The sequence below is a fragment of the Urtica dioica genome, chromosome 12 (assembly GCF_054948205.1).
Source record: "Urtica dioica subsp. dioica isolate 48M chromosome 12, U.dioica_male_clone48M_v1_H2, whole genome shotgun sequence".
Classification (NCBI taxonomy): domain Eukaryota; kingdom Viridiplantae; phylum Streptophyta; class Magnoliopsida; order Rosales; family Urticaceae; genus Urtica; species Urtica dioica.
In genome coordinates, this window is record NC_142767.1 from 5,032,052 (window position 1) to 5,104,140 (window position 72,089).

Genomic DNA, 72,089 nt, shown 5'->3' on the forward strand with positions numbered 1-72,089 from the left:
TCTCTTTTATTTATTCTGATTAATTAATAATAGATCCCTTTAGACTCCAAGTTAGGTTATATATATTTATAACTAAGTAGTATAGTTAAAAAGTAGATATACTATATATATATATATATATGCATTCCCATAATATATATATATATATATTAACATTTAAATCAAAATATACTTATTGACATATTTAAGTTTTATTAAAAAATGAAACCTATTATTAATTTTATTTTTTCAGCTGAATATGAATTTATAATAACTTCTACAAAATTTATTGCATTTTAATATATATATATATATTTAAAAATTTATTTTTTGTTTAAATATCCTGCAGAATACTCTTTTTAATGCGGTATATCCCGCGAAAAGTGATTTACCAAGCGGTATGAAATACCCCAAACATTCATCAAATAACGCGGAATACCCTGGTACGGGACGAGATACCATCAAAATCAAATATGCGGTACGAGCGCGAGATGCAAGATTTTAATCCTTGGTTTGATTTTTGGGTTTGTAATATATATTAAAAATAAGATATAAAAAATTGATAGTAACTATAGACTTGTAAATACAAATATTGTTTTAAGCAATTTAGCGTAATATTAATTTTAATGACTCAAATTTCTGTTTTTTAAAAATGTTAGTCTTAGATAGATATTATTAGATATTTTATAAAAAAGATAGATATTAGTAGTAGTAGATCATCTGATGTACCTGCTCCCAAGCGTGCTCCACTAAAAAAAAAAAAAAATGAGAAAACTAGTGTCGTCAATAGAAACCCCGATGGTGCGCAACAATGTCCCGAGGACCCAAAAACCCTTTCCGCTTCCACGTTATATTTTTTTTAGGGTTTTAGGACAAAAAAAAAACATATATAAAAAGTAAAATAAAAAAGTAATCTTCATCAATAAAAAATAGGAATAAATAAAATCTTCATCACTCTCAGACACAAGACACTCAAACTCTTCTTCCTATGAGCCTTCTTCAGTCCGTAGCAAGAGCCCCGAAACCACCGCCGCGACTCCCAATGACGTTCCCCTCCGCCCTCCGATTCTCCTCCCTCCTCCGCTGCCGCCTCTCCTCCCCTTCCTTCGCTCTCCGCCGCGTCGGCGCTCTCCCGGACCGCCGATTCCTCTCCGCCGCCGCTCCGCCGTCCCGGAGGACCCTCCGTCCCTCCCGCCGCAAGCAGTCTCCGCCTCCAATCGCCGCGGCGGTGACCGACACCTCCGCCGGAGATGGAGATGGAAACGGCGGCGTTCTGGTGAAGGACGAGAGAATCGTTCCTACCGAGCTTCACAAAGAGGCTACAGAGGCTTATATGGCGTACGCTATGTCCGTACTTCTAGGTCGCGCTCTTCCTGACGTTCGCGACGGGTTGAAGCCTGTCCATCGCCGGATTCTGTGAGTCATTGAGGTTTTTCTTTTAGTGTGAAGTGTTCATTATTCCTTTGCTTTAGCTCTGTGGTGGTCTGGAATTCGGAGTTTCCTGTTTGGCTACGTCTGGAGGGTTATTGTGATGTTTTAGGATGCTGAAATGACAGTTTTGTTGTTGTGAAAATACAGGTTCGCAATGCATGAGCTAGGGCTTGCGTCGAAAAAACCGTTCAAGAAATGTGCCAGAGTTGTTGGAGAGGTTGATATGATGAATGGATGATTTCCGTTTCATTTGATTGAGTAGCTAAAACTTAAAAGAGCAAAGATCGTTCTTTTTCGTGTGCCATTCTATAACTGACATATGTGATTGTTTGTTGCAGGTTTTAGGAAAGTTTCATCCTCACGGAGACACTGCTGTGTATGATTCCTTGGTGCGAATGGCTCAGGTAACTCTTTCACATTTTTCTTCCTTGGTTTTCTTGAAGAATAGGCGACAAGAGATCGCTACATCATGAAAACAATAAATAGTACGAAAAGTGATTCTCATAAGAGGCAATTTAGGGTCGGCGGAGATCATTACCTTTAGTATGCTGCATTTGTATTTTTGACAAACTACAAAAGAAAAAAATGTGGGGTTATAAGCTCTGTTTCAATGCTCACGAGGGGTAGAAAGATCTGTATAAATGAAGTCCAAAGGTAACATCAAGGTGGGTACGCCAAACTTATCCACATGTGATGGTATTTAGTGATTAAAGTTTGAATCTTGCCATTGGTTGTGTTCTGAACTAAAGCCCACAAAGTAAATTTCGGTATTTATTGCCCTATAAGAAGTCGGGATTGTTTGTTTTAACTTAAAAAAATATTATGTGATGATGCTCATTAACTTCTGAGTATTTTTTAACTTGTAGCATTGTTTGTTCTAAAGAACAGATTGATTCACTTTTTATTTTTAAATGCTTAAATCTCGCTTTTGACAGGATTTCTCTTTACGGTGCCCACTTATCCAAGGGCATGGAAATTTTGGTTCAATTGATGCTGATCCGCCTGCTGCTATGCGTTACACCGAATGCCGATTAGATGTATGTTTGATGTTTCTGGATCATTTTAGATAGTGCCTGCAAAAAAAAAAAAGATTGTCCAGTTTATTTCTTTTATATACTATCATCTATATAAAAATCATTTCCATGCTCAAACATTGATAAATATTCTTCCGTCTGCAAACCATGCGTGAATCTGGGAAGGCTCAAGGATATGACTGTACATGGAAAATGTAAAATTTAGATAGTGATATTATTCTAGTTGTTGAAAACTTTAATTTTATTGTGAAATCTACCCGTAAATTTTGCAGGGACTCGCAGAAGCAATGCTACTGGCAGATTTGGAACTAAATACAGTTAGTCGTGTTACCACATACAGTCTGAAGTTACTATATTTAGAGAAGCTATTTCAATTGTGTCAACATTCTAATGTTTTTCCACAGGTTGATTTTGTTGCGAATTTTGACAATTCACAAAAAGAGCCAGCTCTTCTTCCTTCTCGGCTCCCAAATTTATTGTTGAATGGTTCTTCTGGAATTGCGGTAATTATGTTTTTGGACATTCAGAATCTCTGGTTCAAGGGTTGCATCCTATATCTTCTTCTTTTCACACGGGTAAAATTAACTCCAGGTTGGAATGGCTACCAATATCCCTCCTCACAATCTTGGGGAGTTGGTTGATGCTCTCTGTGTGCTAATCCATAACCCAGAAGCTACGGTAAGTGCCAAATGCGTTTGAAAATTTAACATGATGCTGATTGAATTGCAGTTACTCAAGTATTCATATTTTGGAGATAGTAGTTCCTCTGTTTTCTAGTTGTCGATCCGCAATATTACCAAGTTGTTGCTCTGTGAGTGAAGTAGTAAGGTCCTCATTCTTTTCATGCCCCTATACTCAAGGGGTCGTGAAAGATTGGATTTTAGGTGATTGTGGCATCTATTTTAATAATAAAGGACAACTCCCATGCATTTGAACAAACAAGCAGCTGTTTCTGGGATAGTTTTATTTCATTAGATGATAGGTAGTGGCGGAAGAAATACTATATTTGGCAGTATTTCATGGTTATCATTGCTATTTTGAAAAACAAAAAATACATGCAACAGTAAACTCACTTGCATCTTAAGGTCGAAAAGAGACCACTTTTATGTATGAATACACGTTTAACCATACAAAATACGTACGTTTGTGCACGAGCTTAAAATATTCAGACATTCAGACTTTTTCTCTGTGCCGATGATTGTTTTCTTTTATTTTTATACTCACATTTGCTCCCCTTTTTGGTAGCTGCAAGAACTGTTAGAATACATGCCCGGACCCGACTTTCCAACTGGAGGACTGATTATGGGGACTATGGGGTAAGTAAATGTTTGCTACTTCACAGAAACATATACAATCCAAAGTAGAAAGTGTCCTAAACTTGTCCGGGTTTCGTGCAGGTTTTTTAGAAATCATCTTAGTTGGGTACCGTTCTACTATGCATATTTTATGTCATCTCTTTTCAAATGTTTATTATTAGCATTGGGATCTGGGTATCCAAAAAGCTAGTTAGAGTGTGGAGCATCTTTAATGGTACATTAGCTTAATTTGTCAAATCAATTTTTTAAGGTATAATTTTTTTAAGCAACATTGCTCTTTAGTGGTAAGCCAATCTCCATCTTATTGCTTAAACATTAACCATATTTTTTTTTACATTTTATTGCATTCTCATTGGTTGAAAAATAAGTGGGACCCATTAGCTTAGTTTAGAGCCAATTTGCTTAATAGAGCTAATTTGCTCTACCAAGCAAATAGCTAAAATGTGCAACAATGGTTAAGCTAATAGCTTAAACTTTTCAAAATTGCTAGCAAGTCCCTCTTTTTGCACCATTAAAGATGCTTAGTGGGATGCAGTTATCTGATTCCTGTATTTTAGACATATATTCCAATTTTCACCACATTCACATGTAGCTGTAAATATTTTAGGCGCAAGTACGGAAACATCTGTCATTGGAGTTCATTCTTCTCTTGTACCCTGCTGATACATGCTTTGTAGTTGATTAACAACAGATTTATCGGTTCTCATAGATCTAGATTTGGTTTTTTGTGAGTATCAAATAAAAAGTTATACCTGTTTATTCTGTCTAGCATTTTAGATGCATATCGAACTGGACGAGGACGCATTGTTGTAAGAGGAAAGACTGATGTCGAGGTGGTTGATTCTAAGACAAAACGAAATGCTATTATCATAAATGAGGCAAGATTCTTGTTTTATTATTTTTATCGTTCCCACAATCTAGTTTTTGATTGAAGGCAAACACAAATTATTAATTTTGGTGAAATAACATTATGGCTAATATGTTTTTGTGAAATAGATTCCATACCAAACCAACAAAGCCTCTCTTGTGGCAAAGATAGCTGAACTTGTGGAAAGTAAGGTACGACTACAGTTACCCTTTTAGGTCAAGCTATACCAAAATGACTTCTACATCCAAGTTATGTTTTTTGTTTAATCATAATGTGATGTGTTTATTTAATGTACGTTTTATTATTTTATTATTTTTCTTTTTATGTGTCACACAGAGTATTGAGGGCATAAGCGATATCAGGGATGAGAGTGATCGTTCTGGAATGCGAGTTGTCATTGAGGTACAAGATTGGTGGTGTTGTTTTATGCATATAGACAACATAGAGATAATATGCAAGCACGCTGCTTGCTCTTCTGAATTGGCCTTTCTTATTCATTTCAGCTTAAGCGCGGGTCAGAGCCTGCAATTGTTATGAATAATCTTTTCCGGCTCACATCGCTTCAAACTAGTTTTAGCTGTAACATGGTGGGGTGAGTAAATTCTTCTTACCATTCTAAGCATGTCACATTATTTTCCATTTCTTTTCAGTACAACATGGCATTTTTTTTTGTTTTTGTTTTGTTTTGTTTTTTTTTCTTTATTCCTTTCTAGATAATTATTACAGACATGGTAAGCTGTTATAGCTTGAATGATTGATCAAGACATGAAATTCTCGTTTTAAGGGATTTTCGTGATATTACGTATATTATTCAACTTGATTAAAAGTGGACATAAGAGCCGATTGGGATTTTATCATTCTGATAGTATGGCCGATTGGGATTTATCATTCTGATAGTATGATTTTGCTGTTCTTGTTGGCAAAGACTCAGAGTACAAAAGATTTTCAAGAATAAGTCTAGTAACCGTTCAACCATTCTGTCTGTATAATTGATGTTTCTCAATCAGGCAACCTTTATAGCATATAGCTTCTTCATTTCCTTAAAAAAATTGAGATTCTATTGATACACAATCATCCAAAGTGATTTGAATCTTCTCTGCTCAGGCTTATTTAATCTTTTCTCTTTTTGAGATCTTGCTCTATTCTGATGGTTGATTTAATAGATTTTTATTTGTAGTGAACTTGTTGCTGAACCTCGTACTATCTTGAAAGTTTAAATATTTTTTTAATTTTTGACAGCATTCTTAATGGACGACCAAAACGTATGGGTCTGAAAGAAATTCTTCAGGTGACTACTGAACCATCAATTTATCCTCTCGTTACATGTATCTATGCACATGACACAGTCTCTCCTCTCCCACTACATGTCTATATATGTAGTCATTCGCATATGTACATGCATGTAAAAATCACATAATAACCTGGTAAAGAAGTCTTAATGCATATGTACCCTTTATTGATAAGATGCAAACCCTTTTCTATTGTACGTACTGCATTTTCCCATGTGTTGTAAATCTTGATAGATGTATATATTAACGTTTTAAGGGCATCTGCTATTCCTAATCTCCAGTCATTGGTTTTTTGGAAGAATGTGTGCCATTTGGTTGCTAGTTTTTCCTTTATGAATAATTTATTTTTAATAAAACTATTATCTGGTCTCTAAAAAAATGTTTGAGGTTCTGAGACTTGGCACACTACCTCGTCATATTAAAAATATATCATTTGGATCCCTTGCTATTATTGGAGTGCAATGGCTGAAAAGGGTTTTAAGGTGCTCCTCATTTGTAGTGAAAAGAAATAATCATAATCAGTTTCAAACAAAATCTGTGTACTGTTCAAAGTAGTTCTGATTTAGTATACTTGAATGTCTTAACTAATGAATTTTTTATGGGTCGTTTGGTGCTATATATGCAGTTTTTATACTATATTATATTCTAGTAAAAGATAAATATAAAGGAATGACAAAAGTTTAGCCTTGGCCGTACATCCATCTTGTAATTATGTTACTTTTCTGAATTCACTCCACAAGAGCATAAAATATCAATCTTGGGTTTGATTCCGAAGGTATTTTGAATTTTTTACAGGCCTTCTTAGAGTTTAGGTGCTCTGTTGTTGAGAGGCGTGCTAGGTACAAGCTTTCGCAAGCACGTGATAGAAGACACATCGTTGAGGTATGTATCAACTCTGTTTTTATTTTTAATTTCCAACTAAACTGTTCCACTGAAGGTATTTTGTTGAAATACAAAATTAAAATGCTGCAATTCAGTTGTATTTAATTTACTAGCATCCAGTGCCTTCCCAATATTTAGGAGCCTGCTGTTGACTTGGTTACTTGTAAAACATTTATGTTGCTATTGAAAAGAAATAGAGGGGAGTGAGAACGAGAGGCAAGGAGACAGTCTTTCAGCAAGATGGGAAAATGTTTAGGAAATTATTAAAAACTATATTATACGATGTCTATCGTGCAGTCTTTTACTTGCATCCCGGGGAATCAGTTGTATAAGTAGTAACTTTGTTCCCAGATGTTCGATTGTTTCCAGTGGTTTGATCAGAACAAAATACTTTGAATTACCAAAGTTAATATATAATGAGTTAGAAAATGTATCTTAGTTTGTGTTGGTGCCTCGTGGGTTGTCTAAGTATTTGCAAGAAATTTTCCTGATCTTTTGATTGCATTTTTATATGACAAGTGACGGGCAGCCTAGATGGTTGTAAAAACTTCCTACCAACTCGAGGTTGAGAGTTGTTTGAGTCACTTTAAGTGGATGGCAATATCGTATTATAAAGATTGCTATCAGGTAACTAATTCAAGCTGCGTGTATTTCATAGGGTATCGTTGTGGGGCTGGATAATTTGGATGGAGTAATTCGTGTGATAAGAGGATCATCGAGCAATGCAGTTGCATCAAGTAGTCTGAGAAGCGGTAGGTGAACCTTCCACTCGATTTTTGGATTATATCCACAAATTGGGCGAAATTGTTCTAAGAATTCAATCTCAATTTGTTGGCATATGCGTGCTGCTGCTTTAACAAAGCTTTACATGTTATTTATTTATTTAATTATTTTTTGGGTTATAAAATTACTCTTCTTGTTGTGTGCTGTCTAGAGGCTTTTTTTATTTTTTTATTTATTTATTTATTTTTAACAAAAAACAGGTTCGTAATTTAGTTTTACCAACTTTTGAATTAAGAAAACATTCTTAACTTTGAATAAGAACCTTTAGTAATCTTTGCTGTACGAATTACAATTTGAGCATGTGGTTCAAGTATAATTGAAATTTGGATGTTCCTCTTTTGAACAATGAGACAGCTATATGCTTTTAACCATCAGTTATCTTTCTGCAGAATATGTCACTTATTGTAGTTTGAGCCCCTAGTGAGTTTGTCTTTGACCTAGTATTTGTCTGTGGAACTTCATTTTCATTGCAGAATTTGATCTTTCTGAGAAACAGGCTGAAGCTATACTAGACATAAACCTAAGGAGGCTTACACTTCTAGAGGTACATTTTAATTCTCTGTTGTATTTCTCTTTTGTTTGCTTTCTTATGCCATTTGGCTCGAATCATTGATAGCTTACTAACAAATTGTCTTCTCTTTTTGCAGAGAAAGAAGTTTATAGATGAAAGTGAATCCTTAAGAGAACAAATTTTAAAACTAGAGGAACTCTTGTCGACTAAGAAACATGTATTAGAGGTAAATTTATTGGGAACACAGATATAGATGATTAAAATTTTTGCTCGACTTCAGGATTTTGTACCTCGAGAGTAATGTCAAACAACTTCATTTGCAAATCACTGTTTCCAAAAGTAAATTCAAACAGAACATCTGTAGTGTACCATATTCTTTCAACTAAGTATCATCTCACTGACCTGTCTGAGCAGCTCTAAATTTGCATTAACAATGCAAAAAGTAGTAATCAACGGTATAATACGTCATCTGAAGAACAAAATCATGACTTGTATTTTTTTGCTAATAATTTTTAGTTAATTGAAAAAGAAGCTGTTGAGTTAAAGAACAAGTTCTCCGGTCCAAGGCGATCAATGCTAGAAGACACAGATGAGGGTCAACTCGACGATCTAGATGTTATTCCTAATGAAGAAATGCTTCTGGTACGTGTGAATGAAGAGTTTAATTTGAAGATGTCATTTTTTTTTCGTAGTTTAAAAAAATATATTTATTTTCGATTTCATCATCTCAAGTACATCTTCTTTACTTTTTCCTGTTGGGTTTCAGGCATTTAGTGAAAAAGGTTATGTTAAGCGAATGAAGCCCAACACTTTCACTCTTCAACACCGTGGTACCATCGGTAAATCTGTTGGAAAATTAAGAGTAGATGATACCATGTCAGACTTTATTGCATGTCGTGCACATGACCATCTTCTCTACTTCAGGTACTTTGAGTTTATGTGACTTTACTAAGCTGATTTTCGTGCTATAGGGTGAATGACATTAGGTGCTACTTTTATAATCTCCATTAATGCGTATGTATAAAATGAGTGGTGGCCTTTAAAACCAAGTAACAATGGATCTATATAGAATAGTCAATACTTTGATCAAATGCACGTGTTCCTACTCTTTATAAGAAATGAACACTTAAAATGTCATGCCTTCTATAAAATGTCGAAACTAGCTTGACGTGTTTTGACTGCTGTAGTGACCTGTCCTGACTCCACTATTAAATCTGCTTAAAAAAAAGTCCAATCACTAACCTTTTCATTTTGTTTTATATAGTTTAAACTTTCTGATTCTTCTACTTTTAAATATGCAATGTTATGTTACAATTGTTTTAGATCTGAAATTGTCAATCTAGTTTATTTGTTTATGTATGCAGTGAATTTCTTTTAAAATAATCTTTAGCCCCACAGGTATTAACAGAATTCTATTTTTTTTAGTGACAAGGGAATAGTATACTCGGCCCGTGCATACAAAATTCCAGAATCCACAAGGACAGCTGCGGGTACACCACTGGTTCAGGTATCTCCTATTTACTTCTATTTAATCAGCGGTTCTTTATTGTAAAAATTATATGAAATGATAGTGATAGCTTTCAATGGAGCAGATCTTATCTTTGTCTGATGGAGAGAGAATTACATCGGTCATTCCTGTCAGTGAGTTTTTGGAAGATCAGTATCTCCTGATGCTTACAGCAAATGGATACATTAAGAAAGTATCTATGAGCTCTTTTTCATCTATCAGATCAACTGGAATCATAGCAATTCAATTGGTTTGTCATCTTTCTTCCATGATTGGCTGCTTTCTTATATGCACAACAATTTCTCTTAAGCTTTTCCATGAACTGGACAGGTTCCTGGTGACGAGTTAAAATGGGTTCGCTGTTGTTCAAACGACGATCTCGTTGCAGTCGCTTCACAAAATGGAATGGTCATTTTGAGTTCGTGTGACAATGTAAGGCTCTGTGACATTTTATGATGAATCTAAAAAGTTACTGTGCTCGGAGTTTTTCAAAGGAAGCTAGAATTTAGAATTACATCACGTGTTTTTGTTCCAACAGATTCGGACTATAGGCAGAAGTACAAGGGGTTCAGTGGCTATGAGACTTAGATTGGGTGATAAGATAGCAACTGTTGATATCATACCAGCATCGATGCGCAAAGACATAGAAAATACATCAAATACTTCCCCGCTCAAGTAAATTTTTTGAAGATACAGCTTTGTTTCAGTTACATTTCTGATATAATTAGTCATAGAAAGTGATTTTCTAATATCTTCTGGAAGCAAAAAGAAAAAAAAGAAGGTTTTATTCAAGGTAGCAATAAAAACGAAAAGGAAGATGAGACCTGTCTATTTATCTGCATGGAAATAGACTATTAAAATTGATGCTTGTTTCAGATGATGTAGATGGACTTTCTGGTTGCAAACACATTTTTTATTGCTTCTATTGTATAAATTACGAATAATTTACTTTAACTGTTGGATTTGTTTATAAAGGACCAATTTTGTAGCAATAGGAGTTGTCTAGCAAAACATAGCGGATTTTCCCATTGGTTCATCTTTTTTAATTTTTCCTCTAATGTATCGTCTGATCCTTCGCTTTCTAATTATGGTTACCACTACTAGAGGTGTAAGTGGCCCATGGTTGCTGTTCATATCTGAAAGTGGACACGGAAAGCGAGTTCCCTTGAGCAGCTTCCGGAAATTACCTTTGAACCGAGTAGGTCTGATTGGCTACAAGGTAATACTCTACACAAGGTTCGATATTTTCAGTCTCTAAGTGATATTCCTCGCCTTAAAAAATTTTTCCGCCTTGATTTTCAGTTTTCTGCTGAGGATCGCCTCGCAGCAGTTTTTGCAGTTGGGTTTTCTTTGGCAGGTAATATCAGTTCCTACACTTTGAATAGTTCGTTCATTCTCAATATAAGCACCACCCAATTTTTTGTATTCTTTGAAAATGAACAGAGGACGGAGAGAGCGATGAGCAAGTGGTCCTAGTGAGCCAAAGTGGTACAGTCAACAGAATCAAAGTCCGAGATGTCTCTATACAGTCTCGTTACGCGAGGCAAGTACCGATACGCTCCTAGTTATATTGTCATTTGTGCGCTAAATTTGGCTCGAATGTCCAAAAGTTGATTTCCAAAATGAAAAAAAACTATAATCTAGTAGTGGCGGCTTCGAGTATTATTATGTAATCATGAAGCACACTTATTTGTCCATTGTAGTGATACATTCGTATGCATGTTTCCATTTTCAGGGGTGTAATTTTGATGAGGCTTGACCACGCCGGGAAAATCCAATCGGCTTCATTGATCTCAGCATCGGAAGCTGATCCCGAGGAAGAAGTCAGCCCTGCAGTTTCTAGCTAGTTTGCTTCCTGATTAGCTTTCGATTTTGGTGTGGTGTAGAGATTCCTGACCGTCGATTTCCCTTTTGAAATTTGGCAAATGGTGGGTGGTATTTATTATGTAAATGGGCCATAAACTGATCAGGTGAATAGTGGAGTGGGTGTGTATGTATGTAAGCACAGGGATGGTAGTCCAGAGATGTAGAGTTGACCATGCCCTATTTTTGGAATCGATGTCTAGGGGCATTTAAGGGAATGTAAAAATGTTCATTGGTTTTCCTTTTGAGGAAATTGGGAGGAAAATTTTGCCGTCTTCACTAAGTTACTTAAAATTTTAGCACCCAGCACAGATTTTTCAATTAAACACACTGTAACGCACAATCAATTATCACTCCCAGTCTCTAAAAATCGACCACAACCTCACTCACCATGCTACGCCACCATTGCCACTGCACCACTAGTCTCTACTCACTGCACTTGATCGCAGTTGAATTGCAAATTGGTATTAGTGATTTAAAAAAAAAATCATGCGTTCGGCCTATTTGGTGGTAGCTTAGTAATATTGAGTATTTTGAAAAAAAAAACTGCTGTGAGCTTGGCGTATTTGACCGCAATCAATTGCAGTTGACTGGAAATTCTTGTTCTATAATCAAAGTTTCTATTGAACTCATTGGATCGCAGTTCACCGTACTTGACCGCTGTTAAGAATGCATTCCACCGCGAGAAAATGTGGTAAGCTACGGCTTATCTGCATTCAACAATGCCAATGTTTTCAAGTCGTGAATTGTTTTTGAATCTTTTTAAAACCAATGTTAAATCTAAGCTCTTTCAACATAAAACACTAATAAATGTAGAACAAAGATTATAAACTTATCCATTATGATACATTAGAACAATGATAAACAACATGACAGTGATGAACAACGCGATGTTGAATGTTGTAAATGGGGCGACTATAGATGGCTGAAATGGGGAGAAAAATTGAGTGAGAAGAGAAGGCGATTTTTGGGGGGAGAGAGAGAGAGAGAGAGAGAGAGAGAGAGAGAGAGAGAGAGAGAGAGCAATGGTTTACAAGGGGATGAAGAGCTTTTTGGTCAAAATTTGTCAAATTTAATGCAGAAATTGAATTGTCTAGTTTAATATCATATTTCCAATTGCAATCAGAGAACCGAGCACATTTGTTTTTATAATTTTTTAAACTCTTGATAATGGAGATCCATACCCTAGCAACTAACTAGAAAAATGATCATTAGCCATATGGCAGCAGATTTTTTTTTATTCTTTTTTTTTTTTTTTTTTTTTTTTTTTTTTTTTTTGCAATTGTGATTTCTTTTGTTTGTAACTTTTTTTTTTTTTTTCGCAACATAATTCTATTTTATAGATATCGAACTATAAGTTTTGTATACATTATTCGATCTCTATATGTTAAAAAAGATGAAGTCGTAAAACAGTTTTATGCAAATTCTCAATTTCAATAAGAGCCCCATCATCAATGTTTTTAAGTCGCATATAATTTGAAAAAAAAAAACTTGATTTCCGAACTCAAACTTGAATCCGTACATAACTTGATTTCTGATCTCAAACTTGAATCCATACAAGCGGAGCTGAGACCTGAAGGTAATTTAATTTCTTTCCCTGGGTTCTATCACATAATATAAAATTATATTTCATTCATCTCCTCATAAAAATAAAATAAAAAATAAACGGACATGATAATTTGCACCGAAACCTATCCTTTAATGAAGAATCATCAATCCGAGTGACTGTACTCAGTCCTCATCTTCAAGAGCAGCGATTTCATATCTGACCTCTTCCAAATGGTCGTTGATTGCGGTCACAGCATCCTGAACTCCCTGAATAGCCTCTTTGATGGCATTGTCATACTCAGCATCTGCTTCGGCCTCTTCAGTCCCAGAAGCTTCTGTTATCTCCTGGACATGAACACACTCGTGCTCCGTCATCGCTTTCTTGAATTTGCAATTCGCGTGGCTCACTAGACGCTCTGATGGCCGTCCCGCCTTTTTCAACACCTGTATCGTTGCTGTCTATGGAGCATTTGGACAAAGTCTAAGCTTCACAGAAAAAAAAACAAAATTTGGGATTCGGAAATCTACTGTTTCTCATGTCGTGTTGGATTGCAAAGTGTATTACAGATTAGCATCAGACAAAACCGGATATGAAATCTTATGTTGTAGAAATATAAAAAGAGAATGAGAAAAAAAAAATGGCTAGCAGATTTTTATGTAACTAGTAAGACTCTGACAATCCCAACTGGAGAGTGATATGAACTTAGTTAGAGCCACTGTGATGCCTAGGATTCAAATTAGAAGATGAGACTACTTGTTACTTTTCCAACATTGATCAAGATATCAAATTTGATCAACTATTTCACTACTCAAATGAAAACCAGACACAGTGAAATTTACTGAATACTGAACTCAACACCCCAAATCACGAGTAAAGCTGCATTAACACATAAACGATTACCGGAAAGAAAGTACTTATTTCACCTTCTTCATCAGTATCGTAATTTAGTTAGTTGTATTATTTTTAAATTATTTACCAACTTCAATGACTTTACTTGGTCATTAAATTACTTTTAAATAGACCACCCTTTTCCCAAACTAAACCTAAAAATGAAAACTCTTCTTCCTTGTGACTCCCAGTAAAATTCTCAATTTACTCCTCTTTCCAGCATAATCCAAAGGCATATCACTTCATCGGATAATTATCCTCTTAAGAAATTTTTTCTGATTTTGCTACCAATTTTATCGACTATGATAAAGCTAGTCCATGGCAGCTCAAAATTTTATTGATCGTCTCAAAATAAGACATATTGGAGACACGAGTGGTCCGAAACAAAATGTGCATAATAAGGCTTAATTCCAAAGCGTCTGTGAAAACAACCAAGTAAGATAAACATAAGGCTTAATTCCCGTATGGGCATTTCAAATTGGTCATCACGACAATACAACTTATTAAACCAACTACCATGAGCCTCAACTTGATTTTCCTACCATTCCTTAACCACAATTAAACCATCTATGAGTCTCATACAAAGTGTATGCCTGTTTGTTGTAACACAAATCCATAATTCAAGATGACTTATTCTTCTATCTTTTTCATTTCCTTACCATTTGTACAATATGAAAAAAAGGCACAGAGATGAAATATTCGTCATCAAGGGAAGCTTAATCACGCATGGGCAACAAAAGAGACTACATGTGATTTTGGATTATCACTTATGCCATTATTGTTGAACCAAATGGAAGAGAAAAACTACTGCATAAAAAATGACAAAATAAATAAATGAAAAAGAACAAAGTAAAGAGCTCTGTTACCAGATTTAATTTCTGTTTCTCCTGTGTTTGAACTGCTCTTAAAAGTTGAGCTAAATCACCTCGAGAGTACTCAGGACTAAGAAATGAAGATTCCATTTCGAGTACCTAATCACAAAAAAAAAAGTCCACATAAAATGAGGATTTCAAATAGAGAATTTTATTCAATTATTTATAAGGAATAAGAATAAGGCACAAACTTGTTTAGAGCAATCACTGAACTCCACAGTGATGACACCACAAAGCTGTTGGTAAGCCAATTCTACTCCCGAAACCACATACTCTTCAAATCCCCTGTTCAATTGATCCCCCCCCTTTTTTTTTATCTCATCGAAAAATTACCCGAAAATTATTAATTAAAAAAAAACCCCAGTTTAGGGTGAATTATATATTCGTTTCGTACCTTTTGAGGTTGGAATAAGCTTGAGCTCTACGCTGTTGGATTTCAAGGAACTTACGTAGCAAATGAACAACCCTTTTTGATGACTCAGACGCGTTGGTTTCCATTTCCGTGATCTTGGACGACTCTTTAATCGACAACTTCTTCTCGAAATCGTCCATATACATTGGCCATTCAGAGATAGGCGGAGGAAGGTTTTCTTAAAGTTGGAATTTGTCAGGAAAAATGGGAGTGTATATATATATAGCCAAAAGAAAACTTATTTTTTGCAATTTAACTAACATTTGGTTAATTTTGTAAGTTAGCCATAAATCAAAATAAACAGCTGCATAAAGCCCATTATACCTTAACCAATATGAGATTGTAACCCATTTTGTATTGTAATATGATTTAATTTTTTTAAAAAATAAATCCTACTGACTAGACCACTTGAAACGTATGTTTTATATATTTTCAAAATTGAGTCACATTTGATATCATGACCTCATTAATCAGATAGTATTTTATATAATTTTTCCTAGTATTTTCATACGTTAATTAAGTAAATTGTGATAAATGACTAATTTACGAAAATAAACGAAGCTTTGGTTAATTCTTTAAAATCATATTTAAAATTGACTAGATAACTATAATCTCTTCTAAAGAAAATAATAAATCAATTAATACATTGATTATAAATATCAGATTTAAAATGAGAGATTTTCGTATCACAAATAAAAAAAACTGTATCAAACCAGAATTCAACCCCAACAAATCTTCTCACATTTGAACACTGAAAAGTAACATAAACATCAAGCCCAAATATCTCACATAATCGAACCCTCGGTTCATATTCAAACCTTTCTTTCATTTTTCTATTTTCTTGCGTAAATAAAACGTTCTCGTTGATATTCTTTTTCAATCCAAAAGAGTCGAACTAACAAGTTACAACAAAAAAACGCTTAACAACTTCCAGCCAACAACCACAACCAAAAGTCACGGCCAAACCCAATTCAACGGGAGAAAATCTCAACTCAACCCAAATCCAATCAACGTCCATAACATCTTAATTTCACTAAACAAGCTCGGAATTTTAAGAAGCCCCAGTTCGAAACCCTAAAATCAAATACCAATTTGGGGAAAAATTATTTCTCACCTTGTTTGTGAAGTCTCTCCTCTCCGGTGCCTTTTTCCTCTGTTTTCGGCGTCCCACCTCGGCCTGGTGTCCTCGCGCTCGCGGCGGTCCTCTTCTTCTCGGCTGGAACGCGCAAGCGGTGCTCGGTCTCGGCTGTTGGTTAATTACGTTGCTTCAGTTAATGTTTCCCTTGTTGCTATTTTGTTTTCAGTTTGAATAATACACGAGGCCACGATCTGTGTGTGTTCCGGAATTTTAAGAAGCCCCAGATCGTGCACAAAGTTAGGAACGGTTATATTTTTTTTTCTTTATTTATTTCAGAAGATGAATAGAAAACGCTGCAACATTTTACACAGCAAATTTTCATTGTGCTCTTGTGTTGTCCTGTGAGTTCGTAGTCAGTGTGAACAAGTGGTATCAGAGCCCTGTTCTTTTCTTTGGTATTTCGCAATGTCAGAATCAGAGGTTAAGGACGGCGACGGCAACAAATCACCGCGCGTACGGGTCCGCACCGATCCAGCGGCAAGCGGCACAGGATGTGAGCTTGCGTTACCGCGGGTGATGAAGGAGCCGGTCGGGTTGACAACCTATCCCATCCTGACGCGGTCGAACTACGGCGATTGGGTCCTCCTGATGAGGGTCATACTACAGGCGAGAGGCATGTGGCGTGCAGTCGACGTCGGCGAGGACGTCGAAGACGAAGTTGGTTTCCGCAACGATCGCATGGCGCTGGAAGCCATCCTCTGCGCTGTGCCGCCGGAGATGTTGGCGACTCTGGCAGTGAAACCCACCGCGAAGGACGCATGGGAAACCATCAAGACGCTGCGCATGGGGTCGGAGCGCGTCCGCGACGCGAAGGCTCAAACACTCAGGTCCGAGTTCGATGAACTTAAGCACAAGTCTGGTGAGTCAATTGATGATTTGTCTTTGCGCTTGACCGGCATCGTGAGCAGGCTCTCCACACTCGGCGACGAGATCAAGGAGAAGCATGTCATGCAGAAGTTTCTCCGAGTCGTCCCCAAGCGTTTCTCGTAGATGGTCATGTCCGTCGACAGCCTGCTCGACTTGAACACGCTCACGATGGAGGACTTGACCGGTCGATTCAAGGCGGTCGAGGAGCGATTCGAGGCGGAGGCAGCGAACGAAGGCGGCAGCAAGCTCCTGTTCACGGAGGCGGAATGGCTCGCGCGTATGCGGCAGCGCGAGCAGGACGACTCCTCCAGCAGCAGCTTCACTAAACGCCGCAGCAAGTCTCAAGACGTGCGCAACAAGGACAATGCACGCGACGGGAGCGGCAAGACAGCGAGCACCGGCCGCGACATCAAGAAGGACAAGTGCCGTTATTGTGATAAACTGGGGCACTGGGCTCGGGATTGCAGGAAGAAGAAGAGGGACGAGGTGGCGAATCTCACCCAAGTTGAGGAAGATGAAGAGCCTGCTCTGCTCATGGCCACAGTGACATCTTTGTGTCTGGTCACCGAGAAGGAGCAGGACACGATGGTGCAGGCCAGCGAGCTCATCCATCTCAACGAGGAGCGCACCGAGGTCCACCTCGGAAACGAGGGAGACGTGAAGGACGACGTGTGGTACCTCGACACCGATGCTTCGAACCACATGACCGGGCACAGCAAATTGTTCTCCGAGCTCAACACCAGCATCCACGGCACAGTCAAATTCGGCGACGGCTCCGTCGTGGAGATTCACGGCCGTGGTACTGTCCTTTTTACCGCGCACGACGGGAGACACCAAATCCTCTCAAACGTCTACCACATCCCCAAGCTACACAGCAACATCATTTCGCTCGGGCAGCTAGACGAGTCGGGATGCGAGGTGCTGATCCGCGGCGGCGTCATGCATCTGCGTGACCGTCAACGACGTCTTCTCGCAAAGGTGGCGCGGACGCGGAATCGGCTGTACACGCTGTCACTGAACATCACGCAGCCTGTTTGCATGTCAGCAACACTCAGCCACGACGAAGCCTGGCGGTGGCACGCTCGTTTCGGCCACTTGAACTTTGACTCGCTGCACAGGATGGCGAGAATGGGCATCGTGCGCGGTCTTCCGCGCATCGAACACCTTGACCAAGTATGTGACGGCTGCCTCGTCGGGAAGCAGAGGCGCGCCCCGTTCCCGCAAACCGCTAAGTACCGCGCCGAGGATCGCCTCGACCTCGTGCACGGGGAATTGTGTGGACCCTGTTGTCAATGGTGCCCACAAGAAGAGTAGTAGTGTCTATTTATGTACATTTGATGTCATATAGTCTTACGAAGACTCTTGCTTGTAATTGCTTATTCATTAATAATAAAGTTGAAACGTTTATTCATTCTTTCTTTGTTTGAAGCTTTATGATAAAACCTTAGTCTTTTAGTCCATAAACAAACTTAACAACTTACGAAGAGACAAATGTAGATTTGCATGAACAAACTCTTCGTAGTTTGCTTAAAACGATATATTCGCAATCTTAGGGTCAAAGGACTATTGACCTCAGTATGATTGTTAGAAGAATCTATGATGTCTGGTTATGAGGCATTGAGAGTTGGGGACTCTATAGTTCTTCTAGGTATCTTCCGAAGGTACTGAATTGACCAGTGCACTTCTAGAGACAAGATAAGAACAAACCATTTAACCTCTTATGTCTCGAAGTCACTATGTATGAATTGCATCATGCTTACCTTAATCCTGAAATGAGACATGTCATTTCACACCTTAGTATTCTCATTTGAGAAAGTCAAAGTTCGGACTCACTATGTGATTCCGAACAAGGCCTATTGGTGAAGTACTAAGTTGTGAGTCTGTCATGAGTAACTTTGTGAAGTTCTCATAGATATGGAATTCATGTACAAGATTGCTGAAATGCAATGTATGTCACCTCATGCTTTGTTCCTTGGAGTGTGAATAAATGAACTGGCCAGTGTCCAAATTGAGTCCTGACTCTTTTGGATGAAACAATGTGACTTGTTAGCTCCTCGTCAATACATTGTTTCTAACTTATTCACAAGCGACAAAGGAGTTGAGGAAATAACAGCTAGAAGGGTAAAATGGTAATTTAGTAAATCCCGACTAGCTGATGACATTCATGAAGGGTAAACATAGATAATATTCAGTGGATCCGCTCATTATAATTAGGTCGAATTCTTGAGTAGAAAACAAATTCATTTGAACCGAGAGATTTTCAGTGTTTGCTCTTTAGTGGAGTCAGTTGGCATTAAGCTAAACTTGGAAAAGGTTTGTGAACTTTTGAGTCCAAGTGTTTAGCTCAAGCTTTGTTCATTTGGGTCCATGAGGTCACTGTCACGAATCACATCGATAGGAATAGTTAAACTGGAAGCTAAGTCAAAACAAGAACGAAAATAGTCAAAAGGGTATTTTTGTCTTTTGAGACATATGATGAAATGAATGTCAATAAATTTTTTGACAAGTTCATTTGATGACTTAATGTCACTCGGCTATAACTTGATTATTGGGCCTTGTGAATTAATTTCATTTCATAAGAATTTTATTGAAAATTCTTAATGGGCTTTTCTCATGTTGTCATGAACAAATGAAGAAGCTTCTAGAAGCTCCTTCTAGATGAGAATAGGCGCCCATAATACCCAAGGAAAGAGAGTTTATTTTGTGCATAAATGTATCAAGATACTTGCCAAAAGAAAAAGATGAAACAAATTTCCTCCAAGAGGGAAGTGGGAATCGGCCAAGTGAGAGACAAGGCAAGGCCTTGAACAAAATAGGAAACAAATCAAGGCTTTTAGAAGCCTTGTGTTGGCCGAGTGTCTCAAAGGGAAAAAGAGGAAATTGCTCATGAATATGTGATATTCTATAGAAGAGGAAACTACCTTATTGAAGGTGAGACCTCTCCTATAAATAGGAGCCTCATTTCCTCACTTTTCATTCATCCAAGTTTAAGAGATTTGAGAGGCTCTCTCTCTAGAACTTGTGGCCGAAAATCCTCTCTCTCTCTCTCTAGTTTATTTTCGATTTTTTCTTGTCTTGGCACCTAGGTCCTCACTCGACCTAGTGTTTAGCTCTGCGACTTCGAGACTCGTTCGTAAGTCGTAGCGTTTAAAAGTGCCCACTCACTGATTCCTTCTTTTCGAGTGATTTAGTGATAGAAACTTTCGTGGTTGCTCGAGGTGCCGAGGAAAGAAAGAGAGACGTGCTGCGAGGGGAGACGAGCGTTGCAAACTTTCCAAAAGCTTCTTCAAAGTTCAAGCTTCAAGAAAGGTTAGTAAACTCTTAGCTCATATTGATTTTTAATTACATGTACTTGCTTCTTTGTCTAGGTTAGTAAAAACTGTTTTTACTTGAAAAGAAATTTTTTAAAATTCCGCCGCTTCCCGAAGCGTTTAATCTTTTTCTTAAACCCTAGATCAATTCCAACAAATGGTATCAGAGCTATGGTCAAAGATTAGCATGTACATGTTTTTAAAATTATGAGCTTGAAAATCGTTTTCGAAAGTTTACTAATTTTGTGACAAGTTAGAATTGTTATCTTAGATTTTTTTTAATTTATTGCTCTTGTCTTTAAATTAAAAAGCATGTTGATTTTCTATGAGTTTGGGATGTTTTTAAAACACATTAGAATCAGTTCTAAAAGTTTTTAATTTTTTATATTGAAAAACGTGTTTTAAAGGTTTGAGAATTTTCGAGTAAAATTTTGTGACTAGTTTTGATATCTTGCTAGTTTCTTATTTTTACTTGAATCGTTTTATGCATGTTGTTATTTATTTTATTCTATGTTATTACCCTGCTAATAAAACACAAATAAAAGCTTTAAACAACATCTTAAAACGTTCCGTTACACTCGATTCTTTTTCGCACCTAAAAAAGACCAAGCTTTAATTTATTTCTTTTTCTTTGAGCTGGAGTAAACCCGCATTAAAAGTGGCATAACTCTCTGCTCAGAAATTTAAATTTAATGATTCTTGAATCAAATTAAAGATCTGTCTGTCCTCTGTCCAATGCCACCGGTTTCGACTCAAAAGAACATCAGAGCCGCCAGATATGGCGATTTTACTCCGAGGTGCGCGGCTGTCTGAAACTCCAGTTTTTTAGAAATCCGGATTTTCAAACCCCACTACCATGAGTTATAGAACTCTAATGAGAAATTTTCTTGAGCAAAAATGTTTTTCATATGATTATAAACATGACGTGTAAGATTAAAATGTTTTTATTTTTGAAAGTTTAATTGAAATTGAATTTTTACAAAACTAGTTTGAATTTTGAAAAACCGTTTTCACTTTCAAACTTGAAAATATTTTGTCATCCAAATCAAATAAATTTTCAAAATGTTTTCAAAACTATATCTATATCACATATGTTCAAAATCTATATGCTCTTGAAAATTTGAGTGGGAGGTCTCCTTGTAGACAAGCCGAAAAATAAAAAGATGTGTAATCTCAAACTTTCAAGTGTTCGAGTGAGTTGAAGTTCACACTTCCCTCACGCACTTTCCCGAAATAGAAAATAGGAAAAGATCGAGTATGTACCTTGTGCCTTTATGCACTAATACTACTCTGAACATGTCGATCTAGGATTCTCTTCTAGTTGTCCGCTCTGTCGCTCTCTAACTAGGAAATCTGTTTCCGAACTTATAAGAGTCGATGAACCAACTCCAAAAACTAAGTGGGAGGGTTATACTTGTTGTTTGTAACCCACGATCCCCAACACTAATGAAAAGTGCAAGTGTCGCCGGACTAAGAGTCACCCTCGTGGCCCTCTCTTAAATGAGAGTACTCAAGGGCGCTTTGCTCTGATCATTGCTCAATGAGCTACGTCCGAGAGTGAGACGATGATGGCAAGGCCTCCCCTTGGGGGATTGTTTTTCAAAGTTGATCTTTTGGACTAAGTGGTTGGTTGCACACTTAGGCTCAATCCCTAGTAATCCTCCCTCGAGGCCCTGCGAAAGGATGTGAGTGATCAAACCAATTTACAAGGTGGCTAGTAAAAAATGGTGTATTGACATCTTGGCTAAGCATTAATGATGTGTCATTTACTTATAAAAGGAGATTTTTTGCGGCCTTCCCTTGAAGGAGTAAATTATCGTTTGGTTTATAACACCTTTGGATTTTATAAAGTCTTAAACAAACTTAAATCCTAAACCAAAGACTAATCATAAACTTGTTTCAACTTATATAGGCAATATGTCTCTCAACCCTCTCTCAACCATCCTTTCCTCGAATAAACTCGAAGGCGACAATTACGTCGACTGGAAACGTAACCTCGACATAATCCTTACCAAGCACAAATGGGTACTCACCACCCCGTGTCCTCCTCTGACGAATGATGATTCAACTCAAGAGGACAATGACGCCTTAGCGGCCTGGCTTCGATCCGATGAGATTGTGAGGTGCTATATCTTAGCATCTATGAACAATATGCTGAAGAAGCAACATCGTGACATCGAGACTGCCGCCGACATGCTCTACAATCTCCTTGAGATGTTTGGAGGGCAAAGGCGTCAAACAAGGCTACAAGCAGTCCGACAGTTTATGAACTGTCATATGCAGGCTAGGACTCCTGTTGGAGACTTTATGATACTGATCATTAGTTTTCTGAATAAAATGGAAATCCTAGGATCTGAGATTGATGGGAAGAATATCATAGATATGATCTTAGAAACTCTCCCCGCATCTCTTGATACCTCCAAGATGAACTACTCCATAAACAAGCTAGAGTACACTGTTACCAAGCTTATAAAGGAACTTCATACTGCTGTAGGTCTCACTAAGAGAAAGAGGAATCAAGGAGAGGCACATGCTACTGAGCAAAAAGCCTCCGCCTCTGGAACTAACTAGAGACCTCACAAAGCCGATAAAAAGAACTGTCCTGCCTATCTCAAAGCAAAGGAACATAGTATTGTACTAGTTACCGAAGCATGCTTAGTAGCTGATAATGTATCAACGTGGATTCTTGACTCCGCTGCTACTAACCATATTTTTTGTTCCTTGAATGGTTTCAAGAAAACCAAAAGCTTAGAGGAAGGCGAGTTCTGTTTCAAATGGGGTGATGGGAGCCTGGTGTCTGCAAAGGCTGTGGGATCCGTGACGCTGTCTTTTGAAGACCGCACTTTAAACTTGAATAATGTTTATTTTGTTCCTACCTTTGGGAAGAACTTAATATCCGTTGCTCGTCTTCGTGAGCAAGATTATTGTTTAAAGTTCATTAAGAATGGAATTCGTATTTCTTTTTCTGATTCTTTCGTCACTGATGCATGTATGAAGAATGGTCTTTTTTACATCTATCCCACTCAACCTTCTCTTTTAGACACCGAAATAGATAACGATCTAATTAGGGAGCCAAAGAGGATCAAACTTTCTGAATCCTCCGATCTAACAAAATCAACATACCTCTGGCACTTAAGACTTGGTCATATCAGTCTAGATAGTATTAAGAGACTTGTGAGGGATGGTCCACTCCAAGCCTCTGCAATAGGTTCACTACCTACTTGTGAATCCTGCATAGAAGGAAAAATGACTAATAGACCTTTCTCTAATAAGGGTCGAAGAGCCACTGAGTTGCTAGAACTAATACATTCTGATGTATGTGGTCCGCTCAACCAACAGGCACGTAGGAGGATACGAATACTTCGTTACCTTCACTAATGATTACTCGCGATATGGGTTTGTCTATTTGCTTAAACACAAATCCGAGACCTTTAACGTATTTAAGGTCTTTAGGGCTTTAGTGGAAAAGCAAACTGGCAAAGTGATCAAAACCCTTCGATCTGATCGAGGTGGTGAGTATATGTCTGGAGAGTTCGATGACTTTCTTAAAGAAGAAGGTATTGCTTCTCAGCTTACCGCACCTGGCACACCTCAACAAAACGGAGTGTCAGAGAGAAGAAACCGAACTCTTATGGAGATGGTTAGATCAATGATGAGTTACTCATCACTCCCGCTTTCCTTTTGGGGATATGCCCTCGAAACGGCCGCTTACATTCTGAACCAAGTTCCGTCTAAAATGGTTCCTGGTACTCCTTATGAACGATGGACTGGCCGTAAAGTGAATCTTGGCCGCATCCGAATTTGGGGTTGCCCTGCACACGTGCTGAGGCAAAAGACTAGCAAGTTGGCTAGTAGGTCAGAATTGTGCCTGTTTGTGGGATATCCAAAGGAAACCAAAGGTTTTACTTTTTATAGTCCCGAGGACGATAAGACTTTCGTTAGCACGAATGCTCGTTTCCTCGAGGAGGACTTTATGAAAGATGCAAAACCTAGAAGCAAAATTGTGCTTGAAGAAAAGTTGGGTGAGGAAGCTTCTACCTCATCTGTAAGAACTGTTCTTACCCCAACTGAAACACAACCTAACTCATCAGAATCTCGTCAAGTAGTACTTAGACGTAGTGGGAGGGCTACTCAAAAGCCTGACAGGTACATGTCTTATGGAGACTCTCTTGTAGCCGTCTCCGACATGGATGACCCTGTTTCCTATAGCCAAGCGATGGCTTGTTCTGAATCAAACCTTTGGCTTGAGGCCATGAAAGTTGAAATGCACTCGATGTATGTCAACAATGTCTGGAAACTTGTAGACCTTCCTGAAGGGATTAAACCCGTAGGGTGTAAGTGGATATACAAGAAGAAAAGGGGTCCTGATGGGAACGTCGAGACGTTCAAAGCACGACTTGTGGCAAAGGGTTATACCCAACAAGAAGGGATTGACTATGAAGAAACCTTCTCGCCAGTCGCGATGCTTAAATCCATCCGCATACTCCTATCCATAGCTGCAGCTCTCGACTATGAGATCTGGCAAATGGATGTCAAGACAGCCTTTCTGAATGGCAATCTTGACGAGCGCATTTACATGGCTCAACCAGACGGTTTCGTGGATAAAGGTCAAGAGACCAAGGTTTGTGAGTTGCTCAAATCCATTTATGGACTAAAGCAAGCATCTAGGTCATGGAATATTAGATTCGATGAAACTGTAAAGAGCTTCGGCTTTGAACAGTTAATAGATGAGCCTTGTGTTTACAAGTTAATACACGAAGGTAAAGTTGTGTTTCTGGTACTATATGTCGATGATATACTACTCATTGGTAATGACGTGGGTAAGTTATCTGAGGTTAAGGTCTGGCTAGCAAAGCAATTCGATATGAAGGATCTAGGAGAAGCCGCGTACATTCTGGGGATCCAAATCTTTCGAGATAGGAAAAACCGGACCCTGTCGCTCTCTCAAGCATCTTATATTGATAAGGTGATGGATCGCTTCTCGATGCAAGACTGCAAGAGGGGTCAAACACCCTTTAGGCATGAAGTTTCACTCTCTAAGGACCAGTCTCCCAAGACTGCACAAGAGATTGAAGACATGAGGAAGATTCCTTACGCCTCTGCCGTAGGAAGCCTCATGTATGCTATGCTTTGCACTAGACCTGATATATGTTTCGCCGTTGGCGTAGTTAGCCGTTTCCAATCCAACCCTGGACCCGAGCACTGGATTGCTGTTAAGCATGTTCTTAAGTATCTTCGAAGAACTAGGAACTTGATGCTTACATACTCAGGTACTGACCTGACTATGACGGGATATACCGACTCCGATTTTCAAGCGGATAAGGATTCCAGGAAATCCACTTCGGGATCTGTGTTCATCCTTAATGGTGGAGCTGTTGTGTGGAGAAGTATTAAGCAATCTTGCATTGCTGACTCCACAATGGAAGCAGAATATGTGGCTGCTTGTGAAGCATCCAAAGAGGCTGTATGGCTTAGAAAATTCCTTAAGTATTTGGAAGTTGTTCCAAACGTCGACGAGCCCATGACCCTTTATTGTGATAATAGTGGGGCTGTCGCTAACTCAAAGGAACCTCGAAGCCATAAGCGCTCTACACATATTGAGAGGAAATACCATTTGATTCGAGAGATCGCGCAACGCGGAGACGTGGAGGTGAAGTAGATCTCTGGCAGATCCATTCACCAAGGCCCTAGCGAACATGGTCTTCGACCAACTTCGAGAGGGATTAGGCATGTAGGACTACTCACATCTTCTTTGAGTCAAGTGGGAGTTTGTTGTCAATGGTGCCCACAAGAAGAGTAGTAGTGTCTATTTATGTACATTTGATGTCATATAGTCTTACGAAGACTCTTGCTTGTAATTGCTTATTCATTAATAATAAAGTTGAAACGTTCATTCATTCTTTCTTTGTTTGAAGCTTTATGATAAAACCTTAGTCTTTTAGTCCATAAACAAACTTAACAACTTACGAAGAGACAAATGTAGATTTGCATGAACAAACTCTTCGTAGTTTGCTTAAAACGATATATTCGCAATCTTAGGGTCAAAGGACTATTGACCTCAGTATGATTGTTAGAAGAATCTATGATGTCTGGTTATGAGGCATTGAGAGTTGGGGACTCTATAGTTCTTCTAGGTATCTTCCGAAGGTACTGAATTGACCAGTGCACTTCTAGAGACAAGATAAGAACAAACCATTTAACCTCTTATGTCTCGAATGTTGGAATCGATCTAGGGTTTAAGAAAATAATTAACGCTTCGGTAAGCGGCGGAATTTTAAAAATTTTCTTTTACAAGTAAAACAGTTTTTACTAACCTAGACAAGTGCAAGTACATGTAATTAAAAACCAATATGAGCTAGAAGTTTACTAACCTTTCTTGAAGCTTGAACTTTGAAGAAGCTTGTGGAAAGTTTGCAACGCTCGTCTCCCTCGCAGCACGTCTCTCTTTCTTTCCTCGGCACCTCGAGCAACCACGAAAGTTTCTATCACTAAATCACTCGAAAAGAAGGAATTAGTGAGTGGGCACTTTTAAACGCTACGACTTAAGAACGAGTCTCGAAGTCGCAGAGCTAAACACTAGGTCGAGTGAGGACCTAGGTGCCAAGACAAGAAAAAAATCGAAAATAAACTAGAGAGAGAGAGAGAGGAGTTCGGCAACCACAAGTTCTAGAGAGAGAAGTTCTCAATCTCTAAAACTTTGGAATTAATCAATTGTGAGAAAAAAAGGGCTCCTATTTATAGGAGAGGTCTCACCTTCTATAAGGTAGTTTCCTCTTCTATAGAATATCACATATTCATGAGCCAATTACCTCTTTTCCCACTTGAGATGCTCGGCCAAGGATGCCTTCTAGAAGGCTTGGATTTGTTTCCATTTTTGTTCCTTGCCTTGCCTTGTTCTCTCTTGGCCGATTACCCTAAAGCATCCTCATGCAAATTTGTTTCCTCTTTTTCTTTTGGCAAGTATCTTGATACATTTATGTACAAAATATTCTCTCTTGGTTGGGTATGATGGGCGCCTATGTCCTTCTAGAAGCTTTTCCATTTGTTCATGACAACATGAAAAAGGCCCAATAAGAATTTTCAATAAAATTCTTATGAAATGAAATTAATTCACAAGGCCCAATGATCAAGTCATTGTCGAGTGAAACATGTCATAAAATGACCTTGTCAAAAATTTATTGACATTCATTTCATCCTTTGTCTCAAAAGACAAAAATACCCTTTTAACTATTTTCGTTCTTGTTTTGACTTAGCTTCCAGTTTAACTATTCCTATCGATGTGATTCGTGACAGTGACCTCATGGACCCAAATGAACAAAGCTTTAGCTAAACACTTGGACTCAAAAGTTCACAAACCTTTTCCAAGTTTAGCTTAATGCCAACTGACTCCACTAAAGAGCTGACACTGAAAATCTCTCGGTTCAAATGAATTTATTTTCTACTCAAAAATTCACCTAATTATAATGAGCGGATCCACTGAATATTATCTATGCTACCCTTCATGAATGTCATCAGCTAGTCGAGATTTACTAAATTACCATTTTACCCTTCTAGCTGTTATTTCCTCAACTCCTTTGTCGCTTGTGAATAAGTTAGAAACAATGTATTGACGAGGAGCTAACAAGTCACATTGTTTCATCCAAAAGAGTCAGGACTCAATTTGGACACTGGCCAGTTCATTTATTCACACTCTAAGGAACAAAGCATGAGGTGACATACATTGCATTTCAGCAATCTTGTACATGAATTCCATATCTATGAGAACTTCACGAAGTTACTAATGACATACTCACAACTTAGTACTTCACCAATAGGCCCTGTTCGGAATGACATAGTGAGTCCGAACTTTGACTTTCTCAAATGAGAATACTAAGGTGTGAAATGACATGTCTCATTTCAGGATTAAGGTAAGCATGATGCAATTCATACATAGTGACTTCGATGTTGTCAATGGTGCCCACAAGAAGAGTAGTAGTGTCTATCTATGTACATTTGATGTCATATAGTCTTACGAAGACTCTTGCTTGTAATTGCCTATCTATTCATTAATAAAGTTGAAACGTTCATTCATTCTTTCTTTGTTTGAAGCTTTATGATAAAACCTTAGTCTTTTAGTCCATAAACAAACTTAACAACTTACGAAGAGACAAATATAGATTTGCATGAACAAACTCTTCGTAGTTTGCTTAAAACGATATATTCGCAATCTTAGGGTCAAAGGACTATTGACCTCAGTATGATTGTTAGAAGAATCTATGATGTCTGGTTATGAGGCATTGAGAGTTGGAGACTCTATAGTTCTTCTAGGTATCTTCCGAAGGTACTGAATTGACCAGTGCACTTCTAGAGACAATATAAGAACAAACCATTTAACCTCTTATGTCTCGAAGTCACTATGTATGAATTGCATCATGCTTACCTTAATCCTGAAATAAGACATGCCATTTCACACCTTAGTATTCTCATTTGAGAAAGTCAGAGTTCGGACTCACTATGTCATTCCGAACAGGGCCTATTGGTGAAGTACTAAGTTGTGAGTATGTCATTAGTAACTTTGTGAAGTTCTCATAGATATGGAATTCATGTACAAGATTGCTGAAATGCAATGTATGTCACCTCATGCTTTGTTCCTTGGAGTGTGAATAAATGAACTGGCCAGTGTCCAAATTGAGTCCTGACTCTTTTGGATGAAACAATGTGACTTGTTAGCTCCTCGTCAATACATTGTTTCTAACTTATTCACAAGCGACAAAGGAGTTGAGGAAATAACAGCTAGAAGGGTAAAATGGTAATTTAGTAAATCCCGACTAGCTGATGACATTCATGAAGGGTAGCATAGATAATATTCAGTGGATCCGCTCATTATAATTAGGTGAATTCTTGAGTAGAAAATAAATTCATTTGAACCGAGAGATTTTCAGTGTCAGCTCTTTAGTGGAGTCAGTTGACATTAAGCTAAACTTGGAAAAGGTTTGTGAACTTTTGAGTCCAAGTGTTTAGCTAAAGCTTTGTTCATTTGGGTCCATGAGGTCACTGTCACGAATCACATCAATAGGAATAGTTAAACTGGAAGCTAAGTCAAAACAAGAACGAAAATAGTTAAAAGGGTATTTTTGTCTTTTGAGACAAAGGATGAAATGAATGTCAATAAATTTTTGACAAGGTCATTTTATGACATGTTTCACTCGGCCATGACTTGATCATTGGGCCTTGTGAATTAATTTCATTTCATAAGAATTTTATTGAAAATTCTTATTGGGCCTTTTTCATGTTGTCATGAACAAATGGAAAAGCTTCTAGAAGCCCATTCTAGAAGGACATAGGCGCCCAACATACCCAACCAAGAGAGAATATTTTGTGCATAAATGTATCAAGATACTTGCCAAAAGAAAGAATGAATGAACGTTTCAACTTTATTAATGAATAGATAGGCAATTACAAGCAAGAGTCTTCGTAAGACTATATGACATCAAATGTACATAGATAGACACTACTACTCTTCTTGTGGGCACCATTGACAACATCGAAGTCACTATGTATAAATTGCATCATGCTTACCTTAATCCTGAAATGAGACATGTCATTTCACACCTTAGTATTCTCATTTGAGAAAGTCAAAGTTCGGACTCACTATGTGATTCCGAACAAGGCCTATTGGTGAAGTACTAAGTTGTGAGTCTGTCATGAGTAACTTTGTGAAGTTCTCATAGATATGGAATTCATGTACAAGATTGCTGAAATGCAATGTATGTCACCTCATGCTTTGTTCCTTGGAGTGTGAATAAATGAACTGGCCAGTGTCCAAATTGAGTCCTGACTCTTTTGGATGAAACAATGTGACTTGTTAGCTCCTCGTCAATACATTGTTTCTAACTTATTCACAAGCGACAAAGGAGTTGAGGAAATAACAGCTAGAAGGGTAAAATGGTAATTTAGTAAATCTCGACTAGCTGATGACATTCATGAAGGGTAAACATAGATAATATTCAGTGGATCCGCTCATTATAATTAGGTCGAATTCTTGAGTAGAAAACAAATTCATTTGAACCGAGAGATTTTCAGTGTTTGCTCTTTAGTGGAGTCAGTTGGCATTAAGCTAAACTTGGAAAAGGTTTGTGAACTTTTGAGTCCAAGTGTTTAGCTCAAGCTTTGTTCATTTGGGTCCATGAGGTCACTGTCACGAATCACATCGATAGGAATAGTTAAACTGGAAGCTAAGTCAAAACAAGAACGAAAATAGTCAAAAGGGTATTTTTGTCTTTTGAGACATATGATGAAATGAATGTCAATAAATTTTTTGACAAGTTCATTTGATGACTTAATGTCACTCGGCCATAACTTGATTATTGGGCCTTGTGAATTAATTTCATTTCATAAGAATTTTATTGAAAATTCTTAATGGGCTTTTCTCATGTTGTCATGAACAAATGAAGAAGCTTCTAGAAGCTCCTTCTAGATGAGAATAGGCGCCCATAATACCCAAGGAAAGAGAGTTTATTTTGTGCATAAATGTATCAAGATACTTGCCAAAAGAAAAAGAGGAAACAAATTTCCTCCAAGAGGGAAGTGGGAATCGGCCAAGTGAGAGACAAGGCAAGGCCTTGAACAAAATAGGAAACAAATCAAGGCTTCTAGAAGCCTTGTGTTGGCCGAGTGTCTCAAAGGGAAAAAGAGGAAATTGCTCATGAATATGTGATATTCTATAGAAGAGGAAACTACCTTATTGAAGGTGAGACCTCTCCTATAAATAGGAGCCTCATTTCCTCACTTTTCATTCATCCAAGTTTAAGAGATTTGAGAGACTCTCTCTCTAGAACTTGTGGCCGAAAATCCTCTCTCTCTCTAGTTTATTTTCGATTTTTTCTTGTCTTGGCACCTAGGTCCTCACTCGACCTAGTGTTTAGCTCTGCGACTTCGAGACTCGTTCTTAAGTCGTAGCGTTTAAAAGTGCCCACTCACTGATTCCTTCTTTTCGAGTGATTTAGTGATAGAAACTTTCGTGGTTGCTCGAGGTGCCGAGGAAAGAAAGAGAGACGTGCTGCGAGGGGAGACGAGCGTTGCAAACTTTCCAAAAGCTTCTTCAAAGTTCAAGCTTCAAGAAAGGTTAGTAAACTCTTAGCTCATATTGATTTTTAATTACATGTAATTGCTTCTTTGTCTAGGTTAGTAAAAACTGTTTTTACTTGAAAAGAAATTTTTTAAAATTCCGCCGCTTCCCGAAGCGTTTAATCTTTTTCTTAAACCCTAGATCTATTCCAACAGACCCATCACACCGGCCACTCATGGCGGGAAGAAGTACTTCCTCTTGCTCGTCGACGACATGAGCCGTTATATGTGGGTGGTGCTGCTCTGTTCCAAAGATGAAGCGGCGGAGGCGATCAAGAAGTTTCAGGCCAGCGTGGAAGTGGAGACGGGTAGAAAGCTGCGCGCGCTCCGTACCGATCGAGGAGGCGAGTTCACCTCTGTGGAGTTTGGTGAGTACTGTGCTAACCGCGGCGTGCAGCGACAACTTACGGCACCCTATTCGCAGCAGCAGAACGGCGTCGTCGAGCGGCGTAATCAGACGATCGTGTCCATGGCACGGTGCCTGCTAAAGACGAAGAAGATGCCCGGTTCATTATGGGGGGAGGCAGTGAGCACCGCGGTGTTCATCTTGAACTGCTCCCTGACCCAGAGCTTGTCCAACATGACACCGTATGAGGCTTGGCACTGGAAGAAGCCGACAGTGCACTTCTTCAAAACTTTCGGCTGCGTCGCGCACGTTAAGGTAACTCGGCCTAACCTTAATAAATTGGATGATCGTAGTGTACCCATGGTGTTGATCGGCTACGATGTCGAGTCCAAGGCATATCGGGTGTATGACCCATCCAGCAAGCGCGTTTGCATAACGCGCGACGCTGTGTTTGATGAAGCAGCATGCTGGGACTGGTGCGACTTCGATGCAGATCCATCCTCGTTCACAGTGGAGTACCCACCGCCCATCGCAACGGTGTGCGGGGACAACACCATTCTGACACAAGGGGGAGCTACATCAACGCTCGAGTTCGAGCCGTCTACGCCACGTGCACGGACACCCGAGCCAACCACGCCCTTGCCGGTACGCGCTCCACCGACCCCTGAGCAAGACATCGTGGATTTTGTGTCACCACCGCTCGATGCAACACCTGCCTCCGTGATCGGCGACGATGAGGCACCACGACGCTACCGCACCATCAACAACGTGTACGCCACAACCGACGAGCACGTGCTGGACCAAGAGGAGCTCTTGCTTGTGACCGGGGATGAGCCAGTGACGTACCAAGAGGCTGAGCCCCATGCATGCTGGCGGAGGGCGATGCTAGACGAGCTGAGCTCGATCGTCGAGAATCGCACTTGGACACTAACCGAGTTGCCTGCAGGAAGGAAGCCAATTGGGCTGAAATGGGTTTTCAAATTAAAGAAAAGCAGTGCTGGCGAAGTGATCAAACACAAGGCCAGACTCGTGGCGAAGGGCTATGTCCAGCGCGTGGGGATCGATTTTGATGAAGTATTTGCGCCGGTGGCTCGCTTGGACTCCGTTAGAGTGCTGCTAGTAGTCGCGGCGCACGCTGGCTGGGAGGTGCACCACCTCGACGTCAAATTGGCATTTCTGAACGGTGACCTGGAAGAAGAAGTGTACGTGGTGCAGCCACCTGGTTTTGTGCGTTACGGGCACGAACACAAGGTGTTACGCCTACACAAGGCACTATACGGGCTTCGCCAAGCTCCTCGTGCGTGGAACGCCAAGCTCGATGACACTCTGTTATCGCTTGGGTTTTGCAAGAATGAGTCCGAACACGCGGTGTACACTCGGGGCACCGGCGACGAGCGACTGCTACTTGGCGTGTACGTGGACGATCTCATCGTTACGGGTGCACACACACAAGTTATTGATCGGTTCAAGGAGGAGATGAAGGCTCAGTTCCAGATGAGCGACCTCAGCAAGCTGAGCTATTATCTCGGTATAGAGGTTCAGCAGAACGCCGTCAAGATCACTTTGCAGCAGAGCGCGTACGCTGCCAAGTTGTTGGAAAAAGCCGGCATGATAGGTTGCAACCCAGTTCACGTACCGATGGAACCGCGGCTGAAACTGAGCAAGGAGAGCTCAAATCCACCGGTGGATACGACCCTATATCGCAGTATCGTCGGAAGTCTCCGCTACTTGGTGCACACGCGGCCGGACATCACGTTCGCTGTTGGTTATGTTAGCCGATTCATGGAGTCGCCCACCACCGAGCACTGGAGCGCCGTCAAACACATACTCAGGTATATTTATGGCACATTGCGCTATGGATGTTGCTATGTCAAGGATGATGTAGAGGCTAAGCTCGTCGGGTACAGTGACGCCGACATGGCCGGCGATATTGATGACAGGAAGAGCACCTTCGGCGTAGTGTTCCTTCTCGGTGGAAACAGAGTGAGCTGGCAATCATAGAATCAAAATGTGGTTGCTTTATCGTCCTGTGAGGCGGAGTACATCGCTGCGACCACAGCAGCGTGCCAAGGCGTTTGGCTCTCGCAGCTGCTCAGAGATTTGCTCGGTAAGGAAGTCGACAGTGCTACTCTTCTCGTGGACAACAAATCTGCTATACAGCTTTGCAAGAATCCGGTCTTCCACGATCGAAGTAAGCATATCGAGACTCGCTACCATTTCATCAGGCAGTGTGTCGATAGCGGCAAGATCGCCGTCGACTACATCAACACTGACGAGCAGCTAGCAGACATATTGACAAAGGCACTCGGACGGGTTAAGTTCCAGGGCTGCGCGCGAAGCTTGGTGTCGTCAACACCTGAAGCAACTAGATTAGGGGGAGTTTGTTGGTTAATTACGTTGCTTCAGTTAATGTTTCCCTTGTTGCTATTTTGTTTTCAGTTTGAATAATACATGAGGCCACGATCTGTGTGTGTTCCGTGGTTTTAGGTAGTTAAGACTTTGTCAAGCACATCACCAGATCGTGCACAAAGTTAGGAACAGTTATATTTTTTTTCTTTATTTATTTCAGAAGATGAATAGAAAACGCTGCAACATTTTACACAGCAAATTTTCATTGTGCTCTTGTGTTGTGTTTATCCTGTGAGTTCGTAGTCAGTGTGAACATCGGCGATGGATGGCGCGCGAGGAAGAAGATGATGATTGAAGAAGAAAATGAAGATGAAGATGAAGGAGGTGAGGATGGTGATGGCCGATGATCGTTGTACCTTGTTGTTTGTTATTTTTTTTCTTGTTTCTTGTAGGTGAGCGCGCGGTGAAGAAGAAGAAGAGAAGATGAAGACCGACGAAATGGAACGAGGAGAGAGAAAGGGTTTCGGTATTTATACCAAACTACAATCTCTTAATTACCCACTTAATCTTTCCACTTCTCACCTCTTGTATATTGACCCCGAGCTCAAATTTTATCTCAAATAGGTCCAGAAAAATCATTACAACTAAATTCTTTTCATATAATTATTTAATTAAATCCATAACCGAACGGATTATAATTATATGATTTGAACCGAGAATTTTCTCGTTCATTCTCGATTAATTCAAATATATTTAAGGTTTCTCAGAAATAATTCTCGTTCTAGAGAATTTATTTCTTAAATTAATTTCCGGAATATTTCATCGGAAATAATTTATTAATCGAGATAAACTCGATAATTCCTTTATTTATTCCGAGATTTCTCCTTACCATAATATATTTTAAATTATTACGATAAATCCATTGGACCATAATTCACTCGAAGGATTTAGTTATAACAACGGAAGCTCGTTTATTATTTCCAGATCTCCAAATACGAGTGACGCAAAAGATTGTCCTTACACAAGTTGAAATAGATTCACCTATATTTTTTCTTGAACATATTCAAGTTTAACATTATCTCGATTAGGTTTAGAAATAAACCCATCAATGAATCCCAGTTTATTCTTTACGCACAATGCAATCTTGAACGATCAGCTTCAAAACATGTAAATACACCGCTATGAAATTGAATGACCAAGATAGTATCGGGAGAGTCAGAATGATGCAAGAAGAATGGACTTAGTGGATCGTCAATGTTTGATGGCCAAAAAGTCACTTCTCCGATCGAATCTTCGATCGCATATCCTATCGCTCTACTACAAATATTTGAAGTGACATTAGAAGCGGATTGACATGAAGACAATTGGAAGCGGCATCAGAAGCAAATTGAAGCGGATTAGTGCACGAGGGAAGGCATTTACAGGCGACATTTGAAGGTGATTGTCGTTCTAAAATATTTTATGCTGCTTCATGGGAGTCTTTTCCTGCTACATTTACAAGGACATTGAAATGACAATAGAGGTGAGTTATCGCTTCTAAATATGTCGCTTCTAAATTTTATAAGTGAAGAAAGTTTATAAACAGGTCAAAGCGGCTTTGTCGCTTCTAATGTCACTTATAATTGACTTTTAGAAGTGACTTTTTTGGTCGTTAACATCGACTTTTATCGCTTCTAAAAACAATTTCTATTAGTGTCAGTGTAGCTCTTATTTCGCTATTGGAAGAAAACGCAGAAGCCCTCAGCCGAGATGCATAGAGAAGAATCAAAGCTTGAATAAAAACGTGATCACAGACTATACCTTGATACCATATTACGGCCAAGCATTTGATAAGAAGGAAATTTGAGAAATAAATAATTCTTTATCATAAATATAAAGCATATAACGGCCGCATGGTATGAAGAACGAGTACACATTGAAATTATGTTTAGTCAGAGACAAGATGTTGCACACAATGTAGAGTTAGTTTATGCGACAATCTGTTCTGATGCAATAGACGGATAAATAAAGGATAATGCGTAAAAGTATGTGACACAAAAAATGGTTACTCAGTTCGGTGCAACGTAACCTACTTTGGAGGGCAGTGTGCCCAGTTGAAAAGACATTCACTATATGAAAAGCAGTCAATAGTACAACAATGGACTTATATCAACTATCCATATTTGAAGGCCCTTTTCCTATTACTACCCGTGAATTCCAACTTAGGCTCTCCTTGAATTTGAGATCCCCTCACTTCCACTCTCAAACACTCTCCCAAGTGTTTGGTATATTTTTTATGTCAATGCTCGTGAACTCTCCAATCACTAAATCACAGAACCCACACAATCCTCTAACACTCAATAGATGTGGAATAATGTCTAGAAAAATACACCACACATATCACACAATTAATTTCTTAGTTCTCCGATCGTGCACTTCTAAGAACCCTGAACGTATGAATGAATGAGTCAAGACTACTAAGGGCATAACCTCTTTCTTTTATAGTAGTCAATGTTGTCAATGGTGCCCACAAGAAGAGTTGTAGTCTTTATTTTGAACATTTGATGTAATAAAGTCTCATGAAGACTCTTGCTTGTAATTGCCTATTCATTCATTAATAAAGTTGAAACGTTCATTCAATCTTCCTTGTCTGAAGCTTTATGATAAAACCATAGTCTTTTAGTCCATAAACAAACTTAACAACTTACGAAGAGACAAATGTAGATTTGCATGAACAAACTCTTCGTAGTTTGCTTAAAACGATATATTCGCAATCTTAGGGTCAAAGGACTATTGACCTCAGTATGATTGTTAGAAGAATCTATGATGTCTGGTTATGAGGCATTGAGAGTTAGGAACTCTATAGTTCTTCTAGGTATCTTCCGAAGGTACTGAATTGACCAGTGCACTTCTAGAGACAAGATAAGAACAAACCATTTAACCTCTTATGTCTCGAAGTCACTATGTATGAATTGCATCATGCTTACCTTAATCCTGAAATGAGACATGCCATTTCACACCTTAGTATTCTCATTTGAGAAAGTCAAAGTTCGGACTCACTATGTGATTCCGAACAAGGCCTATTGGTGAAGTACTAAGTTGTGAGTCTGTCATGAGTAACTTTGTGAAGTTCTCATAGATATGGAATTCATGTACAAGATTGCTGAAATGCAATGTATGTCACCTCATGCTTTGTTCCTTGGAGTGTGAATAAATGAACTGGCCAGTGTCCAAATTGAGTCCTGACTCTTTTGGATGAAACAATGTGACTTGTTAGCTCCTCGTCAATACATTGTTTCTAACTTATTCACAAGCGACAAAGGAGTTGAGGAAATAACAGCTAGAAGGGTAAAATGGTAATTTAGTAAATCCCGACTAGCTGATGACATTCATGAAGGGTAAACATAGATAATATTCAGTGGATCCGCTCATCATAATTAGGTCGAATTCTTGAGTAGAAAATAAATTCATTTGAACCGAGAGATTTTCAGTGTCAGCTCTTTAGTGGAGTCAGTTGGCATTAAGCTAAACTTGGAAAAGGTTTGTGAACTTTTGAGTCCAAGTGTTTAGCTAAAGCTTTGTTCATTTGGGTCCATGAGGTCACTGTCACGAATCACATCGATAGGAATAGTTAAACTGGAAGCTAAGCCAAAACAAGAACGAAAATAGTTAAAAGGGTATTTTTGTCTTTTGAGACAAAGGATGAAATGAATGTCAATAAATTTTTTGACAAGGTCATTTTGTGACATGTTTCACTCGGCCATGACTTGATCATTGGGCCTTGTGAATTAATTTCATTTCATAAGAATTTTATTGAAAATTCTTATTGGGCCTTTTTCATGTTGTCATGAACAAATGGAAAAGCTTCTAGAAGCCTTTTCTAGAAGGCTTTGGGCGCCCAACATACCCAACCAAGAGAGAATATTTTGTGCATAAATGTATCAAGATACTTGCCAAAAGAAAAAGAGGAAACAAATTTGCATGAGGATGCTATATGGAATTCGGCCAAGAGAGAGACAAGGCAAGCCTTGAACAAAATAGGAAACAAATCAAGGCTTCTAGAAGCCCTAGCTTGGCCGAGTATCTCAAAGGGAAAAAAGAGGAAATTGCTCATGAATATGTGATATTCTATAGAAGAGGAAACTACCTTATTGAAGGTGAGACCTCTCCTATAAATAGGAGCCTCATTTCCTCACAATTCATTCATCCAAGTTTAAGAGATTTGAGAGACTCTCTCTCTAGAACTTGGCCGAAGTCCTCTTCTCTCTCTCTCTAGTTTATTTTCGATTTTTTTTGTCTTGGCACCTAGGTCCTCACTCGACCTAGCGTTTAGCTCTGCGACTTCAAGACTTGTTCTTAAGTCGTAGTGTTTAAAAGTGCCCACTCACTAATTCCTTCTTTTCGAGTGATTTAGTGATAGAAACTATCGTGGTTGCTCGAGTTCCCGAGGAAAGAAAAGAGAGACGTGCTGCGAGGGGAGACGAACGTTGCCAACCTTCCAAAGGCTCATCAACGTTCAAGCATCAAAAAGGTTAGTAACTTTAATAGCTCATATTAGTTTTTATTTACATGCACATGCTCTTGTCTAGGTTAGTAAAAACTAGTTTTACTTAAAAAGAAAATTTTTAAATTTCCGCCGCTTAACGAAGCGTTAAACTTTTTCTCAAACCCTAGATCGATTCCAACAAATGGTATCAGAGCTATGGTCAAAGGAATGCATGTGCATGTTTTTAAATTATGAGCTTGAAAATCGTTTTCGAAAGTTTACTAATTTTGTGACAAGTTAGAATTGTAATCTTAGATTTTTTTTAATTTATTGCTCATGCCTTTAAATTAAAAACCATGTTGATTGTCTATGAGTTTGAGATGATGTTAAAACACATTAGAATCAGTTCTAAAAGTTTTTAATTTTTTATATTGAAAAACGTGTTTTAAAGGTTTGAGATTTTTCGAGTAAATTTTGTGACTAGTTTTATTTTCTTGCTAGTTTCGTTTATTTACTTGAATCGTTTTATGCATGTTGTTATTTCTTTTATTCTATGTTATTACCCTGCTAATAAAACACAAATAAAAGCTTTAAACAACATCTTAAAACGTTCCGTTACACTCGATTCTTTTTCGCACCTAAAAGGACGAAGCTTTAATTTATTTCTTTTTCTTCGAGCTGGAATGTAAACCCGCATTAAAAGCGGCATAACTCTCTGCTCAGAAATCTAAATTTAATGATTCTTGAATCAAATTAAAGCTCTGTCTGTCCTCTGTCCAATGCCACCGGTTTCGGCTGAAAAGGACATCGGAGTCGCCAGATATGGCGATTTTACTCCGAGGTGCGCGGCTGTCTGAAACTCCAGTTTTTTAGAAATCCGGATTTTCAAACCCCACTACCATGAGTTATAGAACTCTAATGAGAAAATTTTCTTGAGCAAAAATGTTTTTCATATGATTATAAACATGATGTGTAAAGATTAAAAGTTTTGATTTTTGAAAGATTAATTGAAATTGAATTTTTTTTCAAAACTAGTTTGAATTTTGAAAAACCGTTTTCACTTTCAAACTTGAAAATATTTTGTCATCCAAATCAAATAAGTTTTCAAAATGTTTTCAAAACTATATCTATATCACATATGTTCAAAATCTATATGCTCTTGAAAATTTGAGTGGGAGGTCTCCTTGTAGACAAGCCGAAAAATAAAAAGATGTGTAATCTCAAACTTTCAAGTGTTCGAGTGAGTTGAAGTTCACACTTCCCTCACGCACTTTCCCGAAATAGAAAATAGGAAAAGATCGAGTATGTACCTTGTGCCTTTATGCACTAATACTGCTCTGAACATGTCGATCTAGGATTCTCTTCTAGTTGTCCGCTCTGTCGCTCTCTAACTAGGAAATCTGTTTCCGAACTTAAAAGAGTCGATGAACCAACTCCAAAAACTAAGTGGGAGGGTTATACTCGTTGTTTGTAACCCGCGATCCCCAACACTATTGAAAGATGCAATAACGTGGGACTAAGAGCCGCTCTTGCGACCCTCACTTAAATGTGAGTACTCCAAGGCGTTATTGCTTCGATCATTGCTCAATGAGCTACGTCCGAGAGTGATGCAATGATGGCAAGGCCTCCCCTTGGGGGATTGTTTTTCAAAGCTGATCTTTTGGACTAAGTGGTTGGTTGCACACTTAGGCTCAATCCCTAGTATCCTTCCTTAAGGCTCTGCGAAAGGATATGAGTGATCAAACCAATTTACAAGGTGGCTAGTCAAAATAGATGTATTGACATCTTGGCTTAGCATTAATGATGTGTCATTTACTTATAAATGGAGATTTTTTGCGGCCTTCTCTTGAGGGAGTAAATTATCGTTTGGTTTATAACACCTTTGGGTTTTACAAAAGTCTTAATGAAACTTAAATCCTAAACCAAAGACTAATCATAAACTTGTTTCAACTGTTATAGGCAATATGTCTCTCAACCCTCTCTCAACAATTCTTTCCTCGAATAAACTCGAAGGCGACAATTACGTCGACTGGAAACGTAACCTCGACATAGTCCTTACTGTCGACAAGCACAAATGGGTTCTCACCACCCCCTGTCCTCAAACGAATGATGATTCGACGCAAGAGGAGAAAGATGTCCTGGCGGCCTGGCTTCGATCCGATGAGATTGCGAGATGCTATATTTTGGCATCGATGAACAATGTGTTGCAACAACAACATCGTGATTATGAAACTGCCACCGATATGCTCTACAATCTCCATGAGATGTTTGGAGGGCAAGGACGTCAAGCTAGGCAACAAGCGGTCCGACAATTCATGAACTGTCGTATGAAGGCTGGAACTCCCGTTAGAGATCATATGATGCTGATCATTAGCTATCTCAACGAGATGGAGATTCTTGGATCTGAGATTGATGGGGAGACCAAAATAGATATGATCTTGGAAACTCTCCCCGAAACCTTTGATACCTTCAAGTTGAACTATTCCATGAACAAGCTGGAGTACACTGTTACCGAGCTCATGAAGGAACTTCAAACCGCTGAGGCACTCACTAAGAAAAAGAGGGCTCAAGGAGAAGTACATGCTACTGCCTCCACCTCTGGATCTAAGAAGAGACCTCGCAACGCCGAGAAGAAGAACCAACCTAAGGTTCAAACGAAGAAGAAGGCGCCAAAGGCTCCGAAGGTGGACAAGTCTAAAGACAAGTGCCACCACTGCAACGAGCCTGGTCACTGGCGTAGGAACTGTCCCGCCTACCTCAAAACCAAAGCTAAAGGTATTGTACTTGTTACTGAAGCCTGTTTAGTAGCTGATAATGTATCATCGTGGATTATTGACTCCGCTGCTACTAACCACATTTGCTGCTCCTTGACTGGTTTTAGGAAAAGCAAAAGCTTAGAGGATGGCGACTTCTGCTTCAAGTGGGGTGATGAGAGCGTGGTGTCTGCGAAGGCTGTGGGATCCGTGACGCTATCTTTTGAAGATCGAACTTTAAATTTGAATAATGTTTATTATGTTCCTTCCTTTGGGAAAAACCTAGTATCTGTTGCTCAACTTTTCGAGCAAGATTATTATTTAAAGTTTATAAAGAATGGAATTCGTATTTCTTTTTCTAATTCTTTCGTCACTGATGCATGTATGAAGAATGGTCTTTTTTACATCTATCCCACTCAACCTTCTCTCTTAGACACCGAAATAGATAACGATCTAATTAGGGAGCCAAAGAGGATCAAACTTTCTGAATCCTCCGATCTAACAAAATCAACATACCTCTGGCACTTAAGACTTGGTCATATCAGTCTAGATAGGATTAAGAGACTTGTGAGGGATGGTCCACTCCAAGCCTCTGCAATAGGTTCACTACCTACTTGTGAATCCTGCATAGAAGGAAAAATGACTAAGCGACCTTTCTCCGATAAGGGTCGAAGAGCCACTGAGTTGCTGGAACTAATACATTCTGATGTATGTGGTCCGCTCAACCAACAGGCACGTGGAGGATACGAATACTTCGTTACCTTCACTGATGACTACTCAAGATATGGGTTTGTCTATTTGCTTAAACACAAATCCGAGACCTTTAACGTATTTAAGGTCTTTAGGGCTTTAGTGGAAAAGCAAACTGGCAAAGTGATCAAAACCCTTCGATCTGATCGAGGTGGTGAGTATATGTCTGGAGAGTTCGATGACTTTCTTAAAGAAGAAGGTATCGCTTCTCAGCTTACCGCGCCTGGCACACCTCAACAAAACGGAGTGTCAGAGAGAAGAAACCGAACTCTTATGGAGATGGTTAGATCAATGATGAGTTACTCATCACTCCCGCTTTCCTTTTGGGGATATGCCCTCGAAACAGCCGCCTACATTCTGAACCAAGTTCCGTCCAAAACGGTTCCTGGTACTCCTTATGAACGATGGACTGGCCGTAAAGTGAATCTTGGCCGCATCCGAATTTGGGGTTGCCCTGCACACGTGCTGAGGCAAAAGACTAGCAAGTTGGCTAGTAGGTCAGAATTGTGCCTGTTTGTAGGATATCCGAAGGAAACCAAAGGTTTTACTTTCTATAGTCCCGAGGACGATAAGACTTTCGTTAGCACGAATGCTCGTTTCCTTGAGGAGGACTTTATGAAGGATGCGAAACCTAGAAGCAAAATTGTGCTTGAAGAAAAGTTGGGTGAGGAAGCTTCTACCTCATCTGTAAGAACTGTTCTTACCCCAACTGAAACACAACCTAACTCATCAGAATCTCGTCAAGTAGTACTTCGACGTAGTGGGAGGGCTACTCAAAAGCCTGACAGGTACATGTCTTATGGAGACTCTCTTGTAGCCGTCTCTGACATGGATGATCCTGTTTCCTATAGCCAAGCAATGGCTTGTTCTGAATCAAACCTTTGGCTTGACGCCATGAAAGTTGAGATGCACTCGATGTATGTCAACAAAGTCTGGAAACTTGTAGACCTTCCTGAAGGGATTAAACCCGTAGGGTGTAAGTGGATATACAAGAAGAAAAGGGGTCCTGATGGGAACGTTGAGACGTTCAAAGCACGACTTGTGGCGAAGGGTTATACCCAACAAGAAGGGATTGACTATGAAGAAACCTTCTCGCCAGTCGCGATGCTTAAATCCATCCGCATACTCCTATCCATAGCTGCAGCTCTCGACTATGAGATCAGGCAAATGGATGTCAAGACAGCTTTTCTGAATGGCAATCTTGACGAGCGCATTTACATGGCTCAACCAGACGGTTTCGTGGATAAAGGTCAAGAGACCAAGGTTTGTGAGTTGCTTAAATCCATTTATGGACTAAAGCAAGCATCTAGGTCATGGAATATTAGATTCGATGAAACTGTAAAGAGCTTCGGCTTTGAACAGTCAATAGATGAGCCTTGTGTTTACAAGTTAATACACGAAGGCAAAGTTGTGTTTCTGGTACTATATGTCGATGATATACTACTCATTGGTAATGACGTGGGTAAGTTATCTGAGGTTAAGGTCTGGCTAGCAAAGCAATTCGATATGAAGGATCTAGGAGAAGCCGCGTACATTCTGGGAATCCAAATCTTTCGAGATAGGAAAAACCGGACCCTGTCGCTCTCTCAAGCATCTTATATTGATAAGGTGATGGATCGCTTCTCGATGCAAGACTGCAAGAGGGGTCAAACACCCTTTAGGCATGGAGTTTCACTCTCTAAGGACCAGTCTCCCAAGACTGCACAAGAGATTGAAGACATGAGGAAAATTCCTTACGCCTCTGCCGTAGGAAGCCTCATGTATGCTATGCTTTGCACCCGACCTGATATATGTTTCGCCGTTGGCGTAGTTAGTCGTTTCCAATCCAACCCTGGACCCGAGCACTGGATTGCTGTTAAGCATGTTCTTAAGTATCTTCGAAGAACTAGGAACTTGATGCTTACATACTCAGGTACTGACCTGACTATGACGGGATATACCGACTCCGATTTTCAAGCGGATAAGGATTCCAGGAAATCCACTTCGGGATCTGTGTTCATCCTTAATGGTGGAGCTGTTGTGTGGAGAAGTATTAAGCAATCTTGCATTGCTGACTCCACAATGGAAGCAGAATATGTGGCTGCTTGTGAAGCATCCAAAGAGGCTGTATGGCTTAGAAAGTTCCTTAAGTATTTGGAAATTGTTCCAAACGTCGACGAGCCCATGACCCTTTATTGTGATAATAGTGGGGCTGTCGCTAACTCAAAGGAACCTAGAAGCCATAAGCGCTCTAAGCATATTGAGAGGAAATACCATTTGATTCGAGAGATCGTGCAGCGCGGAGACGTGGAGGTGAAGAAGATCTCAACGGTGGACAACCTCGCAGATCCATTCACCAAGGCCCTAGCGAACAAGGTCTTCGACCAACATCGTGAGGGATTAGGCATGAAGGACTACACACACCTTCTTTGAGTCAAGTGGGAGTTTGTTGTCAATGGTGCCCACAAGAAGAGTTGTAGTCTTTATTTTGAACATTTGATGTAATAAAGTCTCATGAAGACTCCTGCTTGTAATTGCCTATTCATTCATTAATAAAGTTGAAACGTTCATTCAATCTTCCTTGTCTGAAGCTTTATGATAAAACCATAGTCTTTTAGTCCATAAACAAACTTAACAACTTACGAAGAGACAAATGTAGATTTGCATGAACAAACTCTTCGTAGTTTGCTTAAAACGATATATTCGCAATCTTAGGGTCAAAGGACTATTGACCTCAGTATGATTGTTAGAAGAATCTATGATGTCTGGTTATGAGGCATTGAGAGTTAGGAACTCTATAGTTCTTCTAGGTATCTTCCGAAGGTACTGAATTGACCAGTGCACTTCTAGAGACAAGATAAGAACAAACCATTTAACCTCTTATGTCTCGAAGTCACTATGTATGAATTGCATCATGCTTACCTTAATCCTGAAATGAGACATGCCATTTCACACCTTAGTATTCTCATTTGAGAAAGTCAAAGTTCGGACTCACTATGTGATTCCGAACAAGGCCTATTGGTGAAGTACTAAGTTGTGAGTCTGTCATGAGTAACTTTGTGAAGTTCTCATAGATATGGAATTCATGTACAAGATTGCTGAAATGCAATGTATGTCACCTCATGCTTTGTTCCTTGGAGTGTGAATAAATGAACTGGCCAGTGTCCAAATTGAGTCCTGACTCTTTTGGATGAAACAATGTGACTTGTTAGCTCCTCGTCAATACATTGTTTCTAACTTATTCACAAGCGACAAAGGAGTTGAGGAAATAACAGCTAGAAGGGTAAAATGGTAATTTAGTAAATCCCGACTAGCTGATGACATTCATGAAGGGTAAACATAGATAATATTCAGTGGATCCGCTCATCATAATTAGGTCGAATTCTTGAGTAGAAAATAAATTCATTTGAACCGAGAGATTTTCAGTGTCAGCTCTTTAGTGGAGTCAGTTGGCATTAAGCTAAACTTGGAAAAGGTTTGTGAACTTTTGAGTCCAAGTGTTTAGCTAAAGCTTTGTTCATTTGGGTCCATGAGGTCACTGTCACGAATCACATCGATAGGAATAGTTAAACTGGAAGCTAAGCCAAAACAAGAACGAAAATAGTTAAAAGGGTATTTTTGTCTTTTGAGACAAAGGATGAAATGAATGTCAATAAATTTTTTGACAAGGTCATTTTGTGACATGTTTCACTCGGCCATGACTTGATCATTGGGCCTTGTGAATTAATTTCATTTCATAAGAATTTTATTGAAAATTCTTATTGGGCCTTTTTCATGTTGTCATGAACAAATGGAAAAGCTTCTAGAAGCCTTTTCTAGAAGGCTTTGGGCGCCCAACATACCCAACCAAGAGAGAATATTTTGTGCATAAATGTATCAAGATACTTGCCAAAAGAAAAAGAGGAAACAAATTTGCATGAGGATGCTATATGGAATTCGGCCAAGAGAGAGACAAGGCAAGCCTTGAACAAAATAGGAAACAAATCAAGGCTTCTAGAAGCCCTAGCTTGGCCGAGTATCTCAAAGGGAAAAAAGAGGAAATTGCTCATGAATATGTGATATTCTATAGAAGAGGAAACTACCTTATTGAAGGTGAGACCTCTCCTATAAATAGGAGCCTCATTTCCTCACAATTCATTCATCCAAGTTTAAGAGATTTGAGAGACTCTCTCTCTAGAACTTGGCCGAAGTCCTCTTCTCTCTCTCTCTAGTTTATTTTCGATTTTTTTGTCTTGGCACCTAGGTCCTCACTCGACCTAGCGTTTAGCTCTGCGACTTCAAGACTTGTTCTTAAGTCGTAGTGTTTAAAAGTGCCCACTCACTGATTCCTTCTTTTCGAGTGATTTAGTGATAGAAACTATCGTGGTTGCTCGAGTTCCCGAGGAAAGAAAAGAGAGACGTGCTGCGAGGGGAGACGAACGTTGCCAACCTTCCAAAGGCTCATCAATGTTCAAGCATCAAAAAGGTTAGTAACTTTAATAGCTCATATTAGTTTTTATTTACATGCACATGCTCTTGTCTAGGTTAGTAAAAACTAGTTTTACTTAAAAAGAAAATTTTTAAAATTCCGCCGCTTAACGAAGCGTTAAACTTTTTCTCAAACCCTAGATCGATTCCAACAGACACTCATATTGTTGCAATACAAAGTCATGAAATCCTGAATAACATCATACTCGGGAAGCATCTGTTCATCCATAAAAGATGAGTGCAATTACTTCATGCAGCAATATACTTTTCCTCTGCAGTGGATAGGGAAACACAATCTTGTTTCTTGCTGAACAAGAAGATTAAGTTATTTCCTAAGAGAAAACAACCTCCAGATGCGCTCTTTCTATCCTTGGTACTTCTAGCCCAGTCAGCATCATAATATCCCACCAAAGTGGAGGTGGTGTCAAAAGAATACATGAGACCATAAGAAACAATTCCTGCAATATATTTTATGATGTGTTTGACCTGAGTAAGATGACTAACTTTGGGATTTGGTTGATAGGACAAACACCAACATAGTAGGTTATATCAGGACGATTGGCTGTGAGATAGAGAAAACTTCCAATCATACTATTCTACATACTTTCATCAACAACAACTCCCCGATCATATCTGGTGAGCTTGGCATGTGTGGTAGTCGGGGTACGCTTGTGGGAAGCTTTCTCAAGACCAAATTTCTTCCCTATGATTTTAGCATACATGCTTTGAGAAATAAAGATCCCATCATCCTATTGCTTGATCTGGAAGCCTAGGAAGTATTTGAGCTCACCCACCATGTTCATTTTAAACTCAGCTTGCATTTGTTGGACAAAGTGATCCACCATCTTGGCAGACATTCCTCCATACACAATGTCATCAGCATATATTTGAGCAATCATGAGGCTTCCTCATTCATTCTTAACAAACAAACTCTTGTCAACTCCTACACGAACATAGCCATTATGAACAAGAAATTCAGCGAGTCTCTAATCCCAAGCACAATGGGTTTGCTTGACACCGTAGAGAGCCTTTCTAAGCTTGTACACGTGTTTAGGAAAGTTATGTCAACAAATCCTTTTGACTGTTCAATAAACACTTCTTCATTCAAGTACCCAATGAGAAAAGCCATCTCCACATCCATCTGGTACAATTTGAAGTGAAGATGACACGAAATACCAATCGCTAATATGATGGCTTCTAGACGAGTAACGTGAGCAAAAGTGTCATCATAGTCTACTCCTTCCACCTTAGTGTAACCTTGTGCAACAAGTCTTGTTTTATTTTGGGTGGCATGCCCATATTCATCGGACTTATTCTTAACGAGGCACTTAGTTCCGATGATGTTTACAGACTCGGGTCTTGGGACAAGTTTCCAAACTTCATTTCTCTTAAACTGAACAAGCTTCTCTTTTAAAGAACTGGCCCATAATTTATCATCAATGACTTCATTGACATTGTTGGGCTGAATTTTAGAAGTGAAGCGCATATTAACTATCATCTCCCTATAATTGACTCGATCTTTTCTCCAAAGTTTGAATGTCTTATTCCAGATTGCCAATAACACCACCAACATGATGATTTTTCTGGAAGCTTGTGGAGGGCCTCTGCGCTCTGTGACCCTTTCCTCTTCTCTATCAGAATCATGATGATAAGTTGTATCATCTTTTTTAGTAACATTATTTCCCAGATAGTCTGCAATGTCTTTTCCTGACATCGGTAATACTAGGAGGACTATCATCCTCATCAATAAAGCTCATAATCTCATCAGGATTGTCATTGATCACCACATTAATAGACTACATCATAGATTTAGTGTGGTTATTAAAGACACAATACGCACGATTGTTTCTAGAGTATCCATGAAAAGTTCCTTCATCGCTCTAAGGATCAAGTTTTCTGTTGGAATTGATCTAGGGTTAAGAAAAGATTTAACGCTTCGAGCAAGCGGCGAAAATTAAAAAAAATTCTTTAAAACAAGTAAAACGTTTTTACTAACCTAGACAAAGAACAAGTACATATATATTAAAACTATTAAAGAGCATTATTTATTTACTAACCTTTGTGAAGCTTGAACGTTGAGAAGCCTTAGGAAGGTTGAAACGTTCGTCTCCCCACGCAGCTCGTCTATTTTGTTTCCTCGGGAACTCGAGCAACCACAAATGTTTCTATCACAAGAATCACTCGAGAAAGAAAGGAATTAGTGTGTGGGCACTTTTAAACACGATGACTCAAGAACAAGTCTCAAACTCGAAGAGCTAAAACACTACGTCAAATGTGGACCTAGGTGCCAAAACAAAAACGAAAGAAAACTAGAGAGAGAGGGAGAGGGGCGGCCACCACAAGGTCTAGAGAGAGAAGCTCTCAATCTCCAACTTATGTGAGATGATTGAAATGAGAGGGATGAGGGCTCTATTTATACGGGAGGGATTACCTTCAATAAGGTAGTTTCCTCTTCTATAGAATATCACATATTCATGAGCAAAATATTGCCCTTATTTCCTTAGAGTCACACGGCCAAGCTTCCTTCTAGAAGCCTTGGATTTGTTTCCTCTTTTGTTCTCCCTTAGCGTTGTTGGCCGAATTCCCTCTTTCCTCATGGAGGAAATTTGTTTCCTCTTTTTCTTTTGACAAGTATCTTCATACATCAATGCACAAAATAATCTCCTTTTTTTCTAGCTATGTTGGGCGGCCAAGAGCATCTAGAAGGAGCTTCTAGATGTTTCTTCATTTGTTCATGACAACATAAGAAAGACCCATTAAGAATTTTCAAGTAAAATTCTATGAAATGAAATTAATCCACAAGGCCCAATAAACTTGTTATGGCCAACTGATTATATGTCATCATAAAAATTTATTGACATTCATTTCATCCTATGTCCAAAAAACAAAAATAACCTTTAGACAATTTTCGTAAAACTTGTCTCGTTCTTGTTTTGACTTAGCTTCTAGTTTAACTATTCCTACTCGATATGATTTGTGACAGTGACCTCATGGATCCAAATGAACAAAGCTTGAGCTAATTTACTTGGACTCAAAAGTTCACAAACCTTTTCCAAGTTTAGCTTAATGTCAACTGACTCCACTAAAGAGTTGACACTGAGAATCTCTCGGTTCAAATGAATTTATTTTCTACTCAAGAATTCAACTAAATTGTGATGAGTGGATCCACTGAATATTATCTATATTTACCCTTCATGAATATCATCAGCTAGTCGAGATTTACAAAATTACCATTTTACCCTACTAGTTGTTATTTCCTCAACTCCTTTGTCGCTTGTGAATAAGTTAGAAACAATGTGTGTAGTCCTTCATGTTGTCAATGGTGCCCACAAGAAGAGTAGTAGTGTCTATTTGTGTACATTTGATGTAATATAGTCTTACGAAGACTCTTGCTTGTAATTGCTTATTCATTAATAAAAAGTTGAAACGTTCATTCAATCTTCCTTGTCTGAAGCTTTATGATAAAACCCTAGTCTTTTAGTCCATAAACAAACCTAACAACTTACGAAGAGACAAATGTAGATTTGCATGAACAAACTCTTCATAGTTTGCTTAAAACGATATATTCGCAATCTTAGGGTCAAAGGACTATTGACCTCAGTACGATTGTTAGAAGAATCTATGATGTCTGGTTATGAGGCATTGAGAGTTGGAGACTCTATAGTTCTTCTAGGTATCTTCCGAAGGTACTGAATTGACCAGTTCACTTCTAGAGACAAGATAAGAACAAACCATTTAACCTCTTATGTCTCGAAGTCACTATGTATGAATTGCATCATGCTTACCTTAATCCTGAAATGAGACATGCCATTTCACAGCTTAGTATTCTCATTTGAGAAAGTCAGAATTCGGACTCACTATGTGATTCCGAACAGGGCCTATTGGTGAAGTACTAAGTTGTGAGTATGTCATGAGTAACTTTGTGAAGTTGTCATAGATATGGAATTCATGTACAAGATTGCTGAAATGCAATGTATGTCACCTCATGCTTTGTTCCTTGGAGTGTGAATAAATGAACTGGCCAGTGTCCAAATTGAGTTCTGACTCTTTTGGATGAAACAATGTGACTTGTTAGCTCCTCGTCAATACATTGTTTCTAACTTATTCACAAGCGACAAAGGAGTTGAGGAAATAACAGCTAGAAGGGTCAAATGGTAATTTAGTAAATCCCGACTAGCTGATGACATTCATGAAGGGTAAACATAGATAATATTCAGTGGATCCGCTCATCATAATTAGGTCAAATTCTTGAGTAGAAAATAAATTCATTTGAACCGAGAGATTTTCTGTGTCAACTCTTTAGTGGAGTCAGTTGGCATTAAGTTAAACTTGGAAAAGGTTTGTGAACTTTTGAGTCCAAGTGTTTAGCTCAAGCTTTGTTCATTTGGGTCCATGAGGTCACTGTCACGAATCACATCGATAGGAATAGTTAAACTGGAAGCTAAGTCAAAACAAGAACGAAAATTGTCAAAAGGGTATTTTTGTCTTTTGAGATATAGGATGAAATGAATGTCAATAAATTTTTTTATAAGTTCATTTGATGAATTAATGTCACTCGGCCCTGACTTGATCATTGGGCCTTGTGAGTTGATTTCATTTCATAAGAGTTTTATTGAAAATTCTTAATGGGCATTTCTCATGTTGTCATGAACAAATGAAGAAGCTTCTAGAAGCTCCTTCCAGAGAGACTTGGGCGCCTACCCTATAGAGAAATAGGAGAGATTATTTTGTGCATAAATGTATCAAGATACTTGCCAAAAGAAAAAGAGGAAACAAATTTGCATATGCATGCATTAGGAATTTCGGCCAAGAGAGAGTCAAAGGCATGGAACAAAATAGGAAACAAATCCCAGGCTTATTGAAGCCTAGTTTGGCCGTGTGACTCAATAAAGGAAATAGGGAAATTAGCTCATGAATATACGATATTCTATAGAAGAGGAAACTACCTTATAGAAGGTGAGACCTCTCCTATAAATAGGAGCCTCATTTCCTCACATTTCATTCATCCAAGTTTAAAAGATTTGAGAGACTCTCTCTCTAGAACTTGGCCGAACTCCTCTCTCTCTCTCTCTCTTTCTAGTTTATTTTTGATTTTTCTCGTTTTGGCACCTAGGTCCTCACTCGACCTAGTGTTTAGCTCTGCGACTTCAAGACTCGTTCTTAAGTCGTAGTGTTTAAAAGTGCCCACTCACTAATTCCTTTATTTCGAGTGATTTAGTGATAGAAACTTTCGTGGTTGCTCGAGGTGCCGAGGAAAGAAAGAGGGACGTGCTGCGAGGGGAGACGAGCGTTCCAACTTTCTAAGAGCTTCTCCAAGATCAAGCTTCAAGAAAGGTTAGTAAACTTCTTAGCTCATATTAGTTTTTAATTACATGTACTTGCTCTTTTGTCTAGGTTAGTAAAAAACCGTTTTTACTTGTAAAAGAAAATTTTTAAAATTCCGCCGCTTACCGAAGCGTTAATTATTTTCTTAAACCCTAGATCGATTCCAACACTTCATGCTTAATCCCTCCCGATGCTGGTCGAAGACCTTGTTCGCTAGGGTCTTAGTGAATAGATCTGCCAGGTTGTGCACCGTTGAGATTTTCTTCACCTCCACGTCTCCGCGCTGCACGATCTCTCAAATCAAATGGTATTTCCTCTCAATATGCTTAGAGCGCTTATGGCTTCAAGGTTCCTTTGAGTTAGCGACAGCCCCACTATTATCACAATAAAGGGTCATGGGCTCGTCGACGTTTGGAACAACTTCCAAATACTTAAGGAATTTTCTAAGCCATACAGCCTCTTTGGATGCTTCACAAGGAGCCACATATTCTGCTTCCATTGTGGAGTCAGCAATGCAAGATTACTTAATACTCCTCCACACAATAGCTCAACCATTAAGGATGAACACAGATCCCGAAGTGGATTTCCTCGAATCCTTATCCGCTTGAAAATCAGAGTCGGTATATCCCGTCATAGTTGTTGGAATTGATCTAGGGTTAAAAAAAAGTTTAACGCTTCGAGCAAACGGAGGAATTTAAAATTTTTCTTTAAAACGAGTAAAACGATTTTACTAACCTAGACAAAGAGCAAGTACATATAAATTAAAACTATTAATGACCTTTAAATAATTTACTAACCTTTGAGAATCTTGAATGTTGAGGAGCCTTTGGAAGGTTGAAACGTTCGTCTCCCCTCGCAGCACATCTCTCTTCTTTCCTCGGCAACTCTAGCAACAACGACAGTTTCTATCACTAAAATCACTCGAGAGAAAATGAATTAGTGAGTGGGCACTTTTAAACACGACGACTCGAGAACAAGTCTCAAAGTCGAAGAGCTAAAAATACTAGGTCAAATGAGGACCTAGGTGCCAAAACAAAAACGAAAGAAAAATAGAGAGAGAGGGAAGGGGGCGGTCAAGCTAGAGAGAGAAGAATGAGGGCTCTATTTATAGGAAAGGGTTTTACCTTCAATAAGGTAGTTTCCTCTTCTATAGAATGTCACATATTCATGAGCAAATATTTCCTCTTTCTTTTTCTCAGTTGGGCGTGTGGCTTGAGGCTTCTAGAATCAAAATTGTTCCCTCTTTTGCTTGCCTTGGCCGCCCATCACACCTTCCTCCTAGAGGAAATTTGTTTCCTCTTTTTCTTTTGGCAAGTATCTTCATATATTAATGCACAAAATAAACTCTCTTTCACACTATGGGTTGCACGAATTTTTGTCTCCCTTTCCCTTGGGTTGGACGGCCAAAAGGGCTTCTAGAAGGTGTCTCTAGATTTTTCTTCATTTGTTCATGACAACATAAGAAAAGCCCATTAAGAATTTTCAAGTAAAATTCTATGAAATGAAATTAATCCTCAAGGCCCAATTAACTTGTTATGGTCGAGTACTAATATTTCATCATATGACATTGTCAAAAAATTTATTGACATTCATTTCATCTTATGTTCAAAAAGACAAAAATACCCTTTTGACAATTTTCGTAAAACTTGTCTCGTTCTTGTTTAGACTTAGCTTCTTGTTTAACTATTCCTACTCGATATGATTTGTGACAGTGACCTCATGGATCCAAATGAACAAAGCTTGAGCTAAAATACTTGGACTCAAAAGTTCACAAACCTTTTCCAAGTTTAGCTTAATGTCAATGGACTCCACTAAAGAGTTGACACTGAAAATCTGTCGGTTCAAATGAATTTATTTTCTACTCAAGAATTCAGCTAATTGTGATGAGTGGATCCACTGAATATTATATATGTTTACCCTTCATGAATATCATCAGCTAGTCGGGATTTACAAAATTACCATTTTACACTTCTAGCTGTTATTTTCTCAACTCCTTTGTCGCTTGTGAATAAGTTAGAAAGAATGTATTGACGAGGAGCTAACAAGTCACATTGTTTGATCCAAAAGAGTCAAGACTCAATTTGGACACTGGCCAGTTCATTTATTCACATTCCAAGGAACAAAGCATGAGGCGATATACATTGCATTTCAGCAATCTTGTACATGAATTCCATATCTATGAGAACTTCACAAAGTTACTCATGACATCTTCACAACTTAGTACTTCACCAATATGTCATGTTAAGAATCATATAGTGAGTCCGAACTCTGACTTTCTCAAATGAGAATACGTAAGCTGTGAAATGGCATGTCTCATTTCAGGATTAAGGTAAGCATGATGCAATTCATAGGTAGTGAGTTCGAGACATAAGAGGTTAAATGGTTAGTTCTTATCTTGTCTCTAGAAGTGCACTGGTCAATTCAGTACCTTCGGAAGATACCTAGAAGAACTATAGAGTCTCAACTCTCAATGCCCCAAAACCAGACATCATATATTCTCCTAACAATCATACTGAGGTCAATTGTCCTTTGACCCTTAGATTACGAATATATCGTTTTAAGCAAACTACGAAGAGTTTGTTCATGCAAATCTACATTTTTCTCTTCGTAAGTTGTTAAGTTTGTTTATGGACTAAAGACTAAGGTTTTATCATAAAGCTTCAAACAGACAAGGAAGAATGAATGAACGTGTCAACTTTTATTAATAAATAAGCAATTACAAGTAAGAGTCTTCGGGAGACTATATTACATCAAATGTACATAAATAGACACTTCTACTCTTCTTGTTGGCACCATTGACGTTAATAGTCAGGTCAGTATCTGAATATGTAAGCATCAAGTTCCTAGTTCTACGAAGAAACTTGAGAAATATGCTTAACAGCAATCCAGTGCTTGGGTCCAGGGTTGGATTGAAAACGGCTAACTACGCCAACTGGGAAGCAGTATCAGGTCTAGTACAAAGCATAACATACATATGACTTCCTACGGCTGAGGTGTAAGGAATTTTTCCCATGTCCACAATCTCTTGTGCAGTCTTGGGAGACTGGTCCTTAGAGAGTAAGACTCCATGCCTAAATGGTGTTTGGCCCTTCTTGGAGTCTTGCATCGAGAAGCGATCCATCACCTTATCAATATAAGATGCTTGAGAGAGTGACATGGTCCGGTTTTTCCGATCTAGAAAAATTTGGATCCCCAGAATGTACGCGGCTTCTCCTAGATCGTTCATATCAAATTACTTTGCTAGCCAGACCTTAACCTTAGATAACTTATCCACATCATTACCTATGAGTAATATATCATCGACATATATTACCAGAAACACAACTTTACCTTCGTGCATTAACTTGAAAACACACGACTCATCTATTGACTGCTCAAAGCCAAAGCTCTTTACAGTTTCATCGAATATGATATTCCATGACCTAGATGCTTGCTTTAATCCATAAATGGACTTAAGCAACTCACAAACCTTGGTCTCTTTCTTCCACGAAACCGTCTGGTTGAGCCATGTAAATGCACTCGTCAAGATTGACATTCAAGAAGGCCAACTTGACATCCATTTGCCAGATCTCATAGTCGAAAGCTGCAGCTATGGATAGAAGTATGCGGATGGATTTAAGCATTGCGACTGGCGATAATGTTTCTTCATAGTCAATCCCTTCTTGTTGGGTATAACCCTTAGCCACAAGTCGTGCTTTGAACGTCTCGACGTTCCCATCAGGACCCCTTTTCTTCTTGTATATCCACTTACACCCTACGGGTTTAATCCCTTCAGGAAGGTCTACAAGTTTCCAGACTTTGTTGACATACATCGAGTGCATTTCAACTTTCATGGCGTCAAGCCAAAGGTTTGATTCAGAACAAGCCATCGCTTGGCTATAGGAAACAGGATCATCCATGTCAGAGACGGCTACAAGAGAGTCTCCATAAGACATGTATCTGTCAGGCTTTTAAGTAGCCCTCCCACTACGTCGAAGTACTACTTGACGAGATTCTGATGAGTTAGGTTTTGTTTCAGTTGGGGTAAGAACAGTTCTTACAGATGAGGTAGAAGCTTCCTCACCCAACTTTTCTTCAAGCACAATTTTGCTTCTAGGTTTTGCATCCTTCATAAAGTCCTCCTCAAGGAAACGAGCATTCGTGCTAACGAAAGTCTTATCGTCCTCGGGACTATAGAAGATGAAACCCTTGGTTTCCTTTGGATATCCCACAAACAAGCACAATTTTGATCTACTAGCCAACTTGCTAGTCTTTTCCTTAGCACGAGTGCAGGGCAACCCCAAATTCTGATGCGGCCAAGATTTACTTTACGGCCAGTCCATCGTTCATAAGGAGTACCAGGAACCGTTTTAGACGGAACTTGGTTCAGTATGTAAGCGGCTGTTTCGAGGGCATATCCCCAAAAGGAAAGAGGGAGTGATGAGTAACTCATCATTGATCTAACCATCTCCATATGAGTTCGGTTTCTTCTCTCTGACACTCTGTTTTGTTGAGGTGTGCCAGGTGCGGTAAGCTGAGATGCGATACCTTCTTCTTTAAGAAAGTCATCGAACTCTCCAGACATATACTCACCACCTCGATCCGATCGAAGGGTTTTGATCACTTTGCCAGTTTGCTTTTCCACTAAAGCCCTAAAGACCTTAAATACGTTAAAGGTCTCGGATTTGTGTTTGAGCAAATAGAAAAAACCGTATCTTGAGTAATCATCAGTGAAGGTAACAAAGTATTCGTATCCTCCACGTGCCTGTTGACTGAGTGGACCACATACATCAGAATGTACTAGTTCCAGCAACTCAGTGGCTGTTCGACCCTTATTGGAGAAAGGTTGATTAGTCATTTTTCCCTCTATGCAAGATTCACAAGTAGGTAGTGAACCTATTGAAGAGGCTTGGAGTGGACCGTCCCTCACAAGTCTCTTAATCCTGTCTCGACTGATATGACCAAGTCTTAAGTGCCGGAGATATGTTGATTTTATTAGATCGGAGGATTCAGATAGTTTGATCCTCTTTGGCTCCCTAACTAGATCATTATCTATTTCGGTGTCTAAAAGAGAAGGTTGAGTGGAATAAATGTAAAAAAAGACCATTCTTCATACATGCATCAGTGACAAAAGAATTTGAAAAATAAATACGAATTCCATTCTTTATAAACTTTAATTAGTAATCTTGCTCGAAAAGTTGAGCAACAAATATTAGGTTTTTCCCAAAGGAAGGAACATAATAAACATTATTCCAATTTAAAGTGCGGTCTTCAAAAGACAGCGTCATGGATCCCACAGCCTTTGCAGACAGCACGCTCCCATCACCCTATTTGAAACAGAAGTCGCCATCCTCTAAGCTTTTGCTTTTCCTAAAACCAGTCAAGGAGCAGCAAATATGGTTAGTAGCAGCGGAGTCAATAATCCACGATGATACGTTATCAGCTACTAAACAAGCTTCGGTTATAAGTACAATACCTTTTTCCTTAGTCTTGAGGTAGGTAGGACAATTCCTAGGCCAGTGACCAGGCTCATTGCAGTGGTGGCACTTGTCGATAGACTTGTCCACCTTCGGAGCCTTTGGCGCCTTCTTCTTCTTTTGAACCTTAGGTTGGTTCTTCTTCTCGGCCTTGCAAGGTCTTTTCTTAGATCCATAGATGGATCATTGAGCCCTCTTTTTCTTAGTGAGTCCCTCAACGGTGTGAAGCTCCTTCATAATCTCGGTAACAGTGTACTCTAGCTTGTTCATGGAGTAGTTCAGCTTGAAGGTATCAAAAGACTCGGAGAGAGTTTCCAAGATCATGTCTATTTTAGTATCCCCATCAATCTCAGATCCAAGGATCTCCATTTCGTTTAGATAGCTAATGATCAGCATCATATGATCTCTAATGGGAGTTCCAGCCTTCATACGACAGTTCATAAACTGTCGGACCGCTTGTTGCCTAGCTTGACGTCCTTGCCCTCCAAACATCTCATGGAGATTGTAGAGCATATCGGCGGCAGTCTCGATGTCACGATGTTGTTATTGCAACACATTGTTCATAGATGCTAAAATATAGCACCGCACAATCTCATCGGATCGGAGCCAGGCCGCCAAGGCGTCTTTTTCCTCTAGTGTCGAATCTTCATTTGTTTGAGGACAGGGTGTGGTGAGAACCCATTTGTGCTTGTCGACAGTAAGGACTATGTCGAGGTTACGTTTCCAATCGACGTAATTATCGTCTTCGAGTTTATTCGAGGAAAGAATGGTTGAGAGAGGGTTGAGAGACATTTTGCCTATAAGAGTTGAAACAAGTTTATGATTAGTCTTTGGTTTAGGATTTGAGTTTTTAACATTTGATAAAATCCAAAGGTGTTATAAACCAAACGATAATTTACTCCCTCAAGAGAAGGCCGCAAAAAATCTCTATTTATAAGTAAATGACACATCATTAATGCTTAGCCAAGATGTCAATACACCAATTTTTACTAGCCACCTTTTAAATTGGTTTGATCACTCACATCCTTTCGCAGAGCCTCAAGGGAGGATTACTAGTGATTGAGTCTAAGTGTGCAACCAACCACTTAGTCCAAAAGATCAACTTTGAAAAAACAATCCCCCAAGAGAAGACCTTGTCTCCATCGTCTCACTCTCAGACGTAGCTCATTGAGCAATGATCGAAGCAAAAACGCCATAGAGTACTCCCATTGAAGAGAGGGCCACAAGAGTGACCCTTAGTCTCACGTTAATTACTTCTTTCAATAGTGTTGGGGATTGTGGGTTACAAACAACGAGTATAACCCTCCCACTTAGTTTTTGGAGTTGGTACATCGACTCTTTTAAGTTTGGAAACGGATTTCCTAGTTATAGAGCGATAGAGTGGACAACTAGAAAGGAATCCTAGATCTTCATGTTCAGATCAGTGTTAGTACATAAAGGCACAAGGTACATACTCGGATTTTTCCTATATTCTATTATGGAAAGTGCATGAGGGAAGTGTGAACTTTAACTCACTCGAACACTTGAAAGTTTGAGATTACACATATTTTTATTTTTCTTCGGCTCGTCTACGAGGAGACCTCCCACTCAAATTTTCAAGAGCATATAGATTTTGAACATATGTGATATAGATATAGTTTTGAAATTTTTTTGAAAACTTATTTGATTTGGATGAAAAAATATTTTCAAGTTCGAAAGTGAAAACGGTTTTTCAAAATTCAAACTAGTTTTGTAAAATTCAATTTCAATTAAACTTTCAAAAATCAAAACATTTTAATCTTTCACATTATGTTTATAATCTTATAAAAAAAAATTTTGCTCAAGAAAATTTTCTCATTAGAGTTCTACAACTCATGGTAGTGGGGCTGAAAATCCGGATTTCTAAAAAAACTAGACTTTCGGAACAGCCGCGCACCTCGGAGTAAAATCGCCATACTTGCTCTTTGTCTAGGTTAGTAAAATCGTTTTACTTGTCAAAAAGAAAATTTGTAAATTCCGCCGCTTACCCAAAGCGTTAAATGTTTTCTTAAACCCTAGATCAATTCCAACACAATGTGTTTCAGGTGACCCGGGGGAAGAGCGAACTCACTGTGTCATACATTAAAAACATCCATGGACAACAAAATCAAATGGATTAAAATTAGACATAACCCTAAATCAGTGTTGCATCACATTTATAATTAACTGGGTTTTGTTTGAAGTATCTCACCTTCCACGGTAGGTTCAACCAAGGCACTTGTTTAGGTGCGAAAATTAGGTGCGACTTGTCGCACCGGATAGTATTCAGGACAGTGAAAATAAGAGGAGGGATTTTACGCCTGTTAAATTTTTTTAAAACTATTAGGTGCGAGTTATCGCACCAGATAGTATTGGGTGCGACATGTCGCACCCGATACCACTTAAAATCAACTAAATTTTTTAATTTCTGGAAGGGTATCCGGTGCAACATGTCGCACCCAATGGCCATTTAGGTGCGATGTCACACCGGATACCCTTCCGCACCAGAAAATGACATTTGTAGTAGTGCTTTTGATTATCCAAAAATTGTGATTCTTGAATCCACTTATAGTAAAGAGCTTTCTAAGTATCAACAAGAACTTCAACCAGAAGTTCATCATCAGGTTGGAGTTTGCAACGTATAATCGGTGCACTTCTCCGACATGGGTACGCACATAGGAATAGGTTGGAGAGTGTTTTCACAACCTCTTCTCTCTCTTCTTCTTCTTTCTCCCAAAAACTTCAAATTTTTAAAATGGCCCATTCTTCAACCTCCAAATTCAAGCTGAGCTCTAGAAATTCTCTATAATTAAATGTCTGATCCCTGAAAAATTATAAACTCATAGTATAAGGGTATTTTCAAAGCCTTCTAGACCCCTGAGTTTGATCCAAGGGTCAAAATTACACAAAATGGAAGAGAAAGCGAGAAGAAAGTATTAACAGGCACACCACGCCACTTTTTTGCCGCAACACACCACCTGGAAAAACTGTGCAGGTGCGGTGCAATTCTTTAAAGTTTAAAGGCGGGCCGTACCTTATATTGTCGCTTGCAAAGAAAATCTCCTACCTCAATGCGAGCCATGCCCGATAGTGGCCCGAAGCGTCGTGCTCCAGCTTTGCTCTCCCAATATTCTGTTATGTCCTAAATGTCTCCGGTATGCTCCAAAATGCTTTTAGCTCCAATTATTATTTTTAACTCAAAAACCTAAAATTTCACTAAAAACGAAAAAACTAATAATATCAAAATACTCAAGAACAAACATCGATATTTTCTCAAAAGGCATTGATAAATATGGATGAATTGCATTTATCACTAACGTAGATCAACAATTCAGACACGAATATGAGTACGATTATCAACTGAAAAGCTTACAATCCTAAATGAAGAATTCTAATAGTGATCAAGCAGTAGAAAATATTAAACATAATTCAAATCATGCAATCCATATAGTTGAATTAAACAAGCAATTATCTAACCCAAATGAACCCCAACCATTATCATTCTCGGCTACATTGCAACCCAATAAAGACCCAACAACTTTTCAAATTCATAACGATAATCAAACATAAAACAATTGAAATTACCAACAAAAGCAATGATTTTTTTAAAACTCACAGTGAATAAATTTGATGTTCTACAATATTCTAGAGTGCACAAAATAATGAGAAAGGAAGAAGAAGAAAACAAGTGAAAAAAGAGTCGAAACACTCGTCGGATTTGTGGATTACCGTGAGAAATCCCTGTTTCTTCTCCAAAAGCTTTTCAAAGTAACCAAACACAATATGAAGAACTAAAACAAAGGTAAATATACGTTTTTTAGTGCCTAAATTTGTGTATATAGGATTTTGAGTAATTTTCAATGCTATTTAAGCCCTTAGATGAGATCCAAATGTAAAAAAGGCTTAAAAAAACGAGAACTTAGTGAAAACAACAAAATTTGGCTCTCTAAAATCTCAAATCATGCAAAAGAAGATGTCATCTTTTTTTCTCTCTAAAGTTTGCAAATATTCTTTAATTTACCGCTAAATTTCTCTATTTCCCTCAAAACGCTTTTAGCTCATGAAAAACCTGTAAACCAAAGTAAACTACGAAAAATGTCAAAAACACATAGGACTCGCTTCCATTCAACCTTAAAGTGTTGGAATAGATCTAGGATTAAGAAAAGATTCATCGCTTCTAGCAAGCGGATGAATATAAAAAATTTCTTTAAAAACTCGTAAAACGCTTTTACAACCTAGAGAAAGTGCAGGAACATATAATTTAAAATCTTAAAACTACTTGTAGTTTTTACTTGATACCAACCTTGAATGGAGCTTGAACGTTGAGAAGCCTTAGGAAGGTTTAAACGCTCGTCTCCCCACGCAGCTCGCCTCTTCCACTGGTCGTCTTGAACCTGTGAGCAACCACGAAAGTTTCTACCACTAGAGTCTTTAGAGTTTAGGTTGGATTTAGTGTGTGGGCACTTTTAAATACTATGATTCAAGAACAAGTCTTTGAGCTAAAGAGCTAAAATAAATGCTAGGTCTAATGAGGACCTAGGTGCCAAAACAAAAAGGACAAGAAGAGATAGAGAAAGAGAGGGTGGGCGGCTAACAAGTCTAGAGAGAGAAGCTCTCAATCTCTAAAATTGTGTGTTGTGAATTGTGTATGAGGTGGGGTATTTATAGGAGAAAGTTTTGCCTTGAAGAGGTAGTTTCGTCTTTTCCATCGAAGATCACATATTCATGAGCAAATCCTTGGTTTCCTCTTTCTTCCTTGGACGTGCAACACGATGCACCAAGTCCTTGGATTTGTTTCATCACTTGCCTTTCTCTCTCTTGGCCCCCCACTTCCTTTCCTATTAGAGGAAATTTGTTTCCTCGTTTTCTTTTTGGCAAGTATCTTCATACATCAGTATCTTCAGAAGATACCTAGGTAGAACTATAGAGTCTCAATACTCTATGTCCCATAACCAGACTGTTAGGATATTGCCCACTAGAAGATGATGATTACTAAATAAGATAAGAAGTTACTTTATTAGAATCGTGTGATTAGTGGGTTGAGGTCTGATAACATTTAGAATCAATAACAACTATCATCCATAGTCTCCGTATCAAACTGAATCGCATGCTGGGCATCCGAGATTAGGCGGTGAACTAAAACTTGGTTGATGACTGATATGTTCTTGGAAAGCCTTATCTAAAGTCATATATGTGGAATACAAGTGAAGGTTGATCACTTAGTGGGAGCATTCTGCACATGTGGTATGTGTACGACCCGGACAGACCTTGCCTTTAGATGTGTCGTGTAAGGACCGTTATGACACACTAGCCAGGGTCATAAATGATGGTCACAGTGACGCATGATCTTAATCATGAAGTGATCATGGACTTCTAGGTCGTGTTACCGGGTTCTGTAATTCATCACGTTAAAGGCCAATGAAGGTTGAATAAATCGATGTTTTGGGAACTCGGGACATGATTGTAGAAGAAAGTGTTTACAGATACGGAATCCAGCATTCCTGAAAGAAGGTTAATGTTCTCTCACCTAAGGGTTGATTTCAGAACCGATTTATCGTCCACACTTCCAAAGTTGGCTTACGTTCGGTTGAATATTTCGTTGGGGAAGCAACGATGCTTAGGGCTTACATGTAACGAGAAATGTATAACAGAACAAATAGACCAATCTCAATACGGGCAGAACCTGGAGGGTCATGATCACGTACTGACTAAATCAGTGAACACTCGTTACGATGAGTAAATATAATTCTAGTATTAAAGGAGAGTTCAGTCTTGTCTTACACGGTGGAGTATTGACTAAGATTAGACGAATCGATCGAAAAAGTGAAAGGACTTTTTTCGTCTTTTTGATCAAATTTGTTAAGCTTCTACTACTAGGTCCATCGTCCCCGATTCGGCTTCAATAAAGCCGGATAAGAACGTTAATATGATAGTAGGTATTATTATAATCTCACTTGCTGTAATAGTGATTGACAACATTAAATTTCAAAAAGGGTATTTTGGGAATTAAATAAATATTTATAGTAAAGTTGTTTATTTATTGCTAGATCAAGTAAATAAACTTATTATTTATTGTTGGAAAAGTAAATAAGTGTTTAATGGGCTTAAATCTATTGGGCCTTGAAAAAGAAAAAAATCGCCTACCCCCCTAAGGTATTGGACGTTTTTTAGCACTAGTGTGGTAACCAGTATTTTTTATGTTTTTTCTGTTCCTAAAATATAGGAGAATAAATAGGAGATATATTTTCCTATATTATCTCCTAATATTTATGCTAAATATTAGAAGGATATTTATGAGAATATCATTTCCTAGATTTTCTCAACAGAAAATATTTTATACTGTTATATAAAATAAAATCCTAGGTATTGATCTGATGGATGAGAGGAAAAATATGATTCACTTGTTAAGATCCAAGGGCTGAGATTTAATCCACTAGTGTGAACACAATAAAAGGAAATAATATCTTTTAGAATCTAGAATATTCTATAAAGATACCTTTCAAACTGCTATAAATAGAGGGCTGATGTGAAGCAAAATTGAACCTGGCCATACAGCTGAAAACCCCACACACAATCCTTTGTGGCCATGTGCTTGCTTCTCCTTCCTCCCCTCGGAATTGCTTCAATTCTATTCTTAGAAATAAGAGAGAAAGATAAAAAACACCCCGTTTTCAGAGCTAGTGAGATATAACGAAGCCCAATCTTTTGTCTTATCTTCGTCGAAGATTACGTTTTGGAAGACTTTGGTGTCATCACATCGAGTCCTTGAAGGAGGAGTTCCAGATCTGATCATGTGGAGGCTTGTACGTTCAAGACGAAGACGGATTGTGAAAGATTTCAGTTCGTGAGCCTAAAACTGTAAATTTTCTTAAACTCGTCTTTTATCTGATATGGTTGCTTGACGAAGTTTCTTATGATTAATTAATTAAGTAATCTAGATCTTGTTTAAAAACCATGTTAATAATTATCTCTTGTTAGCGTAATTATTCTTTTTCGCATTTTAAATGGTTATTTTGTTGGAATTGATCTAGGGTTTAAGAAAAAGTTTAACGCTTCGGTACGCGGTGGAATTTTAAAAATTTTCTTTTGACAAGTAAAACGATTTTACTAACCTAGACAAAGATCAAGTACACGTAAATAAAACTAATATGAGCATGATAAATTTACTAACCTTTTTAGAAGCTTGAACGTTGATGAGCCTTCGGAAGGTTGGAAACGTTCGTCTCCCTCGCAACACGTCTCTCTTTCTTTCCTCGCCAAATCGAGCAACCATGAAAGTTTCTATCACTAAATCACTCGAGAGAAAAAGGAATTAGTGTGTGGACACTTTTAAACACGACGACTCAAGAACAAGTCTTAGAGTCGAAGAGCTAAAATGCTAGGTCAAATGAGGACCTAGGTGCCAAAACAAAAACGAAAAGAACTTAGAGAGAGAAGGAGAGAGGGGCGGCCAAGCTAGAGAGAGAAGCTCTCAATCCCTAAAACTTAGGATGAATGAAATGTGAAGAATGAGGCTCCAATTTATAGGAGAGGTCTCACCTTCAATAAGGTAGTTTCCTCTTCTATAGAATATCACATATTCATGAGCAAATATTGCCTCCTTCCCACATATGTCACACGGCCAGGGCAGCCTTCTAGAAGGCTTGGATTTGTTTCCTCTTTTATTCTCTTGCCTTGCCTTTGACTTGCTTGGCCGAATTTCTTCTTGCTATGCATAGGAATTTTGTTTCCTCTTTTTCTTTTGGCAAGTATCTTGATACATTTATGCACAAAATATTCTCTCTTTCTTTGGGTGATGGGCGCCCAAGTGGCTTTCTAGAAGGGGCTTCTAGAAGCTTCTTCATTTGTTCATGACAACATGAAAAATGCCCATTAAGAATTTTCAATAAAATTCTTATGAAATGAAATTAATCCACAAGGCCCACTAAAACTAATTTTGGCCGAGTGATACATGTCATCAAATGACCATGTCAAAAAATTTATTGACATTCATTTATAACTATGTCCAAAAAGACAAAATTACCCTTTTGACAATTTTCGTAAAACTTGTCTCGTTCTTGTTTTAACTTAGCTTCTAGTTTAACTATTCCTACTCGATATGATTTGTGAAAGTGACCTCATGGATCCAAATGAACAAAGCTTGAGCCAAACACTTGGACTCAAAAGTTCACAAACCTTTTCCAAGTTTAGCTTAATGTCAACTGACCCCACTAAAGAGTTGACACTGAAAGTCTCTCGGTTCAAATGAATTTATTTTCTACTCAAGAATTCAACTAATTGTGATGAGTGGATCCACTGAATATTATATATGTTTACCCTTCATGAATATCATCAGCTAGTCTGGATTTACAAAATTACCATTTTACACTTCTAGCTGTTATTTCCTCAACTCATTTGTCGCTTGTGAATAAGTTAGAAACAATGTATTGACGAGGAGCTAACAAGTCACATTGTTTGATCCAAAAGAGTCAAGACTCAATTTGGACAATGGCCAGTTCATTTATTCACATTCCAAGGAACAAAGCATGAGGTGATATACATTGCATTTCAGCAATCTTGTACATGAATTCCATATCTATGAGAACTTCACAAAGTTATTCATAACATCTTCACAACTTAGTACTTCACCAATAGGTCATGTTAAGAATCATATAGTGAGTCCGAACTCTGACTTTCTCAAATGAGAATACGTAAGCTGTGAAATGGCATGTCTCATTTCATGATTAAGGTAATCACGATGCAATTCATACATAGTGACTTCGAGACATAAGAGGTTAAATGGTTTGTTCTTATTTTGTCTCTAGAAGTGCACTGGTCAATTTAGTACATTCGGAAGATACCTAGAAGAACTATAGAGTCTCCAACTCTCAATGCCCCATAACCAGACATCATAGATTCTCCTAACAATCGTACTGAGGTCAATAGTCCTTTGACCCTTAGATTGCGAAGATATCCTTTTAAGCAAACTATGAAGAGTTCGTTCATGCAAATCTACATTTGTCTCTTCGTAAGTTGTTAGGATTGTTTATGGACTAAAGACTAATGTTTTATCATAAAGCTTCAAATAGACAAGGAAGAATGATTGAACGTTTCAACTTTTTATTAATGAATAAGCAATTACAAGCAAGAGTCTCCGTGAGACTTTATTACATCAAATGTACAAAATAAAGACTACAATTCTTCTTGTGGGCACCATTGACAACATATTTAAGGTGCATTAATCACCAACACAGACATCATAGATTCTCCTAACAATCATACTGAGATCAATAGCCCTTTGATGCTTAGATTATGAATATACTTTTTTAAGCAGACCATGAAGAGTTTGTTCATGCAAATCTATATTTGACTCTTCATTTGTTGTTAGGTTTGTTTAAGGATTAAAGACTATAGTTTATCATAAAGCTTCAAACAGACAAGTAAGAATGAATGAATGTTTCAACTTTAATTAATTATTCAGCAGTTACAAGCAAGAGTCTTCGTGAGACTTTATTACATCAAATGTACATAAGTAATGACTACTACTCTTTTTGTGGGCACCATTGACAACAAACTCCCATTTCACTCAAAGAAGATGTGAGTAGTCCTTCATGCCTAATCCATCCCGATGCTGGTCGAAGACCTTGTTGGCTAGGGCCTCGGTGAATGGATCTGCTAGGTTTTTCCACCATTGAGATCTTCTTTACCACCACGTCTCTACGCTGCATGATCTCTCGAATCAAATGGTATTTCATCTCAATATGCTTAAAGCGCTTATGACTTCGAAGTTCTTATGAGTTAACGACAGCCCCACTATTATCACAATAAAGAGTCATGGGCTCCTCGACGTTTGGAACGATTTCCAAATACTTGAGGAATTTTCTAAGCCATACAGCCTCTTTGGATGCTTCACAAGCAGCCATATATTCTGCTTCCATTATGAAGCATGCAATGCAAGATTGCTTGATACTCCTCCAAACAACAGATCCACCATTTAGAAAGAACACAGATCCTGAAGTGGATTTCCTGGAATCCTTATCCGCTTGAAAATCGGAGTCGGTATATGCTGTCATAGTCAGGTCAGTACCTGAATATGTAAGCATCAAGCTCCTAGTTCTCCGAAGATACTTAAGAACATGCTTAATAGCAATCCAGTGCTCGGGTCCAGGGTTGGACAAAAAATGGTTTACTACGCCAACTGTGTTATCAATGGTGCCCATAAGAAGAGTTGTAATCTTTATTTTGTACATTTGATGTAATAAAGTCTCATGAAGACTCTTGCTTGTAATTGCCTATTCATTCATTAATAAAGTTGAAACGTTCATTCATTCTTTCTTTGTTTGAAGCTTTATGATAAAACCTTAGTCCTTTAGTCCATAAACAAACTAAACAACTTACGAAGAGACAAATGTAGATTTGCATGAACAAACTCTTCGTAGTGTGCTTAAAACGATATATTCGCAATCTTAGGGTCAAAGGACTATTGACCTCAGTACGATTGTTAGAAGAATCTATGATGTCTGGTTATGAGGCATTGAGAGTTGGAGACTCTATGGTTCTTCTAGGTATCTTCTGAAGGTACTGAATTGACCAGTGCACTTCTAGAGACAAGATAAGAACAAACCATTTAACCTCTTATGTCTCGAAGTCACTATGTATGAATTGCATCATGCTTACCTTAATCCTGAAATGAGACATGCCATTTCACAGCTTAGTATTCTCATTTGAGAAAGTCAGAGTTCGGACTCACTATGTGATTCCGAACAGGGCCTATTGGTGAAGTACTAAGTTGTGAGTATGTCATGAGTAACTTTGTGAAGTTCTCATAGATATGGAATTCATGTACAAGATTGCTGAAATGCAATGTATGTCACCTCATGCTTTGTTCCTTGGAGTGTGAATAAATGAACTGGCCAGTGTCCAAATTGAGTCCTGACTCTTTTGGATGAAACAATGTGACTTGTTAGCTCCTCGTCAATACATTGTTTCTAACTTATTCACAAGCGACAAAGGAGTTGAGGAAATAACAGCTAGAAGGGTAAAATGGTAATTTAGTAAATCCCGACTAGCTGATGACATTCATGAAGGGTAGCATAGATAATATTCAGTGGATCCGCTCATTATAATTAGGTGAATTCTTGAGTAGAAAATAAATTCATTTGAACCGAGAGATTTTCAGTGTCAACTCTTTAGTGGTGTCAGTTGGCATTAAGCTAAACTTGGAAAAGGTTTGTGAACTTTTGAGTCCAAGTGTTTAGCTCAAGCTTTGTTCATTTGGGTCCATGAGGTCACTGTCACGAATCACATCGAGTAGGAATAGTTAAATTGGAAGCTAAGTCAAAACAAGAACGAAAATTGTCAAAAGGGTATTTTTGTCTTTTGAGACATATGATGAAATGAATGTCAATAAATTTTTTGACAAGCTCATTTGATGACTTAATGTCACTCGGCCATGACTTGATCATTGGGCCCTGTGAATTAATTTCATTTCATAAGAATTTTATTGAAAATTCTTAATGGGCCTTTTTCATGTTCTCATGAATAAATGAAGAAGCTTCTAGAAGCTCCTTCTAGAGACATGTTGGGCGCCCAACATACCTAAGGAAAGAGAGTTTATTTTGTGCATAAATGTATTTAGATACTTGCCAAAAGAAAAAGAGGAAAAAAATTTGCATAAGCATGCATAAGGGAATCGGCCATGCTGAGAGAAAAGGCAAGCCATGAACAAAATTGGAAACAAATCAAGGCTTCTAGAAGCCCTTGTTGGCCGAGTGTCTCAATAGGGAAAAGAGGAAATTGGCTCATGAATATGTGATATTCTATAGAAGAGGAAACTACCTTATTGAAGGTGAGACCTCTCCTATAAATAGGAGCCTCATTTCCTCACATTTCATTCATCCAAGTTTAAGAGATTTGAGAGACTCTCTCTCTATAACTTGTGGCCGAAATTCCTCTCTCTCTCTAGTTTATTTTCGATTATTCTTGTTTTGGCACCTAGGTCCTCACTCGACCTAGTGTTTAGCTCTGCGACTTCAAGACTTGTTCTTAAGTCGTAGTGTTTAAAAGTGCCCACTCACTAATTCCTTTATTTCGAGTGATTTAATGATAGAAACTTTCGTGGTTGCTCGAGGTGCCGAGGAAAGAAAGAGAGACGTGCTGCGAGGGGAGACGAGCGTTGCGAACTTTCCAAAAGTTTCTTCAAAGTTCAAGCTTCAAGAAAGGTTAGTAAACTTCTAGCTCATATTAGTTTTTAATTACATGTACTTGCTCTTTGTCTAGGTTAGTAAAAACTGTTTTTACTTGTAAAGAAAGTTTTTAAAATTCCGCCGCTTCCCGAAGCGTTTAATCTTTTTCTTAAACCCTAGATCAATTCCAACAAACTGCAAAGCAGATATCTAGTCTAGTACAAAGCATTGCATACATGAAACTTCCTACGGCTGAGGCGTAAGGAATTTTTCTCATGTCCTCAATCTCGTGTGCAGTCTTGGGAGACTAGTCCTTAGAGAGTGAGATTCCATGCCTAAATGGTGTCTGGCCCTTCTTGGAATCTTGCATCGAGAGTCCGGTTCTTTTGATCTCGAAAGATTTGGATCCCCAGAGTATATGCGGCTTCTCTTAGATCCTTCATATCGAATTGCTTTGTTAGCCAGATTTTAACCTCAGATAATTTACCCACATTATTGCCTATGAGTAATATATCGTCGACATATAATACCAGAAACACAACTTTGCCCTCGTGTATTAACTTGTAAAGACACGGCTCATCTATCGACTGCTAAAAAACGAAGCTCTTCACAGTTTCATCGAATCTAATATTCCATGACCTAGATGCTTGCTTTAATCCATAAATGGACTTAAGCAACTCAAAAACTTTTGTCTCTTGACCTTCTTCCACGAAACCGTCTGGTTGAGCCATATAAATGCGCTCATCAAGATTACCGTTCAGAAAGGCAATCTTAACATCCATTTGCCAGATCTCATAGTCGAGAGCTGCAACTATAGATAGAAGTATGCGGATGGATTTAAGCATCGCGACTTGCGAGAAAGTATCCTCATAGTCAATACCTTCATTTAGGGTAAAACCCTTAGCCACTAGTCGTGCTTTGAACGTCTCGACGTTCTCATCTGGACCTCTTTTCTTCTTGTATATCCACTTACACCCTACGAGTTTAATCCCTTCGGGAAGGTCTACAAATTTCCAGACTTTGTTGACAAACATCGAGTGCATTTCAACTTTCTTGGCGTCCAGCCAAAGGTTTGATTATGAACCAGCCATTACATGGCTGTAGGAAATAGGGTCATCCATGTCAGAGATGGCTATGAGAGTATCCCCGGAAGACATGTACCTGTCAGGTTTTTTCGAAACCCTCTCACTACGTTGATGTACTATTTGAGGAGATTCCGATGAGTTATGTTGTATTTTAGTAGGGGTAAGAGCAGTTCTTACAGATGAGGTAGAAGCTTCCCCACCCAACTTTTCTTCAAGCACAATTTTGCTTCTAGGTTTTGTTGGGGAATCAAGCGCGTATCAGACACGAACAATCGTTCTGATACCACTCGTTGGAGATGATTCTACCATATAACCATATTAATGCGGAAAAATAATTAATTACGCTGATCATAAGCTAATTAAATTATAGTTATAATTAACAAGATCTAGTTATGTTTAATTAATTTAATTCACGAGAGCATATTCATCAAGCAACCGATTTGAGCGAAAAACGAATACTTACATTGATTTTCGGTTCAGCTACAGAACGCTCCTAAACCAATCGCGTAATCCTTGCGCCATCTTGATGAAGGACTCGAGGATGACACCTTAGTCTTCCGAAATGTAATCTCCGAGACGAATAAGAAAGATGAGTGAGCACAGTCTTTATCTCACTAGATGAGAAACGTGGTGTTTCAAATCTTGCTCTTATTTTACTAAGAATGGAAACGAATTTCCGAAGGGAAGAGAGGCAGAAAATTTCGCAGGCCAAGAGGGAGAGCCACAAAATTATTAGGTCAAAAACCTTAATTTTTGCCTTCTTATGAACCCCTATTTATAGTAGTAAAAGGAGATATTCATGGAATCTTCCATAATATTTTATTTCCTTTTATTGTGTTCACACTGGTGGATTAAATCTAGGCTATTGGATCTCAACAAGTGAATCCTACTTTTTCTCTCATCCATCAGATCAATATCTATGGGATATTATTCTCTATTTAAATAGAGAATATTTTATTTAGTGAGAGAATAAAGGAGAATATATTATTTCCCTTAAATATATTCTCATATATTCTCCTAAATACTTTCATTTAAATAAGGAGAAAATAAAAGACAATATCTTATATTATTCTCTCTCCTTTATTTAAACAACTAAAGAGAAAATATTGGTAAATACCAATATTATAAAATTCGGTTTTTTAGGCACACGGCCAAGATGATTTGCGCAATTCATAGTGCCAAAAAACCTAATTCGACTTTTCCATGTGTGCAAGAACCAATTGCTTAAAACCCAATTAATCATTTATTTACTTGGTCCAACAATAAACAAATAATTAATAATTGTTTATTTACTTGATCAAACAATAAATAAACAATTCTGCCATAAATATTTATTTAATTCTGCAA

At 38.6% G+C, this 72,089-nt stretch overlaps 2 protein-coding genes across 3 annotated transcripts; one reads left to right on the forward strand and one right to left on the reverse strand.

Moving 5' to 3' along the window:
• Positions 1–898: 898 nt before the first annotated feature.
• On the forward strand, positions 899–11,742 carry GYRA (DNA GYRASE A). Its single transcript, XM_089603218.1, has 27 exons — positions 899–1,395; positions 1,558–1,627; positions 1,749–1,814; positions 2,346–2,447; positions 2,717–2,761; positions 2,849–2,947; positions 3,036–3,122; positions 3,690–3,760; positions 4,530–4,638; positions 4,757–4,819; positions 4,965–5,030; positions 5,132–5,220; positions 5,868–5,916; positions 6,713–6,799; positions 7,458–7,551; positions 8,056–8,126; positions 8,230–8,319; positions 8,610–8,735; positions 8,860–9,017; positions 9,519–9,600; positions 9,686–9,850; positions 9,931–10,032; positions 10,139–10,275; positions 10,705–10,819; positions 10,903–10,957; positions 11,044–11,143; positions 11,336–11,742. Exons 1-27 carry the CDS (start codon positions 968–970, stop codon positions 11,445–11,447), a joined length of 2,838 nt encoding a protein of 945 aa, XP_089459344.1. The 5' UTR covers positions 899–967; the 3' UTR covers positions 11,448–11,742.
• Positions 11,743–12,911: 1,169 nt separating this feature from the next.
• Positions 12,912–15,400, reverse strand: LOC149378749 (DNA repair REX1-B protein). Of its 2 annotated transcripts, none has more exons than XM_089604552.1 (4): positions 15,167–15,397; positions 14,964–15,057; positions 14,767–14,871; positions 12,912–13,470 (listed from the first exon to the last, which is right to left on the reverse strand). In XM_089604552.1, exons 1-4 carry the CDS (start codon positions 15,328–15,330, stop codon positions 13,195–13,197), a joined length of 639 nt encoding a protein of 212 aa, XP_089460678.1. In that variant the 5' UTR covers positions 15,331–15,397; the 3' UTR covers positions 12,912–13,194. The 2 variants fall into 2 exon arrangements, with proteins under 2 accessions (XP_089460678.1, XP_089460679.1); XM_089604553.1 differs by having other exon boundaries at positions 13,285–13,492; positions 15,167–15,400.
• Positions 15,401–72,089: the final 56,689 nt, after the last annotated feature.

Bases quoted from the DNA above. Each gene is read 5' to 3' on its own strand.
- LOC149378749 (XM_089604552.1), bottom strand. From the start codon at position 15,330: ATGTATATGGACGATTTCGAGAAGAAGTTGTCGATTAAAGAGTCGTCC. The intron at 14,872-14,963 runs GTTTGTGCCTTA...TTTTGTGATTAG, and splicing joins TCAGTGATTGCTCTAAACAA to GTACTCGAAATGGAATCTTC. The intron at 13,471-14,766 runs GTAACAGAGCTC...AATGCTCCATAG, and splicing joins AGAAACAGAAATTAAATCTG to ACAGCAACGATACAGGTGTT.
- GYRA (XM_089603218.1), top strand. From the start codon at position 968: ATGAGCCTTCTTCAGTCCGTAGCAAGAGCCCCGAAACCACCGCCGCGA. The intron at 4,820-4,964 runs GTACGACTACAG...TGTGTCACACAG, and splicing joins CTGAACTTGTGGAAAGTAAG to AGTATTGAGGGCATAAGCGA. The intron at 10,033-10,138 runs GTAAGGCTCTGT...TTGTTCCAACAG, and splicing joins TTTTGAGTTCGTGTGACAAT to ATTCGGACTATAGGCAGAAG.